The 60,948-nt window shown below is 44.7% G+C and overlaps 2 protein-coding genes across 2 annotated transcripts in view; both read right to left on the reverse strand.

Moving 5' to 3' along the window:
- UQCRC1 (ubiquinol-cytochrome c reductase core protein 1) overlaps positions 1-12,772 on the reverse strand; it is a 14,372-nt gene extending 1,600 nt beyond the window's left edge. The window contains exons 1-11 of the mRNA XM_083419884.1: positions 12,502-12,772; positions 10,054-10,194; positions 8,448-8,534; positions 7,162-7,291; positions 5,361-5,559; positions 4,411-4,490; positions 3,824-3,939; positions 3,237-3,380; positions 1,801-1,961; positions 1,238-1,323; positions 301-389 (exon numbers count right to left, since the gene is read on the reverse strand). Of these exons, the coding sequence (XP_083276010.1) occupies positions 301-389; positions 1,238-1,323; positions 1,801-1,961; positions 3,237-3,380; positions 3,824-3,939; positions 4,411-4,490; positions 5,361-5,559; positions 7,162-7,291; positions 8,448-8,534; positions 10,054-10,194; positions 12,502-12,576 (1,308 nt within the window). The 5' untranslated portion in view covers positions 12,577-12,772. The remainder of the gene's footprint in view (positions 1-300; positions 390-1,237; positions 1,324-1,800; positions 1,962-3,236; positions 3,381-3,823; positions 3,940-4,410; positions 4,491-5,360; positions 5,560-7,161; positions 7,292-8,447; positions 8,535-10,053; positions 10,195-12,501) is intronic.
- A 6,539-nt stretch (positions 12,773-19,311) lies between these two features.
- Positions 19,312-56,547, reverse strand: SLC26A6 (solute carrier family 26 member 6). The gene is made up of 21 exons (XM_083419840.1): positions 56,458-56,547; positions 49,982-50,156; positions 47,892-48,031; positions 46,975-47,085; positions 45,799-45,974; positions 44,840-45,004; positions 41,642-41,794; positions 40,045-40,127; positions 38,589-38,736; positions 35,836-35,949; positions 34,727-34,804; positions 34,229-34,324; positions 31,338-31,444; positions 30,696-30,765; positions 29,618-29,710; positions 27,753-27,845; positions 26,900-26,986; positions 24,789-24,989; positions 23,875-23,929; positions 21,958-22,094; positions 19,312-20,912 (listed from the first exon to the last, which is right to left on the reverse strand). The coding sequence occupies exons 2-21, from the start codon at positions 50,110-50,112 to the stop codon at positions 20,889-20,891; spliced, it is 2,262 nt and encodes a 753-aa protein (XP_083275966.1). The 5' UTR covers positions 50,113-50,156; positions 56,458-56,547; the 3' UTR covers positions 19,312-20,888.
- Between the last annotated feature and the right edge of the window lie 4,401 nt (positions 56,548-60,948).

Below are 60,948 nucleotides of genomic sequence, written 5' to 3' on the forward strand. Positions count from 1 at the left end.
ATAAGACAGTGTCTTATATTAATTTTTGCTCCCAAAGATGCACTAGGTCTTATTTTCAGGGGATGTCTTATTTTTCAATGAAGAAGAATATGGTACACATATTTCGGGAAGGCCTTATGTTCAGGAGGAGGCCTTATTATCAGGGAGGTCTTATTTTGGGGGGATGTCTTACTTTTGGGGAAACAGGGTAGTTGTTGTTAAAAAGGAACTATGCAGAAGGTCCAGCTTTCAATGACAAGCATTATGTTCCAGAAATGCAAGTATATTTAACTTCTCCTTCCATTTAATAAAGATACCTACAGAAATTCTGGAATCCCATTCTGCCAGAGATATCCGGCGTCCGTAGTTCAGCAGATGGCTTCCAATATTCTCACATGCAGGAGTGGTACCTGGAATATATGAATTAGTCAATTGTCAGTGGAAACCTTAAGCTGTGTTTTAAGGTGTAAAGAACATTATGTAAGACTATGCAAGCAGCACCTGTTGCGAACTTACATTTAACAGGCCCTGTTAAATGGTCTTTTTGGAAATTCATTTCAGAAAGCTACAATAGAATAGACTTGTTTCTGGCCGGAGGCAAGAATTAGGTGAAGCCACAGATAGGACTATAGTATAGTTCAGCTATACTTAAATTAAAGGTTTACACCACACACACACACACACACACACACACACACACAAATCCAGCCAAACAAGTGGCATTATCAAGGGTCAGATAGAAGTATCTGGAGTGCCATATTGACTCCCAGGACTATCTTAAGAGACACTCCCCGTTTTTCTCCTAGGAAGGACTGGTTCTTCAAAGATGATGGTTCCTATAACATATTTGTGCTTCATCCAAGCTAATGAACTTAACCATATGCAAGCGGACTAAAATTCATATAGTTGAGACTTATTTTAATCTCATGTCAGCTCCACTTATTTTCTATCATGGAGACAAATGGGTCTCATCTAGGAAGCTCCGAATCTGAACCAAGTGATAAAGACAAGAGGGAGCAGAAGAAAGACTGTGTTGTTTCTGATGGGCACAGATAACTGCGTTACCAACAGTAGCCTTCCTGCTCCAGAGGTTGCACACAGTGGACAGGTAACAGGAAAAAGCTTACTAGAATTTATAGACGTCAAATAGCTTGGGCTTTACGTCCAAGTGAGAGTCAGGCACCTGGAGAAACATTCAAAGATCCACTCAGAAAGTGCAAAGCAGGAACTCCCCAACTTTTTTTTAAAAAAAACATACCATCCAGTTGAGCCATCAGTGTGTTACGAACAATGTTTTTGGCTCTCTTCACCTCGCTGTCAGTCACACTGGTACAGAGGCGCATCCTGCACAGGAAGCGGAGGGGAAATGTTAATCAAATGCCAACCACTTTTAGGTGACTCTGCCTTTCATGTTTTCATAGGCTCAGTATTAAATCTTTACTATGGTTACTAATCAGTAGACAAAACCTGAGAGGTGCAAGCCATATAAGAAGTGATCAAAAGGCAGCACAAACATGGACAAATGAGTTGATATCCTGAATGAGGTGATGTCTGTATATCAGCCCTCAATGTTATTCATATTCTTCTCTATATAACACATGTAATGGATGTTTCTTCCTCAATAGACTTAATTGACATTGTCAATATCTATGGCCCCAAGAGATTTGCACGTGTCATAGATAGGTTGCAGGGAGATACATTGTGAAGCCTTATACAGTACTGTTCTGTCTACACCTAGTATTTGTAAAGCTAACTCAATGTACTGACTTCCCTGCAGTGCAAGTTTTGTAGGAACAGAGCTGGCAATGAGTTCATACTCACCATTCACCCTGGGCAAAGTGCAGTGTGTCTTCAACATTCATAGCATCAGTAACAAAATAGAAACCGAACAGACCTGTGTCAGAGTAGCAAGTGTTGAAGGACTGGAAACTTTGACACAGCTTGTTTTCCACAGCAATTCTAGCCAGCCTGCTCGACTGATTCTGTAGGTAAAATAATTATGACCAGTTATGGCCATCTGGTTTGCCCACCAAACCCACCAAGAAGTTAAAATTAAGGAAGCAGAAAACCCAGACATCATAGACCACTGTGACTGTGGATGAAAACCACCTGCACTCTGTGACAGAGACTGTTCCTCAATTGCACAGATACTATGAGAATGTAAGTCAGAAAACCAAAGGGGATAGCCTGGCAATTACTGCTTTGGAGATTGTTGCAAACTTGCCATGTGAGAATCCCAAGTCCTTGCCTCGCTCAGTATGCAGTTTCATGTTGCAGTGAAGGGCAGTCACTGCTCTCTCCACCCCCCAAATTTGGGGCACTAGTTGTTGCTGATTTTTTTTTTTAACAAAAACCAGACTGAATACAATGAACGAGACCATTGTCTCACTTGTCCTATTTTCAATTACCCTAACCAGAAGCAGATCAGTTGGAGATATTAAGTGCTAAGCCTGGGGTTTCTATATGCAAGGGACATACGAGCTACAACCCTTGTCGACACCTGCCAGAAAGACACCAAGGAGCACATTCTCAGATTTATATTCATGTTGATAGTCAAGGATAAACACACAGCAGTTTGTGGTTTTATTCGCATGACTAGCAGTAGCTGAATTATCTAAGTGCATGAAGATAGCACAAACAGGTGCATCAAGAAGTCAAACTCTGAGCATATCTTGACTGTTCAAAGTGCCTGAATGCTGACCTACTCAAGCACTGCACCAGCAGCAAACGCGTGTAGTGAACTGATGATCAACTCTAAATGATTTGAGTTCCCTCAATGAGACTTTAAATCCAAGACACGTTATCTTGCCTTCCGCAAGCCTATCCTTTTCCGGAGACCTGCACATCAGAATGTGAAAGGCAAGAATCATTTTCCAGGCAACTCATGTTTACCTGACCGTGTTAGATTTGAGGAGACTCACTGAATAGAATCCCTCTCTATTCAGGAATTATGGTTTTTGAAAATACAATCCCTGGCCAGAGTGGCTGGGGATGCCCGGCTTGATGGGACGGTACAAGTAATAGATGATGATGATGATGATGATGATTATAGCCTACCTGAACTTTGCTATTTTAACTCATGTGCAACTAACTCAAACACATCATCAAATTAAGGCCACATTTTCACACTATGGGTTCATCTACCTAAAACTGCTAAATGCTGTATAATTTTGGTAGCATACAAAATGGAAATGCATGTGGGAGGAGACAAGTTACAAGTAATGCAAAATAGATATCCCAGTCCCATAGGAACTTACCTTGCCACCACCAAAAGTAACATCGTATCGCCCAATGACTGCATTAGCTACCAGAAGGGGAATATTGTCTGGATTGGCCCAGCCTGGTCCCTCCACTGCAATAGCAACATGAGCCAAAGGCAAATCATCATCTCTGACTCTGATCTGGAAAAAAACACACATGAGAAATGAGTTCAGGTTTCAGGAGTAGACTGTGAGATCACGTGCACTCTTCTCTCTCACCACATATTGCTGATAGATGGCACAGAAGAGGGCAGAGCACGTTTAAACAATAGGGAGGCACAGGAATCCGTATGCAGGATCTTTGTGCCTGCACACTCCAATCCTATACTTGGGTTTTCAGCTTCAAAATATGTATAAATACAGAGCAGCCTCTTACAATAGTTTGTCCAAAAAGAGGGTTTTGACAAAAAAGGAGCGAGGGAGGTTATATTGTGGGGAGGTGAATTCAAGACTAGAATACAATTTTGCTAAACAAAAGGAGTCGGCAAACTATTTTATCATTATCAAGAGCTGCCTAAGTGAAATCGACACTTTCTGAGATTCACTCTCTGCTTGTTGAGGATGCCAAGTATTTAAGACTCTACCTCACTCCCAGTGAAGCGGCAGTACGGAGGAATGGGAATTGTGTCTTCCTTGTATTCATAGGGAACATTGCCAAAATGCTGCTTGGCAAGGTCCACGACTTCTTTATGGCTGACCCCTGGTAAAGAAAGCAAAAGGAGTGACAACAATACAATGGCTTCTGTTTTCGAGAAAGAATACAAAAAATAAATTTCTTGTTGTTTGGCAGCTACATAACATGTTAAAATCTTATTCTCTGATAGCTCTTTGGGTAAAAGTAGTTTAGAAGTTTACGTAGTGCATATTGTCACAGGAAAGTTAATTCTCCCACCCCAATGAAAATTTATTCACCAAGTCTATCTACTCAAACGTCTTTTACTACATAAAAACATTTTATCTGCTTTCATGTGAAACTGGAAAAAAAGAAAACAGGCCTATCTGTTAGTTTAGGCCCTATTGATTTCATTTTCACTATGTTGCCCTAGCAGGAACAAAACTGGGAATGTGGTCCATTCAGTTGATAACACGGACTCAAAAGACATGGAATATGATTTAGCCATGCCTTGATTCTAAGCTTTCTAAGAAAGATGAGCAGTAAACTAGTACCAACCTCCAGCAGCTGCCAGGACCATGCGAGGGGCTTTGTAGTGAGTCTCAACATATTCTGTTAGATTTGCACGGGACAAATGCCTAATGAAAATACAAAAAATACATTAAATATGCAGAGATGAGTTTCTTGTGCAATTTTTACACCACTGCAATTCAAGCACTCTGGAGACCCTACCTTTCCTTCCTAACAGATAGTAGCTGCAATCAAACTTGCTTAGGACACTTAATTCCTGTTTTTTTAAAAAAAAACAACAACAATGGTTCTAAAATATGTATAACTGTGCACAGGATTGTAATCAATGTCTCAGTCACATGGATATTAGCATGAGAATAATTTCATTAGACTTGGACCTGAAGAGATGCCAATCTGGATCTCTGCTCAGAAGGGAAGTATTAGACAAGCCACTCTTCCTCACCCAGAGTGCTTTATTTGGAAAACGGGAACAACAGTGATCAATTCTTAATAAAAGTTGTAAAAATACAGACTGTCAAGTCCTTGGCAACATCTTGCACTACTGATCTGCTTTCAATTGCAACTTCTTTCTAAAGTTTAGTATGTTAAGCTTTTAGTCCTGTTGTTGAAAAGACGTTATCCCTCTTCTTCTCAACATCTGTTAAAATAATGCAGGAAGTCCCAGGTTCAGTCTCCAGCATCTCCATGTAGGACCAAGAATGTCACCTGCATGAAACCCTGGAGAGCTGTTGTCAATCAGTGTCAACAATATTGAGCTAGGTAGACCAACGTTCTAACCTGGTATATGCTCGCCATGTAAATACACACCTTCTCTTTGCTTTTGTTAAGGCCCTTGCTACCTTATGTATTGTATGATACACCTTACCATTTATTTCAGTTATTTACTTCAAACAAGAACCTCCATAAAATATAACCTAGCAGTGGAAGGGAAATGATTTCAGATGCGCTTTATTAGCCAGGAAATAAGCTCTCCTTACTTTGCATTTGCAGTTGTTCCTTCAACAGTCCGACTCAAAGCAGTGCCTTGATAAGCTGTAGCATGGAGGTAATCAAAGACGACATGGGACAAGCTGCCATCAAGTTCTTGCATTTCTTGAAGGATGACATTCCGCTCCTTTTCAATCTGGGAATCCTCATAGCTGCTGTTCTGCACTACATCAGCCAGAATCTCAATTGCTAAAAAAAGAAAAGAAAAAAGGGGTGGGGTGGGAAGAGACCTGCTACTTAAGACATATTTTCTTGCCAAACTGAATGGAGAAGACAACTAGACATTCTTGGGTGAGAAAGGAACTTGCACACAGATAAGCAGCCGTGGTTCCCAATTAGCTAATAACTGCAACTCTCCTGTTTTTCAAAAGCCAAGCCATGGACCTTACTTTTGAAAATGCGGATATCTCTGCTGTAGTTTCTGTTATGTGAATGGTGCCACCATACCCTTCCCCCCGCCAACATCTCCCAGTGCAAAACTGGGGCGTGCATCTTCTGGGCTGCGCTCCTGCATGAGTCACATGACCTGTGCGAGAGCATGGTGCCGCAAATGTGTGTTTTGGGGCACTGCAATCTCACATGTTTTCGGGTGCTGTGCTCTTCACATGAGAGCATGCCCCCCCAAAATGGGATGTTCTGGACATTTGACGGGTATGTGCCAAAGGCATCCTGGGATCCACAGACCACCAAGTGGGAACCACTGGCCGGTGTTCAAAACTCCCATTGTTCTAGGAGCATTTTGCGATAGGAAATTTCATTGGACCAAGCAGTTTCTGAGCTCTGGGCACAGTACTGTGCCAAAATTTCAGATTAAAACTGCAGAATGGAAGGAAAGGAGTACCTTTTTTCTGCCTCCCTACTTCCAGCTACTCTCTTAAGACTGGAGAAGAGACCCTCTTAAGAGTATTAGGGGGGTGGGCTGGGGAAGGACTAGACTATGTGACAAATGAACATAATATTTTAGCTGCTGTTCATTCATTTTCAGCTTTGTATTTTTGTTATTAAAAGGCGTGCCTAGACATTCTGTTGTTGTGCCCGTAACCTAAGTTTAAGATGCCAATTAGCTCCTAGCTTTCATATCTCAGTTTCTAACACTGCTGCCAGCATATAGCATTTATGGCATCATAAAGCTACCCCACAGCCAACCCCCTAGTGATGACAAATAGAACACATCCTCCATCTTATTTCCTGCCTGTCATTCTTCTCCATCCTGCTGGTTTTATACTTCCCCTGCTTCTATTATTCTCCATCCCTACACCCCCCAAAATCCAACATCTCATTTGGGTTTACATCTCAGTTGCTGTTATATGGACCTGTAGTGCTTAAACTACAAAGCTTTTGCTAGCATATAGGGTAGGTGGTCCATGCAATTAGCATTTTGTGAAATAATCAAAGAGTGAAATTTCTGCCAAGGCAGCACAATTTTACATCTTTTGATAATTGCTGGGATTATTGTGGCCCATTTTGGCCATCTGAAAGCAATTGCTTCTTGACAGCAATAAAGTAACCATTTGTCCAGCCCTGGGCAACTTCCTTTTAGGAAACCACAACACACAGGCTGCCAAGTGGTTAATGCACTGTTGTCATGTAGAAAATTGCTTCCTGCTGACTGAAATTGGCTTAAATCAAAAGCCATTATTTTGTGTGGAAGTGCAATTAAAATATAGCCTTCTACAAAAACCCTGTGGATTTGTTTTGTCCTTTGAAAGCTAATTAAACACAAATGCAAAGAAAGCAATATCCCTGCCTGCCAAAATCTCAAGTGTAAAATAACACAACCCAATGCACTACCTTTGGGCAAATCTTTGGCTAACGCTTTCATGAAGAAGGCAGTCTGCTCACGAGAGGTGTAACTATTGAGATGTGCACCCATGCTCTCAACTTCCTTTTCAAATTCAGGACCAGGGCGTTTCTTTGTACCCTAAAGAAATACAGATAGAGAAACAATTGGATATCTGAGGGCATAATGAGTACATAATCAGTAGCTGAAGCGCCAGAATTTTTAACATATGTGGAAACTCTCAAATTGCACAACTGAACACAAATTCAACTCAACACTGTCACAAAATACTGCCACAGAGCTTTTGTCTTAAGTCCATTAAAAAAAAATCTTTAAAAAGTAGTCTCTTTCAGAATGCCTTAAAAATGCTAAGCATTTGAAGAATTCACTCTGATGTGGTGAGCACAAGTTCCCCCTGCATGAGGATATGTACAAATAATATTCACCACACAAAGGAAATGGTATTCACTTTATTACATTTTTATTCTTTCTCCTCAACAAAGTGGAATATGAGAATTTGATTTCAGCCACAGAGAATAATGGGATAAACAATAATTAAGAACAGGCTGATTAAATTTACAGACACACATCATGGTGGATCAGAGAAGAATCAGTGCATTATAAAGGTTATTCATGCTCTTCTTAAATATACTGAAACTATCAGATAGGTATGATCCAATCAATCTGATTTTTCTAGAAGTCCTTGCCAGAGATCACAGCAAAGTCATGCACTCATTGCAAATGCTGGTCTTTCTTTTTTCTGTTAACTTGTATTGTCCTGATTATCTTTATGTGGGTTGTAAAGAAATCAGACTGTGTAAAAGAAATTGGGAGGGAATATGCGCTTAATTTGCTTCCTAGAGCTAACCTTGGCTGGCTGGTAAATATCTCATGAGATACTAAAAAACAAACGAGGTAAAGTGTGAATTCCAGTTATACCGGTCTTTAAAAGGCATTAAAGCAAAAGTATGTATCTTTGATGTCGGTTTGTTTGTGGACTGGGATATAAAGGATCAGAGGTAATATCAAGCTTAGGGAAGGAGGAAGGAGAGCAGGCTGCTAAGATCCTAAGGATTCTGACTGAAAGATCCTTGCTTAATAGAACTCTAGCTGATGGGGCTAGCAGGATTCAAAATGCCAATCAACTGTATCCAAACAGGACAAAAGCCTACTCCATGATCTAAGGAAACATCATGCAAAATTTGGTTACAATAGCCTTAGAGGTCTACAAATGCATACAAACAACTCTCCAAAAATACATAGAAGATACTGAGAAGAGAATAACTTGTCACCTCACCTTGAAAGCCAGGTGTTCCACAAAGTTGCCAACTCCATTGTTCTTCTCAGTTTCATAGCGGCTTCCCACTCTGATCCACACCCCAACCTGACAAAGAAGAAACAGTGAGTAAATATGTTACATATTAGACCAATTTTCCAGACATTTGCCTGCTATTAAGACAGAGTGCACAGAAAGCAGTAGCTTACCTACAATTTCCACTACACAAATGACAATTACTTTTAAATCCCTATTTCTCCCTGTATTTTGTAGTTTACAGAGGCTTTTCTTACTGAGGCACAGCCTTTCTACTAATTGAATTTGTTCAAAGCATAATTGGAACTCAAAAGTACAACAGGGTTCTAAGGCCTCCTCAGTGATGGCACCCCTGGTGTGGAATAGCCACCACAAAGATGCTTGCCTGGCACCTTCCTTATGGCTGTTTTCATGCCAGATTAAGACCTTTTCATTATCAGGCTCTTAAAATCTCAGTTTTTATCCCACTGATTATATGCAGCAATGGCTTTTAAAATATTGTCATATATTGCATTTTATTACTTTATGCCTAGGAATGGCTTGAGTGTAGGTACAGCTTATTAGAACTATAAAGGTGTCTCTATTTCTAGCAATCTAGCAGAAGTTTTTTTATTCTACTCCATGGCCTTAAGGTACCAAGTGAGCCAGAGTTACATTATAGAAGAGTGTTTTAGTAAGAAGAGCAATTCATTCCTTTAGCAGCAAACTGCCTTTAAATCTATGAAGTGGCCATTATAATAAGTCCTAAAAACAGGGCTGCTGTTGAAGAATATTTGAAGGCTATAATGGGCAGAAACCAGTAAATATGCCAATGGGATGTCAAAAGCGTAATACACTCCATAATTTCACTAGCCTTTCATACACTTTTCAGAGCCATTCAAACCTCATATAACCAAGATACGTTCTTCCTGTATCTTCTTACAATGTCTATCACCACTCTAGGTAAGTTGTTTTTAGACATTAACCTTGAGAGAAATCTTTCCACGATGACTTGTCTACTGAGGTCAGAGGTCCTATGTGCCTTGTAGAAGATTCTGAAGCATATTTTAGGGAATGGCTCAGCCAGCTGGTCCTCACTGTTGCCCAAACTGAACCCAAGAAAACACTCAACGGCTATACGCTGAAGAGCAGATCAGTTGCTCTGGGCATGTTTCAGGAACATTTGCCTGTCATTCTGGCCTTCTCACGGAGAAGCCCCAGATAAGCTTCCACAGGAACCTTAGGGTTCTTCAGAATAAAGCCTGAGAATCACTGCCATTGATCAGTAACAAGCAAAGAACAAGCAAGCAAAGTCCAAAGAGATGCACTGTAAGTTGTTGTTTCATAGCTGTGAATTCCTTTTCCTGGAGAGTCACTGAAGTCAGAACATTTTTTAAATCAGTGAGAGGAATTATTTAGTGTTTGCTCCTCATTTAGTTTGATATTTATCTTTTAGAATTTTCTGTTTTTCAAAAATAGTACTTTTTAACTTGAAACTCAGAAAGATGGCAGGTTATACGCTTCAATAAAAAATAGCGAACTTTAACTGAAGATAGGCCCAACTGAAACAACAGAAACTCTAATAATTTTCAGAACCCCATATTATGCTTACCGTACAAGTAGGCTGGCCAGATTGTTCAGATGCCACATGTAAGCCATTGTCTAGAGTGGTGACATGCGTCTCAGGAATATTATGCAGCACCTGAGCATAAGATGCAGTGCTTCCTCTTCTTGTCAAACTCCATAAAGCTGGCTAAAGAAAAGTTTATTGTCAAAAGCACAATTCATATAACAAGATAAATACACGAAGAGTCATATAAAGACATCAGACACATGTGAAAAATTACTTGTATGCAATTTTATGTTGTTACAGAAACCACCTGATGAAATGTGACCACCACCAAAAAAATCACAGTGTTAATACAAAAAATAACTTCTGATCAGAAAGAGGACACCATGGGATATGCATACATCATATACCTGAATGGATTTTTCAGTACAGTCATACCTTGGGTTACAGACACTTCAGGTTACGCGTTTTTGGGTTGAACACCACGCCGAACCAGGAAGTACCGGAATGGGTTACTTCCGGGTTTTGGCGCTTTCACATGCGCAGAAGCGCTAAATCGTGCATAAGTACCGAATTGCAACCCGCCCGTGCGCAGACGCGCCGCTGCAGATTGCAAACGCTGCGGGTTGTGAACGTGCCTCCCGCACAGATCACGTTTGGAACCCGAGCGTCCACTGTATTACACCACCAGTATCTAACTGACCTAACCAAATCCTTCCTATAAGCGTCCAACACAGCAGAAAATCCATTTTTGTTCAATCAATCTCAATTTTAAATATAAAGAAGCACTACAGAGAGATGGCTTTGCAACTTTCCACTGACTGAGCTGAATGTAGCACACTTTTATTGCATTTTGTCTCTAAGATCTGAAACATCCCATCTACAACATTGAAATAAACATTTATAAACAACTATTTAAAATTTAGCTTTCTGCAAAAACACAGTTATTTGCCCTGGCAATAAAGGAGAGTCCAAGGCACTCAAAGTCAATGGTCTATTAATTAGTCACTAAAAGGTGCTGCTATTAAAGATATTACTATTTGGCAGTAGCAGGTAAGTGGTATCTAAATTACAAAACTGAAAATGACAAATTCTCCATCCAGTCCCATTTATTGTTCTAATGTATAAATCTCACTATAACCTACATTTTTCATAAACAGGACTGCCTCAGATTACTGCCCACCAGTTAGCTTAGCATGTGCATTTGTCAAAGTGCAATGATGAGCAATTCTATGCCATGCCTCCCTAGCCACTGAAATTGCAAATGGAAGCAGGCATTTTGTAGACCCCAATGCCATCCATCCACAGAGGGGTGCCAAATACATCTACTCCAAAATTAGCTGTTCAGGAGGATTTGCAGAAAAAAGCTTTACAATCATTGTACTAATTACTATTAACTAAAAAGAATGCCTTATGAAATCTTCCTTCCAGTACTGAAAACTACATCTTTTAAAGTGAAAAATGAGGTTCCCCCAAATAAACTTGTGAATTGCTACATTAAATCTTTGCAAATGCACTTGGGGAAATACACAAATGAACACCACAAAGCATATAAATTACCTGTAGCAGAACATTAAACTTAAAGGTATTAAACTTGCCCCAAATACTAAGTCAAAATAATGATTATCTTTCTAGATAGATTGATGACAGAGACAGCTCATTATTTATTATAATTCAATGTAATCATTTGGGAAACGTCTCTAACAATTAAAACATTCCAAAATTTCATTAAATGACCTGAATTCCTAATTCTATTATCCCATGAATCAAATATGACGTGCGCACATCAGAAGCTTATTTTGAAACACAAAAACAAAAAAGAGATTTTTATATCCACATTAACCGTGGCAAGTTGGCAACTTCTGCCCAATCTCACTTCAGCTTAACGATGAACTGAAGAGCTCTGGGACTACTGCCACAAATGTTTTGGAAAACACGTTTCTTCCTCTTTTTTTTGGATTGTGTTCCCAGAAAGCTACCCAGCAAGATGTGGTCAGTACTACACGCCTAAAAAGAACTGCATCGCTTGACTTCAGTAAGAAACCCTGCCCCTTCTTATGAAGTCTTAGAAAGGCTGCTCGGCGCGCAGGAAAAACACTCTGCAGGTGCTCAGGGGCACGGTTTACTTTTGCTCCAAAGGACACGGCCAATGTGGGGATATGGTAAGGTAAGCGGCGATGCTGTCAAAATGAGCACCGCCCTAGCAACAGAAGCAGCGGGGGGGGGGCGTGAAGGTTGGTGGGGGGTCCTGCAACCCACGATATCTGTAGAATGTCACTATTTGCGCTTCCATCGCCGGCAGCTCTCAGCCACTAGGCCTCGCCCGGCTGGTGAATGGGCGGCCTGGACGGGCGCCGTGACCTTCGCGGGCGGCTTCCCCACGGGCTCCGCACACACTCCCCGCTTCGTCCGCTCCCCCTCTACGCACCGCCGCCGCCCCTTCCTCCTCCTCTTCCACCCCGTCAGCGGCCCACCCGGTCAGGCACTCACCGGAGCGTGAGGACCCCGAAGAAGGGCCCGGCTGGCCACACAACCCGCGGCCCGGCACACAGAGGACGCCGCCATCTTGCCGCCTTAACCCCTGCAGCTCGGCAGGAGGAGAGGGAAGAGCGCATGCGCGGGAGGAGGAAGAGGGTGGGGGAAATCAGAGATGAGGCAAGACATCCGCATGCGCTGGAGAAAGATGGTAGGGCCCGTAGAGGTCGTAAAGGGAGTCACCAGAAAGAGATAAGAAAGAGTTAAGAGTCACACACACAGACTAAACTTCCGATAAAAGATTGAAGGCCGCCGTTGGTCGCGGGCTTCTCTATGGGCGTCACTCGCTTTCATCATTTGAGGGAAGAGGCCTATACATCGCATGGGAAGCCTGAGTGGAAAGCTTGTTCCATTTTAGACCGGAAGTGTGTCAAGAGGAGCTAGCAGTGCTTTTGGCGAATCTTCTACCTCTATGAGGGCAGAAGCCCATGCTGTGTCTTTCAAAATTAGCCCAGAATCTGACCCACTATTTGTGTGTTTCCTAAGATTTAATTCTTTCTCTTAAACATAAAAAGTCAGAGATAGGGAGGCTGAAGAAAAGAAGAACCCATCTCATTAAATGGACAGGCCATCGATAAAATCTTCCGCCGTCCCGGGAGAGAGGATTTATAACGGGGGGGGGGGGTCCAAATTGGGTCTTTGACCAGGGTGAAATAAAGCCTAGTTTCGCCTTTGCCTTTTCCCCTGACAGGGGCTCTAAGCGGCTTACCGCTAAAATAAAAGCAGCTAAAAACGGGGAAAGCAATCATTAAAAAAAACACACAATCAAACATTAATCGAATCAAACTTCTAAAAATTCATCTCTTTATCCGCATTTTAATCCAAACGGGAAAATATTAAAACAATTGTTAAAACGTCCCCCCTCCACCTGTTGCACAAAAGGTTCTTCAAGGCAGTGGGACCTGCAACATGATGTTTCAGTGTGGAGCATTGATGTTCAGGGTTCGGTAGTGGCTGTGTTTAGTGAGATGGAGATATGAAGCCACCATCCTGACACTTGTGCTGCTCCTGCTTTCCTGCATGGGGCTGGGGACAGGCTATGGTGAGGTCGGGGCAATACGGCTCTTCTGCCAGTTCAACCCTCCACGCCGGGACTGGTGGGAGCTTCGGGCCCTTCCCCCGCCATCCTCCTCCTGAGCGTCTCTGCCTGGGGCCTCCCCTCTGCCCGTCACCTCCGCTCCCGCTAGACTGTACTGCGGCTGTGATGCCAAAGGACCCGGATGAGATGGTCAGCCTGGCATGGCCTATGAATTGCTGAGGAGCCTTGAGAGGAGAGCAAGGGCAACCATAGAGAAAGCAGTTCAAAGAGAGGAGGAAGAGGAGGAGGCATGGGTAAGTGTTCCAAGGGCTACAAGGGAAGGACCGCAAGCGCTTCTCCCATAGATTTGTAGTGGTAGACTAGCATAGATGGTCTGATCTGCAGGTTTACTTCAGGCGCTAATTCCCCCGCCCTTCCTCCCGCCCCACCTGATGGAACTGAGAGCTGCAGATGGACCACGAGAGAAAAGATACAGAACTGCAGCAGCATCTTCGTAGCTTGGATTTTGTTTTGTGCAAAAAGCGGTTGCTGCTTGTAGTTATTTAATTGCAGTGTTTCATCGGCTGGTGTCTTGAGCAGCAACCTCTGGAAATGAAGGGCTAAAAACTGGCACTGCTCTCCAAAATTATCTGGTCCCTTTTAACTGGTTGACTAAAATCCCTTATTTTGGCTGCTGGTCCCTTATTTTCAAGGCTGCTGGTCCCTTATTTTCAAATCTGTAAGTTGACAGCTATGATCCCAACACATGCGCTGCTCCTCTCAGTGTTTTATGCCCTCTTCTGGGATATTCCATTCCATTCCCTCTGGCCCCTCTCCTGATTTTCCGTTCCCTCCCACAACAGCCAGGCCACATTCTGTGGTTGCTGAGCACTTTTGGTCCTCTTTGGGCTGCTTATTGTTACAGAAGTCTGGAAACCTCTTTTTACTATGTGAGCAGGGTTGTTTGGAGACAAGAAATTTGTTTTTGTCCATTTTAAACATTTTTCTTATTTACAGCATTTATATCTTACCTTTTTCTCCAAGGAGCTGAAGGCGGCATATGTGATTCTCCTCATTTAATCCCCACAACAACCTTGTGAGGTAGGTTAGGCTGAGTAGCAGTGACTGGCCCAAGGTCACCCAGGGAGAGCTTCATAGCTGAGTGGGGATTCGAACTCTGGCCTCCCAGATCCTTGTCCAACACTCTAACCACCATACCATAATAGCTTGCATAACTATTTACCAGGGGAGAGCCCCTATTTCCGGTATCCATCATCAGCAAACCCTTGACCTTACTTTGCCTTTTGGGGCAGTTCTGGAGACACCATTTTGAAAATGGTTGTCATGTGTGCCACTGTGCGCTAGAGGCCACTATCTTCCTTTCAGCCACTGCTACAACTGCTTATTGAGATGAGCTGTAACTATTCTATAATAAGCACAAATAGATTCAGAGTAAGACTAAACATTCTCAAACTTTTTTTTTTAAAAAAAGGAAACAGTGGTGGTTTACGCCTTGCTTCAGAAGCCGTTTCGGTAAAAAAATAAAACAAAAACTGGACAGGCAATTTCTCGGAAAACCTATAGAGTTTACAGTAGACAGGAAATAGCCTTCACCAGTGTTATAGCAGTTGGGGGGGGGGTGTTAGCAAAGTCACTTACGGTAAAGCAGATGGAGTCCAGAGAGAAAAGAAATATTGATATCTCTTTACTGAGGAAAAAACAGGATAATTGAGAAAGGAACAGAGAGGTTTTGCCTTGCTTTACTTCAGATCTTGTAGAGCAGGGAGACATTCAGCTAAACATGCAGAGGAAAATTCCCTCAGAACTACCCAACCAATTATGGCATGTGATACCTCATCAAATATCACACCACTATGCATGGTTACTAAGCAATACCTCCAACTGTCCACCTCTTGGCTAGTTGACTTTAACACTTACCCTTAGAGTACACATGGAATGATCTCTGCTGTTGCACTTTGCACAGGGGGTGAAGCTGTAGAGCCATGCCCTTGACACTGGTGTTGTTGCTGCTTACTTGGACAGGGTAGGATAGGTGCTGGGGAGATCAAGGCTGCATGGGTGGCACCAGCAAGAGAGCCAAATTGGTCCCAATGGGGCATCTCTCTAGCCTGAACCTCACCACCAAGTTAGCATCAGTGTCACTGGTGTCAGGGGGATGGCACTGTGGTCTAAACCACTGAGCCCCTTGAGCATGCCGATCGGAAAGTCGGCTGTGCAAATCACCATGACGGGGTGAGCTCCCGTTCCTCTGTCCCAGCTTCAGCCAGCCTAGCAGTTCGAAAGCATGCCAGAAAGCATCCCGCTGTGGCGGGAAGGTAAATGGCATTTCCGTGACCCAGAAAGCTGTCTGTGGACAAACGGCGGCTCCCTCAGCCTGCAAGCAAGATGAGTCCCGCAACCCCATAGTCGCCTTTGACTGCACTTAACTGTCCAGAGGTCCTTTACCTTTTACCTTTCTTCCCTGTCATCAGTGCTGCTACTGCCAATGTGTAAAGTGGGATATTAGCATACCTTCCAACACCTCAACAGCAAAATCCTGGGACACAATCTTCCTTGACACCATCTTCCCGTTTTCTTCTCATGAGAGGATGGCAGCCGTTTTGGACATAATGATCTCGCACAATTTCACACCCTGATTTCTCCCCGAAAAAAGCGCTTTTCTCAGGCACGGTGCCCAAAACTGCACGCTTTGGGGTGCTGAGCAAGATCATTGCCCCAGCAAATATCATGGTGAGAAAATGCTCAAGATCACTGCTTCCAAATTGTCAGCCATTCTCTCACGAGAAAAAAAACAGGATGTCCTGGTTTTTCTGGGACACCTGCGGGATATGGGATAGAGGACTCAGACAATGGTAAGAACCAGAAACTTGCCTGGGCAGGCCTGAGACATAGCTTAGTGCAGTCACAGTGGCCAAGGGTGATCAGCTACAACTAATCATTGGCAGGGATACCTTGCCCACAGTGTTTCATGTGCTGGTAACCTCGTGTTTGCATTACTGCTATGTGCTCTAAGTGGCGCTGCTTTGGGGCTTGGTTTGGAAGTTTCAGTTATTGCAGAACACTGTGGCTGGGCCAGGGGAGAGGAACCTTTTTCAACCTGAGGGCAGAGGAAGTTTTAGGGTAGCACAACCAATGTGGTTGAACTGGGTGCTGCACTGCAAGGGATGCCACAAGAATACTGTAGAACAGAGCTCGAGAGGTGGTGTGTGTGTGTGTGAATTTTAGCATAGCAAAGAGCACGAGCCCAAAGTCCACCACTGCTTAGAGCCACATTTCTTCCCGAGCAACCTTCTCATATCTCTTCTACATCAATGTGTTTTGCTGCTGTCAGTGTTTTAAAATGTTATATTATTTTGCATAACTTACATTTTATTATGTGCTTTCTCAGTTATTTTGTGCCCTACTCTGGGATATTTTTTTAAAAAAATAACGAGCAGGTTAGAAATCTTCTAAATAAATAAATTATATTTTACCCTCCCCACCCCCAGAACCACCACTCAATTGAGCAATGAAGCCGAAAATTCCTGGTGAATTAATTATGAAGGCCTTTTATGTATTATTTAGGTTGTATTCAATTTTTTTGTCTCGGCAGTCAAATGTAATGTCATTTGGGCCTTTGGGCTTTGGGTAAAATTCTGAGTCACTTAAATGGAGGTGGGAGGATTCTCAAAGGAGCACATCAATTATCCAAATTAAAACCATGTAAGGCTTGTTTAAGAAAAGATGGGGTGAGCTAATAAAAACAAAGCAGGACAATGTTGAATAAAACCCAGGATTAGATTTATAGCAATTTACCATCCCTGATTCATCTGAAAATAAGTTATCTTCTGGCAGCTTTGAGGCCGAAATCAAAAGGTCGCTTGCCAGAATGTATAGAGATTAGTATTATTTCTGCATTAGCAACTGCTAACACTGAAACATTAAAAGTACAGTTACATTGTTTATCTGCATATAGCTACTTGCATGGGAGGAAGTCATATTGAACTAAATCAGGCTCTCTTCTGCATAGCAGAAGCATGGAGCCTTTTTTAGCCTGAGGTCCACATTCCCTATGCTGGCAACCTGCTTGGGGCCACTTGTAAGTTGTGGGCGGGTCAAGAAGCAAAAGTGGGCGGAGCAATGGGTGTGAAAGTTACCATTGTCCAGTCGGCTAGTTTTTACTTGCCTGTTGTGTGTACACCTTTGCACGCCCCTCTCTGTCTTCCATCCAGGGCAACCAAGGGTTACCCTTCAAGCTGTGAGATACAAAGCATGCTATTCTGTACCAGAAGGTACCCTTTAATGGTGAGCCATGAAGCAGCCTCGCTTCCCCTTCCATGGCCATAGTACAACCAGAAGGAAAACTCTGATCCTAAATCCCCACTGCCTTGCAGGATATCTTCAGGAGAAGAAAAGGCTAAGGAGTAAACCCTACATGAATCTGGTGGGATGGCGCCTCGTACACCTCCTTCTGGCAACTCCTGCAGACAAGCTGGTGCCAAATGTTTTGCTCTGCCATAAGAAGGGGGACAGGAGGGGCCTTGAAGTTGCCCATTGACAGGAAGCTCATGGACAGCAGATTGAGCTGCCACACAGCTCACAGTCTTCCCTATTATGTTGAGATGGATTTATTGTTATTTGAGCTATAGTCATTCTACATTTGCATATATACATATTCATTAGCATTTCATGCAAATCCCTGTCTTGTTTAGTCCTTTTTTGGGGTGATGTGTAAACCCTAGCAGGGTGGCCCAGCTTTTCATTCCAAGATGGCCGCAAGGGTACTTCAACATGGAACCTGCAGGCTGCTCACAGCCTTGTCACGTGGAGGTGGCGGCAGGGGTGGGGGGAAGCAAGCCCAAAATTTGATGCCCCCCCCAACCCTCGTGCTGTCTTCCCAAAGCTGGCCAAAGTGAAGTTCTGGGCTTTGGGAAGGAGGCTCTGGGCTCAGGCAGGGTCCTAGAGCCCTCCCAGCTCCTCCCCAAAGCTGGGAAAGTGCTAACTAGGCATTGGGACACAGGCAGGAGAACTCTAGGACTCTGTCAGAGCCCTCATGCCTCCTTCCCAAAGCCCAGTGCCTCCACACCCGGCTTTGGAAAGGCAGCACAAGGGCCGGGTGTGTGTGTGTCAAATGTTACTGAGGGCCACAAAAAAAGGCATTGAGGGCTGCAGATAATAGTAGTAATAATAATAATGATGATGATGTATTATTTCTACCACCCATCTGGCTGGGTTTCCCCAGCCACTCTGGGTGGCTTCCAACAAAAGATTAAAAATACATTAAAACATCAGTCATTAAAAACTTCCCTAAGCAGGGCTACATGTGGCCTTTGGGCTGTGCGTTGGACTACTCTGTGCCTAGACCATAGAGACTCGTGTGTGGTTGGGCCATTATGGTAATTAGCAGCTTTTGGATAATAATTAATTTCATTATTTAGATTTGAAATGTTAACTTATTTTACACGTGATGTCTAAAATTCTCATTAGTTGTTGACCTTGCTCTGAATGCATCTGAGAATGAACTGCCGTTCCATTCCACCCTAATACTTGGGCAGATTATTCTGGAAATAATCTGGTATGATGGGAACCATAAATTGCATAAGTGATAAATAATGTTATAAAAGTTATGTGCCTCTGTGTGTGTGTGTGTGAGAGAGAGAGAGTTGGTGGCAAGAATCCATGGGGTTCCAGGCAGTCACCCAGGATCTGTGGTCCTTTGGAGAATTGAGACACGGTGGAGACTATCATAGCTTTAAGAAATACGGTTTATTCACCTATTTACACCTTCAGTCTGCATGGAGGGAGTCCAGATCTTGGTCATTTCAAGCATAGGCATTTCAAGAGAGGCTTGTACCCTGCAGAAGTGCAGCCCTGGAGTCTAAGGCATCTCTCCCATCCAGCCTTCAGCCAGCCTCCCCAAAGATGGATCCCAGCCTTTCTTCCTCTTTTTCCTTCCCAGAACCCCTTGCTTCCAGACTCCCTTTTCCTGTCACCTCAAACACCCCCCCATGACCTTAGCAGCATCTGTCTCCTCAAGTCAATGGATTCCTCTCAGATGGCCCATCAACTCCTTTTGTCTTGTTAACATATTTACTCTTCACCAGGCCAGCCAGGCTGGTTTGCATAAGCCAGCCCAGGGATTCCTGTTCTGGCATAGTTCTGCAGCTTGTACTTTCATCCATTAATCAAAAACCTACCATTTATTAATTTTTATGGTTTTGGGGGTCCCCCACAAATTTATAACAACAATAATAAAGGACATAGTATCTAATTTCTTACATGAGTTTTCCTAAGTAAAATCTGTACATATTTACATTTTTCTTGACCTTGGGGTTCGGGTTTTGCATTCATTGATTTCTTCTGAAGTGAATGGAGTTTAGCAAAGCTTAGAAAAACTGGAACAGCTTTCAGGCAGAACAAAAATGTATGTCTGGAATATTTTCTGCAATTACATCAGTTGTTGTCGCACTCTGCTAAATGTATACCTCATACAAAATGGGCAAGGACATTTGATATATAAGATCCCACATATCTAAAACAAATTAAGAGGTGGGCGCCAGCACATCCCATCCATTCCAGCGGGGCTCTTTCACATGAAATCTTTCTCAGGTCAGACTTCCATTCATTTATTATTTCAATACATATATAATTTTCCAGAAGCAGTAATATTCCTCTTGACCTTGCCTCCTGTACGTTGTCTCAGCAAGCTATAGTTAGGGTCTATTGAAATGGGGCAAGTTCAAAGATATAAAGCTGCTTTATAGAGAGTCCGTCTAGATCCACCTTTTCTGCTCTGGATGATGGCGCCTCTCCAACAGGTCCCTTTAATCACTGATTACTTGATCCTTGTAACTGGAGATGCCACGGACATGGTTTTAAAATTGCAATCCAGGAGAGAAGGAATAAGTAGGGACTCAAGGCCCCTAGAGGGAATATGTTAGTGTTCTGCCTCTCCAGCTTGATAGGCACTTAGAACAGGTAGAGAATGCTGCAGATGACCCAATTAGTTGGCAGGATTCGGCGGAAAAATCCAAAAGTAGCCATAGCAACAAGTGAGGCACTTCCAATGTCTGAAAGGGGTCTCTCCCCCCTCCCCGGCAGGAACTGTAGAGTTTTAAAGTAGGTGGGCAGGAAGGCCCTCAACCGAGTCTCAGTTTCTTGAAGGTCCCAATAAGTCTCTCTCTCAAAAAAAAGGCAAAGCAGGTTCCCACCACCCAGTGGTGGAGAATCCCACATAACTATTTTGATAAAAGCCAATTCATATAGTCATCTGAAAAGGTGCTGGCTCCTCTGTGAGAATTGGAGGAGCAGATGATTCCGCTGGTTACATTTTAGTGGCGTTGTTATCCTGTGAAGATGAAGAATAAAGTTGCTAGCATTGATTTCTGAGAGAACCTCAAATTAACTCAACACTTCTCTTCCGTTTACTTGTTCACTATCTGAGGTATCCATATCTCTGATAGAGATGTATATAGATTCCTCTAGCGCCTGTTCAGTCATAGACTGTCCATCAAAGAAGCTGTCAAGATCTGCCTAAGGAATAACTCTTGTACAAACTGGATGGAAAATAGCTTCTTGTTTTCACAACATCCCCTCTGAGGGCGCTTCCAGGCCAGCAGTTTACTGAGCATTTACAAGTAACTTGCACAGATTTTATACAATGTCACTGGCTTATTGAGCGATCATCCTGACATGTCTGCACAAATGTTACACAACACTGCCAGTTAGAGGCTGTTATCCTGCAATTTCTACTGCAATTTCCCATCACTTTTCTTGTCAGACTCTTTGCAACAATAAAAATGATGGGATAATTTTACCAGAACATGCGGATCAACAACCAACATTTGTGCAAACAGACTTGCCTGCAATTAAAACACATATGTTGGGGGTTTGCATGACTGCTCAGGTATGGCAATTCCTACAAGATAAGTCCCATGTTACAATTGTAGAAGCAAGGTCAAGGCGAAGAAGTAATGACTTGCCTCAGGCAAACTAGTAGTCCATGGTAAAGAAGGCATTTGATCAAGCCACTTCCTGGTTAGTATATTGGCTGTGTCTTAGTTAAAGCAATGTACATTTGATGGGCAGAGCACACAATGGATGGGGAGAGTCTTCCTAGCACACTCGAGATATGGTGCACCCATTCTACAGATCAGGCTGTGGAGTGTGCACTGGCCTTTCAATGTAGGGAGGCCTAATGACATCTATGATCGAACCCTGGGCTGAGCAAGGAAGATGAACAGGTCCACCACTGTGGTCTGAATGCCTGACTTAGAAGTAGCAATGCGATATTGCCCTGTGAGATTTCTAGGACTAAAGTTTCCAGCAAGAAAAGAAAAGAAAAGAAAAGAAAAGAAAAGAAAAGAAAAGAAAAGAAAAGGCTAACCACGTACTGTGACAGTTTGTGGCAAGCTCTCTCCCCGGTTCCTGGTAACATAGGTAACAGCATCATGTACAGATGGGAAAAGGTGCTGCTTGGTGACTGTCTGGCTGAAGAAATTGCCTCTTTCCAGCTGGGTAATGACGGAAGCTACAAAGGGAAAGACAAGGAAAAGCCATATGAGGGTGCCGTTTCAGCCCACTTCCGCCAACTGATGCCAGCCACACTAACCATGAATGCTCAAACCTGCCTATCACCTGTTTTTTCCTCTAAGCCAAGAACATAGGGATTTGCTGGCTGGATCAGACTAAGGGTATGTCTCCAGTGCCTGGCGTGCTCTGGTCCATGGGGTCACAAAGAGTCGGACATGACTAAACGACTAAACAACAACAAATGTCTCCACTGCTGGCTGCCCTGATATCCCTGGAAGCTCACAAGTTGGGCATGACGTAAGAGCCATGGCACAGAGCAGCTTTTCCACTTAGGACTAAACCAGGCGTAATGCCGTGGGAAATCTACAATTAGGACCTCCCACTTAGTGTGAGGAGTGTGTCTGCTTAGCTAACCAGCAGCCCCCTGCAGTTGCTCTGGGAACTGGTTCTCTGGAAAAGAGTCTTTCACCTTTTCATCCCTTTCCCTGATCTAAATCATTCCCGGATGCTATTACCACCACAGGGGAGATGGGAGACACTTTTGCCCTTGAAGTTGCTGATCTAATGGGGGGGGGGGGCAGAGGAAGATTTAGACTGGGCAGAGGTTGGCTGCTGTGATGCCGTCCAGATGTTGTGGGACCCCAACCAGTAGCAGCTGAAGCAAATGTAGTGAATTCTCAGCGTTATACAAGGACTTTTGTGCCACATATCCTGAATAGTTAACAAGAGTCAGGTTCAAACTTTTGCATGAGCAACTGTGCGTCCCACTGTCATTTAACACAAATTATAGTCACTTATGTCCTGGGTCCTCTGCCACAGCATCTGGATCACTGGCTCCTTCTGCCTTTCAGTAGCACATTTTTAACCAATTCAAAGGCTTGATGGAATAATGTGACTATGAAACAGAAGAAGTCCAAAGGGCAGCAGGAAGTGCGCATCCAGGACAAGGCCGAGAATGGAGGAATCACCAGCGATAGAAGATGCACACACTCTCAGGTTATGTTCGGCTTTGGGGAATCGGATCCCTCCCCGGGTGGCAGTGAAGAAGCAGATCAAATGAAAGGAGTGTTCTTACCAGTTAGTTTCTTTAATAATCACAGTGAGAGACAAAGGAATGCATATCTCTTATAGAAATGGCATTGTTCCCAGTACAGTGGTACCTCAGGTTAAGTACTTAATTCATTCCGGAGGTCCGTTCTTAACCTGAAACTGTTCTTAACCTGAAGCACCACTTTAGCTAATGGGGCCTCCTGCTGCCGCCGCACCGCCGGAACACAATTTCTGTTCTCATCCTGAAGCAAAGTTCTTAACCCGAGATACTATTTCTGCATTAGCGGAGTCTGTAACCTGAAGCGTATGTAACCCAAGGTACCACTGTACAGGCTCACCCTCTCCTCCCCCATTAATCTACATCACTCCTACGTCAGGTAATCTGAGCTTGTTGCCTCTGCGCTCTCTGTTCTATCACTCTCCAACCACTCTAGTCTTAGGCAAAGGGAGGTCCAGGAATGCTGTCCAAAGATACTGAATCTGCCAGCCGTCTCTCTCTTGGTGTTTCCTCTTCTAGCTGTTCCTCACCCAGTATTTCCCAGCTTTTCCCCTCTGGACTATGCCCCTCTGCAAACCACTGTTCTAAATCAATACTGTCCTCCTGCCCTTGGGAAGGTTCAGGAGAAGGGTGTGTGTGGCTCCCACCATTCCTCCCCAGTCCAGCCCCTGACAGGCTATGACTTGCTTACTGCAGTGTGGCTGACCCGTGACTTCCTAGAACTCCTTACCATGGCAACCGACGAGAAACACGTCCACTTCAATCTCTTGGAAATCTTTAAATATCTGCCAAGGACAACAAGAATAAACAACTGAGACAAGATACTTCGCAGGAACCTGAGGGGTTGCATTTGCCTATCCTGCCACGGCAGGGCAACTTCAGATACTAGGAAGTTATTCCACAAAGCCCACATGTTATCTGCATGGACCTCCCTGTGCAATCTTTTGCTGAAATCAATGAATTTTATGTAGGTAGCAATGGCCATTGGGCAGTGGTTAAGATGTCTGCCAAAGAAAAACAGAGAAAATAAAATGCCTTCCTCACATTTGACTGATTTGGATTATTTGGTGTCTTAAATGCCAGTAATTTCTGTGACAGATGTGATTGGCAGAGAGAGAGAAGCAATTAACAGATGAAAGCCGGTGATGAGGAAGGTTCAGAAGCACAGATTAGCCATCACAATGTAATCGAAGCCACAGTTTGTTGGAAACCCCTTTTGACGGGCCAGAGAGACGGGATGTTAAATCTCTCCTTTAAAGTTAGTATTAGCACCAGTGGGGAAAGCAAAAAACAAAAACCCAAAACAAACACCAGCTTCAGAGGAGGGATTTTCCTCAGGGCTCCAGCAGGGGAGGAAAGGGCTTAATTCCTTCTGCTACATCTCAATCCCCTCCTCACAGCACCTTCAGCTGGTGCTGTCTGCATTTAAAGAAACCTACAGGTTTAGATGCAAAGCTGCATTTAACCTCACTTGGACTTTGGCTCTCAGTCATCTAGCTGGCAGTCAAACAGCTCAGGCCATCTGAAACCCCTCCCTTTCCAGAGGTCTTCCTCATGAGGCAGCTTTGCCTTTTAGATTTGGCTGCACACAGAACAACTCTCTCATGACGGGTGTCCCTCTTCTGGTGGTTGACCCCTCCTTACGTTTTTAAAGGTTTTTATGCAGACGGTGTCCACAAAGTTGACAGGGGTGAGGTCCAGGATGAGCGAGTGAAGAGGAGGCTTCTTCAGTCCCAGGGAATGCAAAGTGGGTTTGCCAGAAGGTTGTGGCTGGCTCTGGTTTTGGGGGACCAAGTCAGTCACACTTCCATTAGCAGCAGTGGCTGCTGTGTCATCTCCCTGCTCCTGTGAGGAAAGCAAAATCACAGTATTTCCCCGCAACATGAAACAATGTTCTGGCCATCGGGTTTTCTCAGGTTGGTTCTGCTCATAATGTGTCTCAGCAACACTAAGGGTGGGTGAGAAATTCAATTCGCTTCACATTTAATTTGCACGTTCCAAAACACCATATGGAACAAAACACAACCACCTTTGGAAATTCACACTTCTCCAAATTTCGCAGTGCAGTTCTCTAGTCAAGCAACGTGCACAAGAATGCACATACTGCAGTAAAGTGTGCCTAAAAATGCATATGCTAGCGCACTTATATTAATACAGTGGTACCTCAGGTTAAGTACTTAATTCGTTCCGGAGGTCCGTTCTTAACCTGAAACTGTTCTTAACCTGAAGCACCACTTTAGCTAATGGGCCTCCTGCTGCCGCCGCTGGAGCACGATTTCTGTTCTCATCCTGAAACAAAGTTCTTAACCTGAAGCACTATTTCTGGGTCAGTGGAGTCTGTAACCTGAAGCGTATGTAACCCGAGGTACCACTGTATGATAAAAGTGATTCATATTAAGGGAAATATAAAAATTAGGGAAAATATGCTTTGCATAAAATCTGGATATATGGCAAAATTGCATACAAAATGTGTATATTAGAAGTTCGAACTGAAATGCTGCTGAATTTTCATAAGGACTTTAAAAATAATCACAAACCGATGTGGAAATGTGGAGAATTGAAGATAAGATTGGGGAAATGAGGAACTAAGAGAAACCAAAACTGGCATCTCTATTCAGAAGATGTACGGAGAGCTGCAGCGGCAGGCACAGCCCCTTTGGAAAAGGAGCAGGGGTGGACTTTGCTAATCTTTTGTAATATGGCCAAAATTTGGCACCCCCAAAAGGATCTTCTCAATTATGGATCATCTCAATTTTGCTCCCCCTTGGCTTGGAGCCCTGTGCAAGGAAACGGCCCGCAGTGCCCTAAATCTGGCACTGAAAGGTGGTTTCCATCTCCCTCATAATATGCTGGACTCTGACATCTTTGGGATATTTCATTGCACAGGTAGGCCGCCTATCGGATATTTTGTATCTCATATGGTTTTGGGATTATTCCATTTATTACAATCAATTTATGAGTTGTCTAAAAGAAAAAATCCTTTAGGCAACAGGTTCTGTTTTCATTGGCCTGGTTCACATGTCATGCAAAGCCAAGCCATGGTATCGCAGGAACTCATGGGCTCCCAGGGAGGAAACTGCAGCTGCTGGGCTCCTCAGCGATTGTTCTGTTGCTGTGCTGAGTGAAGCCATGATTTCACTTAACATGTTGTCAGAACCCAAGCTTGTAGTTCAGGACAAACCTTGGATATAACTTGTGGTCAGCCTGGAGAGCGCTAACTCACAAGCCTAGGTTCACATGACACATTAAGCCAAATCAGGGCATAGCAGAGCAGCAGAGTGACAGGAGAGGAGCAAAAAAAGCCACAGCCTCTTCTCTGAGAGCCAGCACATTTCCATTAAGCCATGGTTTGACTTTGTATGACATGTGAACCAGGCCAATGGGAAGATGTGTGTATAGTCCTTACAGTGGGGAAGCTCCTCAGTGAAGAAGAGGCATAGAACTGATTGCAAACAGAAAGCCCAGGTCACTTTGTGTTTTGCAACCCTCTCTTTGTGCCACAGCTTTTCTAGTAGCTCTGGTGGGGAGTCACTTTATCAACAGTATGAAGGGTCTACTCAGAGACAGACCAACAAGTCTACTCAGAGACAGACCAACACATTTTGGTGCCTGAGACAACAAATCCAGATTGTTCCCCATGGTACCAAACATCATCATCATCGTCATCCTATGGGTTTTACTCATATGATCATGTTAAATGCCTGCTCCTGGAAATGTTGACTGCAACTTTCTTTCATGCCCAGATTGATAAATACCTGTGGCCTTGCCTCCATATCTATATCCACAAACGCCAGGTTGTTGCTCCCAGAGTCACACACTGTTTTGATCTGAGAAGCCATTTTCTGTTACCAAAACAAGAGCAGAACAGAAGTCTGAGTAAACTCAAAGAAATTGTGTCTCCATGTGACATTTTGAGAACCTCCATAAATTACTTCTGGGACAAAGAACAGCAGGGCAGAAGGAACAGGGAAGTTACATCTTGCTTGAGCTTCTATGGAAAGCTTCAAACCCTGTGCCCTTGTGGCTGGAAGATGTCCTTGAACTATGACATACACGATAGAACAAGGCGTGAGAGCATGTGTAGAAACTAGACCCACTCTACTGGTCATTGCTCTGGCCACTTTTGCCTCTGGCCCTGCTGACCTCTGGTTTGTGGCCACTGTAAAGTTGCCAAAATGGAAAATGGCCCTTGTACTGAAAAAGATTCCCCACCTAAATGGATCTCACTTCAGGTTGAAAATGGGGTAACTATCCTGTGAACCTCCAGATACTGGAGGACTCCAGTCCTCATCAGCTCCAACCAGCATGGCCAGTGGTTGGGAATGATGGGAGTTGTAGTCCAACAGCATCTGAAGGGCTACAGTCTAACTATCCCCGAGTTAAAACATGGCTGGCTTAGGCTGTATTAACAAAATCTGCAAGTATTTACAAAACACCAAAGGTCCTTTTAGTGAAAGTGTGCTTAGTGTCATGTGTGAACAGGTCCCCACATGAAAACAATGATTTAGCTGCCTTTCCTTCTTGCCTCAAATTATTTATGAATTAACTACACACACAATAAACTTCATGGAAACACACTAATTAGTAATTTAGAAGAAAATGGTCCACCTTTGCCTTCTTGGCTTCCTTCTTGTCTTTCTTCTGCTTCTTCTTTAGGGCTTTTTTCTTCTTTTCAACAAGACGGTCCACATCAAAGCCACACTGAAAAAGAGACATATTTTTATGTACCAGTTTTAGCAAGGTATTGGTTTTAGCAAGGTATAGATCACTCTAGCCTATTTGCTTGCTTCCTATGTGCTCCTTGTACGTGTTATATAGTGATACCCATAGCCATGGTCTATGAGCCTCTTTCATACTATGAATTCTGTTTGGCTTCTGCAAATGAGGCCCAAGTGGCCTCAGGTAATGGATCAGGTGAGTAATTTAGGTGCTGCCAATTCATCCTGCTCTATTGTTAGAGGACCAAGCATTGACAGTGGCATGAAGAATCTTGCTAAGACCAGTGCAACTGTTGTGCCCCTTCCAAGATAGAGAGAAGCAGACTACAGCTATTTACACTCTCATAACCTCCAGTGTGATGTGTTGTACATAGGGCTGGCTTTGAAGACTGCATGGAAGCTGCATTAGGTCAAAAGATGGCTGCTAAGCTACTGGTTGGGACCAAAACTTTGGGAAACATGTATTGACAGTTCTTAAAGGACTCCACTGACTTCCAATCTGTTTCCAAGCACAATTCAAAGCACTGGTGCTTACCTTTAAAGCCCATCCTGGCTTAGGATTCAGATGTCTGAGAGAACTTCTTTTCTCCTGTATCAAGCTCCCCAAACACTAAGATCTTCCTCCAGTGCCCTCCATCAGCTATTGTCAGAGGGGGTCTATTTGGCTCAGGTATCTCACTTGTGGGACGCGGGTGGCGCTGTGGGTTAAAGCCTCAGTGCCTAGGGCTTGCTGATCGAAAGGTCGGCGGTTCGAATCCCCGCGGCAGGGTGCGCTCCCGCTGTTCGGTCCCAGCGCCTGCCAACCTAGCAGTTCGAAAGCACTCTCGGGTGCAAGTAGATAAATAGGGACCGCTTACTAGCGGGAAGGTAAACTGCGTTTCCGTGTGCGGCTCTGGCTCGCCAGAGCAGCGATGTCATGCTGGCCACGTGACCCGGAAGTGTCTTCGGACAGCGCTGGCCCCCGGCCTCTTTGAGTGAGATGGGCGCACAACCCTAGAGTCTGTCAAGACTGGCCCGTACGGGCAGGGGTACCTTTACCTTTACCTTTTTATCTCACTTGTGGAATCCCCTCCCCAGGATAGTTTGTCTGCTAACTATGCTAATATCTTTTAGGCACCATCACTGTGAGTTTAATTGTATGCCCCTTTTCCATGGCAAATGATGCTCAAAGCAGATCACAATATTGGAAAAGTGTACATAATAATTATCTTGCTCGAGCAACTACAATGTCTAACAAAAATTAAACTGTCACACAAATATTAATAGGCTAATCAAAATGGGCTCATGCTAGTGAATATATATTGAGATTAAAGAACCCGCAAATAGTTAATATAAAGGCCCAGCAACAGGAATATAAGAACATAATCCAAACAGCAGCTAAACAAAATGAAAAACAACAACACTGTTCTCCAAAACAAAACTCTTACGGCTGTCCCACCCAGCAGCAACCCTTAAATAAGACCCATTCACACACACACACACACACACACACACCCATCCTGGTGGCCTTTGCATGCTGATTATGGTGGGAATGAAGAATGACTAAACAGGGCTTCAGTCTATGGCTTTCCTTTCTATATCAAATCTGAGCAGAGAGGACTAAGAGAACTGTGGGAATAGAGACTCTGTTGCATTTGTTTGTCTTTTCCCTCTAAGCGGAATACAGTCCAAAGCCATTTGGTCAGCCATTTGGTCAGCATGGAAACCCTCTGCCACCCCAAGAAATATGAGGGACATCTTCTGAACCCTCCTCACCTTCTTCTTTAGGGCTTCTGCATACAAGTCAGCATTAGCAAAATAGATCGTAGCAGAGGAGCGGAAAATCTTCACGCCTGGGATCTCCTCAGCCTAGAAACAGAACAAAACAAGGAGTTAGTACGGTGTCACAGTCGCTTGAACCTAGGGAGACTTTTGTTCAGATCCCCACTCAGCCACAAAGCTCACCAGCTCGCTGTGGACAAATTACAATATAACATCCCTCAAAGTGGTGTTGTGAAAATAAAGCAGAAAGTTGATCTCCTGTGCTTCTTGTTAGGATTCTTGCCCCGTGTTGCAGTCATGGGATTGGTTTTATCACATGATGGTGTATGTTTTCATTCCACATAGGGGGAAGTGACGGAGACAGGATGTTTGTATTACTGTGTTTCTGTGATGTAGGACATTTGTTCCTTTGTCTCTTTCTCTTTGCTGTTTGGTGCTGATGAAGAAGGAGCTGAGTTAGAATGCTCCGAATGTATTATATGCAAATAAAGTAGTTTAGCCAAAATGCTGCGCTACTGGGTCTGTTACGCTGACTGCCAAGACTCTGCTGATCCTGAAGTGTGCTGATGCCTGCAAGGCATCAATCGCTGTGATGTTCGGGCTGGAGAAAGCTTTCAAAGGTCCAGAATGACCGACCAGGAGGGAGAGAACATGCCAGTCGGGCATGTGTCTCTGTTGGATGCCTACTCATATGTAGGACCTCCTAACAGGTGGAATAAGTATTTGATAAACAAACAAACAAACAAAGGCTAGGCTTTTGTACAGGGCATGTGATTTCTGTGGCTAGAAATCTGGATTCGAGACAGCACTTGGTGAAATGCTTTGTGGTTGAACAGAGGTTGCTCCTAGTAAGATGTGAGCAAAAGGGCTTGAGAAGGATAAACCCTTCTGCATCTTGGGATTGCCTCATCCCAGCCCTCCATTAGACATGCACATCTTCCTGGCTCTTCCCGCTCATGTTTGCTTTGGTCCAAGAGGAAGCACAGTGCTTTGTTTTTCAAAGCACACACACCATTTTCTACATAGCCCCTCCATAGTCATCTCCCTGAGTCATTTTCCAAATGTACTTTACCTTTTGATATTCAGCTACATCTCTGTAAACATCAGTTGTGGGCACTTGTCCTAAAATGGAATAATGGGGCCTTAGAGAAGATGGAAAAAGAGGGATTAGCAAAGACTCTGTTCAGTCTACTTAGCAACAACTTCATGACACCTGGAATTTTATGTTGATGGAGAAGTTGCCAAATTCATATGGGTGAAAGTTGGAACTTGTTCAATACACCAGTCTGAGATTATGATAAGTGTCAGTTCTGGCTAGAAGTATCTCCTGGGAGGTGAACACATTGGTCAGACATCACCACGCTTTCATCATTACAGACAGCTGCATTGATGAATGCCAAAGACTAACACAGTTCCTTTAATATTTATTTCTTCCCAAATGTCTGGCCACTGGCTGTCCTTAAGAAGAAGGGCTATGAAGTGCTTCTGTTCAGGCTAAAACTACTGGTAATGATACATCTTTCCTGGCTATGGCTTGCTCTCTGCTTTGGCTCTGATTCCTGGCTTGATCTTCTGGGTTCCTGGCTCAGCTCTGACATTTTAACTGAGTGGCACCAGGAGGTGGTACCAGAATGCTACCATTTTTCTGCTACCTGGCAAAGGGCCATTCCCAAGCCCACCTCCCCCTCTCCTTTGCAGGCCAAGGAATACTCACATCTGGGTCCGGAAGATTACGGTGAGAAGTGAAAAGGCCACAGCAACCCCCAGCCCCATGTCAAGATTCAACACAATAGTAGCTATAAAGGTTACAACCCAGATCATCTGCAGAGCGTGGGAGGGGAGAGAGAGAGAGAAACAATAGAGAAAGTGTAAATACAATTGCCCCCAAATATCAACAGAAGACTTAAGGAAAACTTGCTGAATTATGCAACTGTCTGTCCTGATCTACAACTGTTCCCTGTTGCACCAAGCCATTGGGACTGTTCAGAAGCTTCAAGGCAATGACACAGAGGTCTGTTGCCTCCATGGCAACTGCAGAGTTATCCAGTGGGTGGCAGAGGGTGGCTAATATACATTGTGCAGGCTACTGTGGAGCCCCTGGGTGCTCCTATGCATTATTATTATATTTATACCCCTGTCTCTTTACTGAAGGGACGTGGGTGGGGCTGTGGGTTAAACCACAGAGCCTAGGACTTGCCGATCAGAAGGTCGGTGGTTTGAATCCCCATGACGGGGTGAGCTCCTGTTGCTCAGTCCCATCTCCTGCCAACCTAGCAGTTCGAAACCACGACAAAGTGCAAGTGGATAAATAGGTACCGCTCCGGCAGGAATGTAAACGGCGTTTCCGTGCGCTGCTCTGGTTCACCAGAAGCGGCTTAGTCATGCTGGCCACATGACCCAGACGCTGCACGCCGGCTCCCTCGGCCAATAAAGCGAGATGAGTGCCGCAACCCCAGAGTCGGCCACGACTGGACCTAATGGTCAGGGCTCCCTTTACCTTTTACTCTTTACTGAAGTACACAAGGCAGCATAAAATAGTGCAATGCAAACAAAATATGAAAGATAGCCTAAAAACTAAAGCAGAGCTAAAACAATAGCTTTAAGCCAGCAATTTTAAAGAGCATGCATGGAATCATCCAGGGATGTGCTGTTCCTGCATGTACCAGGAGATGCAAGGAAGCATGGATCCTGGATGCACCGCGGGACGCATGGTAGCCTTTGTGAAGGCTGTCGCTTTGATCATGTAAGCTGAGCTTTCTGTACTTCACTGCAAAGTTTGCAACGAGCCCAAGCCTCTCAGCTGCAGTTGCCAACATTTATGGCACTGCCATGTGCCAGGAGCAGCAGGCAAAACAGTCGCTGGGGTAACGAAGCCAGACACACAGCAGGGGTCTGGAAAATACTTCAATGAATATAAATTATTTGCAAGTGAGATCTGCAGGAAATACATATTTGAATGCTGCCCCTACTTTCATTTTTGGGTAAAACAACAACAACAGAAACATTCTGGCACATAGAAAACTAGAATGTTTGGGATAAAAACTCTAGCACTGAGATTTCTTCATGACTCAAGGGTTCTATGTGCAGGGACAAAGATGAGAGCTGTTTCCTAGTTCTGCTGGATCTCTAAGCGGCGTTTGATACCATCAACCATAACATCCTTCTGGACCGTCTTGAAGGCCTGGGAGCTGGGGGCACTGTCATACAGTGGTTCCGCTCCTTCCTCCTGGGCCGTGTTCAGAAAGTGGGGGGGGGGGATGAGTGTTCAGACCCCTGGGCTCTCACTTGTGGGGTGCCTCAGGGTTCTGTCCTCTCCCCCATGCTTTTCAACATCTATATGCAGCCGCTGGGAGAGATCATCAGGAGGTTTGGGCTGGGTGTTCATCAGTATGCGGATGATACCCAGCTCTACCTCTCTTTCAAATCAGAACCAGTGAAGGCGGTGACGGTCCTGTGTGAGTGTCTGGAGGCGGTTGGAGGATGGATGGCGGCAAACAGATTGAGATTGAATCCTGACAAGACAGAAGTACTGTTTCTGTGGGACAGGAGGCGGGCAGGTGTGGAGGATTCCCTGGTCCTGAATGGGGTAACTGTGCCCCTGAAGGACCAGGTGCGCAGCCTGGGAGTCATTTTGGACTCACAGCTGTCCATGGAGGCACAGGTTAAATCCGTGTCCAGGGTAGCTGTGTACCAGCTCCATCTGGTACGTAGGCTGAGACCCTATCTGCCCACGGACTGCCTCGCCAGAGTGGTGCATGCTCTGGTTATCTCCCGCTTGGACTACTGCAATGCGCTCTACGTGGGGCTACCTTTGAAGGTGACCCGGAAACTACAACTAATCCAGAATGCAGCAGCCAGACTGGTGACTGGGAGCAGCCGCCAAGACCATATAACACCGGACTTGAAAGACCTACATTGGCTCCCAGTACGTTTCCGAGCACAATTCAAAGTGTTGGTGCTGACCTTTAAAGCCCTAAACGGCCTCGGTCCAGTATACCTGAAGGAGCGTCTCCACCCCCATTGCTCTACCCGGACACTGAGGTCCAGCACCGAGAGCCTTCTGGCGGTTCCCTCACTGCGAGAAGCCAAGTTACAGGGAACCAGGCAGAGGGCCTTCTCGGTAGTGGCGCCCTCCCTGTGGAACGCCCTCCCACCAGATGTCAAAGAGAACAACAACTACCAGACTTTTAGAAGACAGCCCTGTTTAGGGAAGCTTTTAATGTTTGATGTATCACAGTATTTTAATATTCTGTTGGAAGCCGCCCAGAGTGGCTGGGGAAACCCAGCCAGATGGGTGGGGTATAAATAATAAATTATTATTATTATATTATTATTATCAGGGATTCCCCAAACCCCCACTCCTGAGGGGAAGCATTCAAACATGCAATCCTGTGCGTTTTAGTTAGGGAGGACCAGTTTGGTTTCACATATTTTTCCAGGTGTCTGCTAGACAGACCTCTGGTTTGCTGTTCTGGAGTTTAGCAAGAACTGCACTGCGTGGTCGTGCTAATTGTGTGGTGCAGCAGTGTCAAAGCAGGGCCACAGCAGGCTAGCAGATGAACAGACTTCCCCTTATTTCTATGGAGCTCCTCTTTTCTTCCTTACCAGGTCAGTAACGTTGGATCTCCAAAGCATACGGATATCTCTAAACTGCTTGAACATGCCCTTCAGGTTGACAATAATGATAGAAGCTAAAATGGCCTGAGGAACAAGGAAATTGCAAAGATATAATAGAGAACAGGGAGTATCATAACACCCACAACACAGAAAACAACAGAAAAGCCTCAGTTTAAAGAGACTTTTATTGCATAGTTGTGAAGTCTTCAAAGGGAGATGTGGCTGTTTAGTCTTGCGTGTAAATGATAGTTTTCTTTGATATTCTATATGCCCCTCTGCTGCTGTTGTCTTTCACAAGCTAGATACATATGGCGCTGGCACATATAAAGACACCCCCTGCCCCAATAGTTAATCCCACCAACAGGTAAAATGAAACAAACAGTATACTCCTGTGCATGTTTACACAGAAATAAGTCCTGTTGAGCTTATTCCCGCGTGTTTAGGATTGTAGCCAAAAACTGAGAGCACTAAGTTTGTTTAACGTACCTTGGGCAGCTGTTCAAAAAGTGCCCCGATCTTCAAAATGGTCACTAGGAGGATGAGACAGGAGACCAGGGCAGCCACCTGCAGAGGAGAGCATAGAGATGAGTAAGTGCAAGGCTGGTTGGAGTAGAAAAGGGCAAGAACCCCCCCCCCCCAATGCACACACATACACCCTCCCTTTTTAAAACTACTGACGACATTCCATTCGTTTTCCTTGTGAAAAACATAGAGCTCCTCCAGACTTATCGAACATTCCTCCTGTTTGGATTGCACAAAGCTGACATGGAGGTTAGACTATGCCTGGTCTTTACTGAGCATTCATTCTGATTTGCTTGCAGGGTGCTTATACCCCGTTCCCATGAATCATTCATCCAGTGCATTTCCCCCTTGCTTTTCCAATCTGGAAAAAGACTGCTTCTTCTTCTTTTTTTTAAAAAAAGAGGGCATTGTTGCACTGGAGTGAGAGAGCACTTTCACCCACTTTAATTGTGCAAAGCCATGTTTCTCAGAAGGTGCTCGAATCCCTCCTGAAAAACACTTGACAGTCTGGAGCAGGGGTCAGCAAACCTTTTCAGCAGGGGGCCAGTTCACTGTCCCTTAGACCTTGTGGGGGGCCGGACTATATGAACGAATTCCTATGCCCCACAAATAACCCAGAGATGCATTTTAAATAAAAGCACACATTCTGCTCATGTAAAAACACGCTGATTCCCAGACCATCCGCGGGCCAGATTTAGAAGGTGATTGGGCCGCATCTGGCCCCTGGGCCTTAGTTTGCCTACCCATGGTCTGGAGGCACCCCTAGGCTCATGCCTTGCCCTCAGACTGCATACGGTTCCCTGTGAATGGATAGCCAAACCATCCTCAGCACATCAAGTCATTTGTGTTCTATGTTCTGTGAAAATAATGGCAGGGAGAGGGAGATTTGAACTAGGCATTTGGTGCAAGAGAGGGACGGCAAATCCTAGTTACCTAACTTAGCCCAGGATGCTGTTCCATTAGCTCCAAGTGAGCTCTCTCTGCAACCCGGGCTCCAATGCTCATCAGCTAGATTTAGAAACTGCTACCTGCTCCTACCAGAAGAAAGATGACATCTTACATTGGGGACGTACCTGGCTGTTGCCTCCAGTGCTCTCCTGCACAAGGGAGCGGGACATGGAGCAGCTGATGCTGTAACATTGGAAAAAACTGCCCACGAAGTTACTGAGCCCCAAGGCTATCAGCTCCTGCAAGAGACATGCCATGGAAAAGGGCTGAGAGTCTGCGTGGCTCTGTGGTCCAGTTTCACATTACACAGGGAAACTCATAAGGATTGACTAGGATGTTCCTATTGTGCAGCCTGCTCTTTTAAGGGCTGCCTGGCCCAAAGCCAATTTAAAGATCAAGGACCATATGTCAGGAGTGCTCTGATGGTGTTTCCTGCTTGGCAGGGGGTTGGACTCGATGGCCCTTGTGGTCTCTTCCAACTCTATGATTCTATGACCAAACACAGGCCTTGAAGATGCCTGTCAACAGCACCTGGACTGGAGACTGAGCAGGCACACAGGTCAAGGGATATGCTGCATTTCTGTCTAAAATTAATACAATCATTTCTAAGTGTGCATCTATGCATATAGTTTAAGATCTGCAAATTTTATGCACACCTGCGGCTTGTTTGGTCTTTTCTTTGGTTTCCTCACCTTTGGTGGTGTATAAATGACCAACCTGGGACTGACAGGCAGAATATATGGATGCTCCCCAAACTGAAGACCCACTTGTATCATAAGTACTCAACTATCCAACGGTAAATTAAAACAGATGATAAGATGGGTCAGGGAGCCCAACTTCTTGCAGAAGGAAGCACCTACAGATCAATGCACATCTGACACAAAGAAAATGTGTCATGCAAATGCAGTAAAAATATTATAGCACAACAGTAATTTTCAAGCTCAGTGAGACTCAGACTTCACTTTCAACCCAAACTCGCATTAGGAGACCCATTTCTTTTCTTTTCTTTTTTTTTTAAGAATAATTTTTTATTAACCGACCAATCACATCAAATCAAACCAAATTACATAAATTCCAAATTACACAGCCGAATTTTAATTTTTTGTTGGGGGTACCCATATTTCAAGTTCCGAAGGGATCCAATCAACTTCTTGCTTCTTACTGCTGTTTTAATGTCCACAAATCTAACCTTATGATGTTCACAGTACTATCCAGTCCTTTCTTATTATTTTTCCACATCTCTTGTTGTTATTTTCATATATTTTTCCTTTCTCTTTGTGACCTCTGATAGTCTCCGCAAGCTGGTTAGAACAGTTTGTAATCCTGCGTGGATATTATTTTTTTTATCCAGTAGCCATATCCAGACGTTTTCCATATAACATCACTTCCATACATCAAAACAGTCTTAGCGTCATTAATCTTCACCAATCTGCCTCCTTTCTCAAAACCTCTGAAGAGATTCACTAGGAATGCAGTCTGAAAACAAATCCGTTCTTCCTCCCGGCTATAAATCCTTTGGCAAGATGGCGACTCCGAATTAATTGCTGCGCCATTCCCAAAAGCTCTTATTGTTTCTCGGTCTCCATAAAGCATACTTTTGGTTAAAGTTTATTTCCACACAGACCTTAATCATCCTGCTTGGGTCAGTTCAACCGACGGTTCTAATGAGGAGGGGTTCTTGTAAATCATGTAAAAGAAAAGTAAAAAAGGTCCCCCCCCCCCATTCAGCCCCGTTGTCAACATACCCCGCCTTTGGTGTATCTTCATCATAAAATATTCCTGTTTCTCCAGCCCGTCGTCTTCTTTCGCAGAGGTCACTTAAATTAGCAGACTTCACTCCCCTTCTTCACTTGAAATATGTGCATTTGCTTCTTTTGTAATTAATTATTCCAAATTGCTGCAACTAGTGCGCGATCAGAGACAGCGTCCAGGAGAGCCGAAGTCCACACGGGGGCATTCTGCCTAGGGCCCTCACCCCCCTCTTTCGAATTAGGGGGTGATTTATGGGCACAGCAGGCAAGGGCAGTGTTCCCCATTTCCTTGGGGCAACAAGGGAGGCTGCCTACTCCCATAACAGCCTCTTAATTACCCCGTGTGGGTCGGAGAGATGGTATTGTCGGCCATCTTCCAATGCGCCCCCTAGTGGCCCCCCTAGGAGACCCATTTCTTAATCATTTGCCATATATTTGCATGGTGGTATGTCTCCTGCTGCAGCCCACCTAGGATCAGGCTGCGACCCATTAGCGGGTCCTAACCTGCCAGTTGAAGACCAGTGTAGGACAAGACAGAAAGAAAAGCCAGTCCATAATAAATGAAGGTTTGTGTCTGAAGCAAGTAATGTAAGCAACAACGTAAGTCTGAAGTAAGTAAAGTAAGCAATGCAAGTAAGTAATGCAATAATCCTAGCCAACACAAAGGGAAGTCCAATGATCCAATCGCTCAAAACCGCATTACTTCACTGGCTGAATTATCAGTTGTACTGACTCATACTGACTCAGCAGAATGCTGGTTATAAATCAGTTTCAGCTTATTACCTTAGTCATGAATTCCTGATAATCATATCCTGAAAATGCAAGATAAGCCACATGTGAAGCAACACCTGTACTCAGCAAACCCTCAGGAAGAAGGTTCTCCTGAAGCGCTCTCACCACCGAGTCTCCACCGTTCTTCACAGCTCTACAGTGCCCGCTTCCTCCACCCCTCTCCAGGAAATACATAACAGAAGGAAGGGTGGGTGGGGGGGGCTCTCTTTTTGATGGAGTGGGATGCGGGAGTGGGAAAGAAGTAGATAGCAAAGGCAGAGAACGCAAAGCAGCGACAGGGTAAAGGTGAAAGTAATGAAAACCAGGGAGCCAGATAACGACCAGAACCTCCTTACCTGGTTGCTGTCCACTTTGTAGCCATGCTTGAGAGCAAAGATCTTGCCGAGCGAGATAGCAATAACGTAGCTAACCATTGCGATGGCAAAGGCATTTCCTACCACCTTCTCAAAATAGTGTACTTTGGGGGCCTGAGGGGGTCTCATCCTGCAATAAGGAAACACAGACGCAGTGAGGCACTTCTGGTCCACAGACAACACAAGGCAAGGTGAGTGAGGAAAAGCTTAATGCCTCCCTGAGCAGTTCTTCTCTACCTGGAGATGGGTGTGGGTTGAGGGGGCAGGAAAGGGAGCTCAGTTTAGTTTCCTGGGGCCCAGGGGTGAGGAACCTCTGCATCATGGGCTAACAGGCCTCCCTCATCTGGCCCGAGAGGTCATTTTGGCCAAGCCATACCCTTGCATCTAATGTCATATATTTGGCGTCAGGAGTGGGGCAGGAAAAGGTTTAGCTCAGCCAAATTGTGTTTTGCAGGTGCCACTGATCAGTGGATGGGAAGTGCCTGCAAAGCCCATTGCACAGGGCTTCACAAGACCTGCCAATTGTCACCTCTTGTGAAGCCCCTTCCAAAGCACTTTGAGGCCCATGTCTGTGCCTGCATGGTTTGATTTCAAACTATGTGAGCCAAAATGGGTAATAACAGCTTTTTGCAAGCTCTCCGACCCAGATAAATTAACCAGTGCACAACATGATCAAGTGAAAGTCTGGATGAACCCTTATTATACATTTTCACCATGAGGTCCCAGAGTGGGTTACAAAATTAATATCCTCTTAAAACAAACAAGAAAGCCAACAAATATTTAAAACGACAGCACCATAAATTACAGTATTAAAGGTAAAGGTACCCCTGCCCGTACGGGCCAGTCTTGACAGACTCTAGGGTTGTGCGCCCATCTCACTTAAGAGGCCGGGGGCCAGCGCTGTCCGCAGACACTTCCGGGTCACGGGGCCAGCGTGACATCACTGCTCTGGCGAGCCAGCGCAGCACACAGAACGCCGTTTACCTTCCCGCTAGTAAGCGGTCCCTATTTATCTACTTGCACCCGGGGGTGCTTTCGAACTGCTAGGTTGGCAGGCGCTGGGACCAAGCGACGGGAGCACACCCCGCCGCGGGGATTCGAACCGCCGACCTTTCGATCGGCAAGTCCTAGGCGCTGAGGCTTTTACCCACAGTGCCACCCACGTCCCTAATTACAGTATTGGAGTAGGTCTAAAAAATATTTTCCAGCTGTCAAAGGCCAGGGAAAACAGGTGCATCTTTAGCAATCAATTGTAGCTATAAAGTAAAGATGCATCTCTCTGTCAGGAGAGACTCCAAATTCCCTCTCCCAGGACACTACCACCTAAACTTCTGAAAACAGCAGAGCTAGCAAGAGAACTTCATCTCCCCATCAACACCCAGGAAGAGAAAAACTGCATGTCCTAAGGTGGTTATGGGAAGCAGCCAGAGTGACTCACCCGCTGGGGATTTCACCCACGATGCTAATCCCAAAATTTTCATTCAGCTTGGCAAAGTAGGAGATCACTGTGGATATAATAATCTGAAAACAGGTGGCAGGGTGAGAGGAAGGACTTGGCCACATCTGAGCATTGTTTATATGTTCATCCACTTTCCCCCCCATTCAAATTCGACCAGAGTAGTCCACACTCACATGCATTTGAATTCAAATTCAAAACAAAGGATCAACTTTGATCTTTCTCATTCATGCCGGTAGCCATTCCCTTTTGTGTTTGTCCTTGCCTTCTAATTTGTTGATTCTATTACGCCTAGTAGGGACCAACAGGACATTTGTGCAGGCAGCTTTGTGCCTGCCTTAAAAAAAAAAAAATCCCCACCCAATAAGTGTGCAAAATCACAGTCAGGCAGTGGTAAACTTGCCTGTGCATTCTTCTGAGTTTGTGCAAATCTGAGGAATCAGAAGAAATATATGTATATACTGTATATATAAGGCCAGTGTGATTTGACTATGCAGTATTCTGGTTTTGTACAAATATGAATGATCTTAAGAACTGTCATCTCTTCTGCTTCTCGTTTCTGATATCCAAAGGTCACAAGTCAACTCCTATTGGCAGATCCATGAGTAAAGATGAGCAATTCCCACCCAGAGGTAGATGGGCTGCTCTGGTCTAGTGAAAGCTAAATGTTTGTAGCATATTTGTTAGGGGAGGCAGGACTTTTGTTAAGGGGGTCAGATTAGTTGGTTGGTCAGTTAGTTAGTTAAGTATTTCTATTGTTTTACTTGATCAAGGGGGGCAGCTGCTCCCCTGCCCCCTCCAGCTGCACCCATGTTTGTAGAATGAAGCCGATCCAGACTAGACTAGTCTGCCTTGACTTTCCATAATGGATAATTGCTGGCTATGCAAACACAATCAAAACTACTGAGTAGAGCCTCCCAAAATATGGGGGAGACAATTTTGCCCATTTAACTAATCTGCACTGTGCTATATAAAGGAAAGAAAGCACTGCAGAGTCAATTCCAGAGAAGAACTCCATGTTAAAAGTGAAGGTCCAGTAGCATGGCTTTCAGGTTGTCATCTTCCATTACAGATGATTCCCTGGGTTGCTCAACCACTGGATGCAGAGCAGGTAGGTGCTTTGGACCCCCCCCCAAACCTGGTACCCTCCAGATGTTTTGGACTCCCACTCTCATCAGCAGGCTGAGGCTGTTGGGAGTTGTAGTCCAAAACATCTGGATGGCACCAGGTTAGGTGCAGCTACTTCAGACATAGCCTTTTCGGTTGCAGCCCCCAAACTTAGAGCCACCTCCGAAGAGAGGACCATTTCAGTGGTCCTTATTAAAATACTGCTTTTTAATAAGAACTTAGCTCCTGCCATTTTGTTGTTTTAGTTTGTTAGTCTTCCTTATAATTGTTAAACATGATTAAATAAATCCCATTCATTTTTCCGGAAAGTTCTAAGGATTATTTAATAGCTACTACAATGTTGTTTCTTGCTAATTTACTGTTTGTGAGCCCACCATGCTATTTTTATTTTTATTTTTCTAAAAAAAAGAGGGACAGGGTAGAAATCCTAGAAATACAGAGAATAAATTACCGTGAGAAGCTCGATGGGGATTGGGATCGGAAGCTTCTTGCCAATTTTGTCATTGAGCAGCTTCACAAGCAGGATCGAAACCATGGCGACCAGAGAAGTGACCAAGGTGCCCACATTGGTATTTGGCAATTTTGAGCAAACTTCCAAAAAGGTCTGTAGGGAAGGCACAAAGCAGGGGAAGTAATTGTGAAAGAATGAGCATGGAGGAAACATGAGAGGAACAACCAGAGACCCCAATGCAGTGTAATGTTCTGCACTCCCTTCACCTAAACTCGGGGATAAATATGTGTAAACAAACCATATTTCTTAAAGGTACCACCATTTCTGCTGTGCCTCAAACCATGGCTTAGTGTCAAGACCCCTGGAATTTTAATGACCCTCCTTTGATACACACATCCTGATCTCTTTTATTGTGGGGGTTTCCATTTTTTATGCTGCTTTCTTGGTTTGTCCTCCTTATATTTCAATTGATTTGAATAATTGTTTATTGTTTAGATCCCATCTTTAAAGAATAAAAATATATATTTGCAAGGAAAAACACCAAGCAACAGCAATAAAAGGAGCCACGCCTGCGATCAATGGCGGTTATTCTTCGTAGCGTGGCATGCATAAAAGCCAACAGAGGAACAGTTTTAGTATTCCAAAATCTTTTATATGCCTTGCTGTGGGTCCATTGGGATGGAAAGGAGGAGTATTAAAGGACTGCAGACAAAAGAAAACAAAGGAGCCGATACTTGTCCCTTAAAGTGAAGTAATTCTCCTCAATCCCCAGTTGATCTTTGCTGTAAATTATGTTTCCATGAGACTTTCTCTGCTGTGGGCACACTTTGCAACCATTGTCAGTGGCAATCTGCTGACAACATCAACATTCTGCAGGAGAAAATAGGGATGTTTCATGTTTTACCCCCATTCCGATACCAAGGCCTTGTCCGCACCTCCCTACTGCCACTTCCCCCCAAGAAAACCTGTGGTTTATTGCTGAATCAGACCAATCCATAGATTGCCATTTGTTTCGATTCAGCAGTAAAGATCATGTTTCTCAGGGGAAAGCTGTGGGGCAAAGCAAAACTGCTCAGACCAGTGCCCAGGAAGCTCAGGACAAGCGGAAAATTGCTTGGACCTGAACTTTCTGGGTTCTGGACAAGCAGAATTGTGGAGGAGCCCTCTCTGTCTGACCCCTCTCTGGCCTTCCTTGATTCTTCTCTGACTGTAGTATTCATTTTCTCAGAAATAGGCTGTCCTGCCCTGACTATGGAAGCAAAGCTATTTATTAGTAAACAGACCACAACAGCTTCCTTCCTTCAAGGCTTAAGAATTTTTAATCTCACAGTGAATCTAAGTGTGCTTTTTATAGAACCACTGCGCCACAAACGTTTTCAGAAACATTTACAGTCTTCATAGGGAGTTATGGGGAGCTGCTGGTGATGGTGGGGTGGGGAGAGCTCTTCTACAGTATGCATGCTCACACCAATAACGTTTTCCAAAAGTAAAATAAAACCAAGCATCCAAAATCCTCCTAAAAGAAGCAAAGCGGAGATATAACTGGGGTAGTGATTTACCAAAGCTGCGTACCAGAAAATGGGAAACAGGTGCATTTGGCATGTATGGATTTCTGCATGCTTAAAATAGCACGGAATCTTTATATTGGGATTTATTACACCTGCCAGACATAGCTAGTGATTCAGAAAACATGATCTGAATCCCTGGAAGTCACACAAGGGAAGGCACTGGCATCTTCCTGGAAGCTGTGGCACTGCACTTGCCATGATGAGATGGGCAGAGCAAGGTGGCTCTGAGGTTGGGGTAGCTCCAGGGCAGTGGAGGCCAACCTGCTGCTCTCCTGACCTCACCCTCCCTCGCCCTGCTCCATCCTTGTCCCAGCAAACACAGCCCTGTGACATCAGGAGGAGGCCACTGCCTTCCCTCGTGTAGCTTCCAGGGGTTTAGATTGTGTTTTCTGAACCTCTCTGTGGCATGAGAGGATGAGTTCATTCACACAAGCTAGAGGAACAAGCATGTATAAAAATGGCATGTGGAACATGGTTAAGAAAGGGCAGGAGTCATTGGCACCCTTGGGGGTTTCCCTCCCAATGCAAGTAGCAGCCTCAGGGAGATGATCAGTGCTTTTTTTCTAAAAAAATGTTTAAGGGTACTATCAGGGAACTGCCATCAGTGTCCGAGGGAGAGAGCAAGCTCCGAAGGGATCCCAGAGAGCGTCCCGGGAGTGGGAGGGGCAGCCCATCTTCTGGGGGAGAGAATCAGCGTAGCTCCAGTGGAGGAGGGGGGGGGAGATGGGGGAATCAGCGAGGCGATCCCATGACTCCTTGCCGGGGACCAGCAGGGAGAGAAGGGGTCCTCCACTGCCCACGCCCTCCTTGCGCAGAAGGCTTCCGCGCAGGGAGAGTAGGAGGAGACTGGGCGTCAAAGAACTTCTTTGCTGGAAGAAGTTTAAGAAACGCCCACTGACGGATTCTGCCAGCGATTGAGACGGCCACGGGCGAGTGGCTGTCCGGACAGGAAAGGTTCACTCAGGCAACCCAGCCAGATGTTGGGACAAGCTTACGCACGAGCAACCCCTAGAACCATTACAGGTACTCTCATTTTGACTCAAGAAAATCACTATTTTATAGTTTAAATTGGGAAAAATAAATATAGTAAATGAACAAAAGTACAAAGATCCACAAAACGTTTAGGGGCGTATGCGTACCCTTGCATCCCCCCAGAAAAAAGCACTGGAGACTATTATTGTTTGGACCTCACGGCAAGTGGGGAGGAGGGTTTAACTCTCCTTTTCTAATGCTGCAGTCTGGCTGCTGTTTGGTAAACCTGCCCAACAAACAACAACAAACAAACATGCATATTAATAGCCTCCGTAGATTAATGGGTACTGCTCCGGCGGGAAGGTAAACGGTGTTTCCATGTGCTGCTCTGGTTCGCCAGAAGCGGCTTAGTTATGCTGGCCACATGACCCGGAAGCTGTATGTTGGCTCCCTCGGCCAGTAAAGAGAGATGAGCACCACAACCCCAGAGTCGGCCACGACTGGACCTAATGGTCAGGGGTCCCTTTACCTTTACTTTAATGTTGACTTTACATCTAGCATGTTGCTAAGATAGCTTCCAGCTCCAAAAGATTTCAAACTCCTCCACCGACTCCTCTCTAGCCTAAACCTGCCCTTTCCCGGGCCCAACTGTACTTACATAGATTATTGACAATGGCCCTGCATACTCCTCCACAGTCACCCCAAAGACGTACTTCAGCTGGGAGATCAGCACTTGGATAGAGGCCGCTGTGGTGTAGCCCCGCACCAAGGGCTCAGAAAGGTAGGTGGCCACAAACCCAAACTGAAGCAGACCAAGGGCAATCTAAAAAAAAGAAAGCAGAGGGAATAAGATCCAAATGTTGTCTCTCACACACAACTCCCTTCCAGAAATCTCCCTGTGGGACACAGTAGATCTGGGGGTGTATTGCAGAGGTATCTTGCTATGAAGCCTGCTGCGACTTGCCAGAGACCCAGGACAGAAAACAGAACATAAGATCAACCAGTTCTGTCCCTGTGAGATGGGGCCAAACATAAAGGCTTATTTAAAAGCCTGTCAGGTTGCAGGAGAAAAACCTGAGACTTTAGAACAGGGGTAGACAATGAGCTAGACAATGTTGCTGGACTAGAAAAAGTGCATTATATTAGGGAAAATTACAAACAAAACCAAACATATTAGAAGAAATATGCATGGAAATGTACACAACCTTGTGTGTGAACTTATAAAATATATTTACAGTGGTACCTCGGGTCACATACGCTTCAGGTTAAATTCAGGTTACAGACTCCGCTAACCCAGAAATATTACCTCAGGTTAAGAACTTTGCTTCAGGATGAGAACAGAAATCGTGGTCTGGTGGCGCAGCAGCAGCAGGAGACCCCCTTAGCTAAAGTGGTACCTCAGGTTAAGAACAGTTTCAGGTTAAGAATGGACCTCCGGAACGAATTAAGTACTTAACCCAAGGTACCACTGTACAATAATCACAATCTAATGGGGAAATGGGCTGGACTGAGCTTCAGGCTGTAAAAATGATGAACGAAGACATAATTGACACATTCATTCATTTCTGCCTCCTTTGTTGAGAGAGAACATGCACACTTTTGGGTCCCACCACTCACCTGAAATATGCCGACCAAGAAGGCGAGTGCACCCACCAGTTCCACTCTGGCAGCATCCCTCAGAGTCTCATTGACAATGGTGACATTCGTACCGTTATCCGCCTCCATGTACTTTCCGCTTGGTTCCAGTGAATCTGTCACACTCCCGATCATCACAGAGATGATAGCAAATGGGCCTGTGAGGAGGAGACAGAGGCTTGGGCCAAGAGATCAGCTACCTGTCCAACCTTGCACCCCACAAGAATCCAGTCCTCTTTTGTCACAAGCTCAGTTGGCTTTGCTTAGCCATCCACATCACCAAGATGGCAGGATTTGCATTGGGTGCCAAAGATCACAATTTAGGGCCAGAAGAAGAAGATCCCAGCTTCCTGCCTTTAAGGGTATTTTGATGATGATGATGATGATAAAATAATAATAATAATAATAATAATAATAATAATAATAATAATAATGCGACAAACCATCAAACATTAAAAACTTTCCAAAATAGGGCTGCCTTCAGATGTCTTCTAAAAGTCAGATAGTTGTTTATTTCCTTGACATCTGATGGGAGGGTGTTCCATAGGGCAGGCGCCACTACCAAGAAGGCCCTTTTTGAACAAAGAGGGCTTGTTCCCTTACACCTCACCAGTCACCTGGTTCAAGATAGCAAATGAGTCTTGTGAAGCAGGGCAAGAGGCAGTTAAGCCAACTTAAATTAATTTGAAGATGCGTATACAATACTGCCAAGTGGAAAATCAGAAGTCATTATTTCCTTTTTAAAAATTTCTCTTCTTATCTCTTTTAAAAATCTTTTTTCTCTATGATTTTTAAACTATGTTCTTTTTTGTTAACTCTTATCTATATTTATGTTCTCTGATGAATGGAAGATGAGAGGCAGGGCAGAGAGGATTTCCCAGGTTAGGAGGCTGGGGAAGAGAGGGAAGCCCCCAGGTGAGATATTGGGATGTCTTACCTCCCTTGGTGTGGATGAAGAATAAAGCTATAACCTAGATAGAAGGTTTTGTATTTTCCTATATTTTCCTCTTCTCTTCCATCTTCTTCTTCTTACACTTTTTTTAACGCTTTCCCTTTTCTATTTTTCCTCTCTGCTTTGCTTTTATTGTAGTCTTTCAATAAAAACTGAACTCCTACGCAGATCCCAGAAGGCCTCTTCTCCCAGCATCCCCTGCTCACCCACAGAGATGTGCCTGGAGGTCCCAAAGAAGAAATACAGCAGGACGGGATAGAAGGCTGAATACAAGCCGATGACAGGAGGCAGCCCTGCTAGAAGCGCATAGGCCAAACCTAGGCAAAATAAAGGCAGGTACCTTTGCTTAGAATGCAGGCTCCACTGTATCCTAGGCACCCCACTCAGACGTGCTGTAGTTCTATCCACCCACCAAGCCTATGTATGCAGGCAACTTACATGGCCTCCTGCTATTTCCCAGCATGGTTTAGTGGTTACAGTGTCAGACTAGGAGTCTGGGAGAAGCAGGGTTCAAAACCCCAATTCAACCATGAAGCTCACTGGGTGGCCTTGGGCCGGTCTCTGACCCTCACCCGCACCTACCTCACAAGATTGTGGTGGGGTTTAAATGAGGGGTGGGGCCCATACACACCACCTTGGAGAAAAAGGTGGGATAGAAATGCAATCAGGTTGATAAATAAATACGAGTCTGTCTCAGAAATTCCAGACTGCACCCTTCACCTACATCCCCTTCTCCTCATCTAGCTTTTTTAGCCAAAGCTTTGTTTTCCCCAAGGTCCTCAAGGCCGTATTTCCAACAGTAACTTAAATCGGAAGCATGTTTTCATTTGGGTTCCCTGTCCAGTTGTGTTTTGGTATCTGGCAGCTCCTCCAATATTTGTGAAAGTTCAGTACAGTATAGCAGAAAGGCATGGCCTCTTGAAAATCTGGTGTCAATGGCACACCCAACGCCAGGTACACAGACAAGGACCTGTCCACTTAAGAATGAAGCACAGAAGGGCCACAAAACCTGAAGGAGGCTCTTTGCTCTCCAAGAACAGGGGAAGAAATGGATGACAGTCAGGGCTGTCATCAATGGCCTTGTGGGGTACAAGGGTTGAGGACTGGCTCCCCGAAAGCTTACCCTGAGGGAGATGCATGATTCCTACACTGAATCCTGAGATGATGTCCCCTAGCAGCCAATCCTTGACTGGGTACCGCGGTAGCCATTTCAGGATGGGGAAGAACTTGAACAGCAAGGACTTTGCAGTCGAACCTGAGCATCTGTGAGGGAAAAGTGCAAAAAGGCATGTCTGAGAGGGAAGTTTGGTCTTCAAACTGCACTGTGGCCCAGCAATGGAAGAACTGGGAGGTCAAAAATACCCCGTTCTATCTTGGGCATGCCTCTTCTTGCAAGAACATGACTGTCAGGGAACTCCCATTGGAACAGGGGAGGGAGGCAGGGGGATACAGAGAGCCTCTGACTCTTCTCCAGCGGTAGGGAAAGCCACACCTCCAGTGCAGCAGAGGCGGAAGGGGCCAGCCAAGCGAGGAGAGGGCTCGGAGATGATACTGAGAGCCCAAGCACCTCATCTAGCCCGGCTGGCCAGAAGGCAGACGCGCCGTTTCCGTTGCCCAGCTTGCGCAGACGGGTGAAATGTAAGGAGGGGAGGTGGAGATTTGGGGTGTCTAAGTTCTTATGTTGGGAGAGAAACCAGAAGGGGCCACTCCTGGAATCTGCAAGTGACTAAGACAGACATGAACTCTGTGGTTCTGCACTGTAAATAGTTTGCACCAATAAACCTGTAAAAGACAGGTCGGAGTCCTGCCTGGTTACTCACGAGTAACCACCAGCAGCGCCTAACAATGACTGTTAGCCAGCAGGTGTCTCCTTCAGAGACAGAAGGGACCAAATTCCACACCTGCAACATTTGGGCAGATGTGGAGGCTAAAGGAGGCAATGAAGGAGGTGGGACTGCCCCACCTACCGCAAAACTACTCATGTGCAAAGTACAGTCTCTAGCTGTTCCTGCCCCTTTCGGTTTAGGGACTTGGCCAGGAGTTCAGCAGGGCTTGGGAGGGGAGTCTCCAGACTTGAAGCCCTCCCACAGGCCTTCTGACTGGTAATTGGTGGAAGGAACTGGCTAAAACCCAAAGATTAAAATCTTTAAAGTGGTAGAAGCAAAAGCGCACAGCACCCTCCATTTTCAGGGTTGGTGTACATGACTGTGAGCCACTTCAAAGGTACAGTCCATATGCACATAATATAGTCCTTTGAGGTCTGTATCACTTGTGACTGCAGAAGAGAGTCTCACATCTTTGTCCATGGAAAAAGTCCTTGCAAACTTGCATATCAAGGACAGGGTCCGTCTAAAGCCCCTTCTCACAAAACGCCATTATTCCATGGGAAAGAAGGTTTATTTTTACAAAGGGAACATGCAATGCCCTCCACTACCAGCACCACACATTCACTGCAGCCCTAAGTGGAATGACTTTAGAAGGGCAATATCTTGTCTGATGCATGTTCTCTGTGACAAGAACATGCATTGAGGCTTTTTTCTTTTAAGGGAGACTAGTGGGATCCGTGACAAAATGTTGCAGCATGGAGTGCTGTTGTTCATTGTGTCAGCCAGCCAGCCAGTCATACCCTCCTCCATGATGCTCTATTCCATACCCCCTCCACCGAGATTTCAATCTATTGCCCCCACCCAACAGTCAGCATTCTGTAACCACCATACTTAGCTGTCATTAGCCCTCTGGGTGGTTTCCTGCCCCTTAAGGCTTTTTCTTTTAAAAAGCTTTTCGTAAACCTTGGGTAATCCCCCAAATAACTCCTTTTTGTGTGATGGTGGCATTTTTGGCTCTATAAGCAACAGCACACATTTTTTGTCACATATTATCACACAAGCATCAGAAGTAGAAAGAGCAAGAAGGATAAACCAATGGAAGTGACTGGTCTATCGTCATCCTGGTTTCTAGTCAAGTCATTCTTCTTTTCAGGCTATGTTAGATCCCATACATTTGAAGCACATAACTTACCCCAAAGAATCCTGGGAACTGTAGTGTTTGGAGTTGTGGCTCTGTTAGGCTGAACTACTGTTCCCATAATTCTTTGGGGGAAGTCATGTGCTTTAAATGTATTGGTATGTATACAAATTCAGGGCTTGCAAGTTCCACAAGGTGCTCTATAGCCTTCCCAAAAAGTCTCTTTAGTGAACTATAGAAACATCATACCTTATCTTCTGGATCTTGGTGGAGAGAGAGGTTGAAGGAGCCTCATTTCTCAGGCCAATCGTCTCTAGCTCAGCCTCAGTCAATGTATGATGCTCGGCCCTAGAGCGGCACGACACTTCGTTTTCTTTCATCTCTTTGGCAATAATGCCACCTGGTTTATAGACTCACTCTGAGGCTAGGAAGAGGGGAAGGAAGCAAGAGGACCATTAAGACCACCTGCCACTCTGAGAACTTTGCAACCTTGGATTCTGCCACACATTTTCTTTTAAATGGGCCTGGGAATAGAGCATTTAAAATAAATACAGTATAGGCCAAGGATGTGGAACCTGTGGCCCATCTGTGGTGGTGACGGCACTGGGCTGTTTCACCTAAAGTGCCACAACACTTGGGCCATTAATACCCAAAGGCTCCAGCCAACATGGTCAATGGTCAGGATGATAGGAATTGTAGAATCATAGAATAGTAGAGTATGGAAGGGACCCAAGGGTCATCTAGTCCAGGAAGAACATAAATGGAATGTAGAGGTTCCCGTTATATGAAATTGTGGGCAACTTATGTCATGCAAGAATGAAATAACACAACCTCTTTAAAATAAAGATAATACAGTGGTACCTCAGGTTACAGACTCCGCTAACCAAGAAATAGTACCTTGGGTTAAGAACTTTGCTTCAGTATGAGAACAGAAATCACACAGCGGCAGCAGGAGGCCCCATTAGCTAAAGTGGTACCCCAGGTTAAGAACAATTTCAGCTTAAGAACGGACCTCCAGAATGAATTAAGTTCTTAACCCGAGGTACCACTGTAACCACTTATCTGATGCTGAGCAAAATGTTGGGCCTCTGGCCTATAACTCTGAGAAGTCAAATGAGGTTTCCCCTGGCAGATCAGGAAAAATATATTACCGTTTTAGTAGCTTCCTTTTTAGTTACAATTTTACCTGAAAGGGTTCCCAATGAACCATCCTTTCAGGGAACAGACAGGGCGAAGCAGAATATCTAAGTGCACATGATCACAGTGTGACCTTATGACCCTCGACAGCTTCACCCTTGTCCTCTTAATTATCCCAGTGACCTGAAATGTTTTAAACTGCGATGCCAATAAAGGTATTTGATTTGCAAATGTTGTTCAACAATAGTCCTAATATACATTTTTAATTCATTTTGATATTATTATCCAATAATATTTGTAAATGAATATAGACAGACAACAATAATTGTATATATAGAAAGATTTATTTGTTTACAGACATTTTATGGAAAAAATTGAAGAACAATTATATATAAAGTGGACAAAGACAATGCGAAAAGTTAAAGACAACATAAAAGACGAAAGGGTTTTCCGTTTTTCGATGCGCTTCACAGGACGAATTTCCCTATGGGCTTGCTTCGCAAGACGAAAATGTCTTGTGAGTCTTGAGATTTTTTTTCGCTCCCCACCCCCTTTTTCTAAGCCGCTAAACCGCTAATAGCCTTTTAGCAGCTAATCCGCTAATCCCTTAAGCCTTTAATAGCCGCTAATAGCCGCTAAACCGCTAATAGCGCTAATCCGCTAATAGGGTTGCTTCGCAAGACGAAAAAACCGCTAGACGAAGAGACTCACAGAACGAATTAATTTCGTCTTGCGAGGCACCACTGTATGTGTATGTATAGTGTGTAACTAAAAAATCAATAAAGATAATCTATAAAAAAAGGTATTTGATTTGATTTGATAATCAATTATCAGATGTCTGAAGGCTACCGAAGGCCTGACCATTTCCTGAGCTGGCATGCTTGCGAAACAGAGCAGGTGCATGACCCCATATAGTTCAGCACAAGTGTTAAGGGAGGAAGCAGCAACTGAAGTTTGAGGAGGGAAGGGAAGGATTGGGGAAACTGTGGCCCTCCAGATGTTGCTGAACCACAACTCTCATCATCCAGATCTTTGGCCAGGCTGGCTTGGACTTACTGGAGCCACAGTCAAAGAGGTTCCCCGTGCCAGAACGAAGTGAAAGTCTTCCTCTGGGCAGATTTAAGGCCCCCGGCCCCCAGAAAGATCATAGGCTGGCAGCAATGGCCAAGCATCAGGCATCTAGAAAGCCTAGCTGCCTACTGTTATATTAATTATATTAATTCATTCATATACAATTGCTGTGTGGGCACTCAGTGTTTGAATGGTAAGTCTGTGGCAGCAAAGCCCACCCTTGTTTTAACCATATTGTACAAAACATCTCGAAGCAATAAAACATATACAAACAATTATATATATGAAAACAGCTTTAAATCCAATACATATACAAAGTCAAGTATCTTCAGAAGATGAAGATGGTGCTGCTGTAGGAGAAGGGCTGTAGCTCAATGGCAGAAGATCAGATCCCAGGTTCAAATCCTGACATCTCCAGGTAGAGTTAGGGTCAGAAACCCAGAGACCTGCTACCAGTCAGCGTAGACAATACTGACCTAGATGGATGAATGGTCTGACTCAGTATAGGGCAGTTTCTTATGTACTTCTATGTAAGAAGCTGCAGCGTTGTTTTCAGAACAGTTGTGCAGTTCTTTAGGTGCAGCACAGCTAAGAACATATTTATTGCTCTCCAGTTTGTGAGTTCAAATAGTATTCCCTGCCGTACACATTTTTTATAATGTTTTTAATTAACAGCACAAAGTTCAGCAACTCGTTATATGCCTCTATCATTTCATGCACAGGTTGACTTGGAACGGCCTGCCCTGCTGCGTATCTATAACCATCTGAGGTTTACTTTATGGGAACTATAAAATGATGATGCACATTTCCAATATGAAATTGAATGCATATTTTAAAAGCATTGTTTATATTTACAAAGGAACCGGGCTCTCTAAAGAGTGGAAGATTTGACACTAGAGTTGTCTTTTTAAGAGACAGCTTTTTCTTCGCACGATGGAGAATTCATAAGGGTACTCTTGTTAATTGTGGGACTCAGATCAGTGCACAGAAGTTAACACCTTCATCTTCTGGCCTCTGGGCTAGTTTTACGATTTAACAATGTTATAACTTAAGAAGACTCTGATAGCATATATGACTTGTTATGCTGAAATTTTTATTGCTCGTAAAAGTGTTGTGAAATGATTGTTTGTAATGAGACTTAGTAGTGATCCTAGGGCTGTGTACACACTATTCATTTAAAGCACTTCTCCCTAAGAGTCCTGGGAACTCTTTTTCAAGAGGAAATGTGCTTTAGATGTATGGTGTGAACAACAACAACAACAACAACAACAACAACAACAACAACAACATATTTATACCCTGCCCATCTGGCTGGGTTTCCCCAGCCACTCTGGGCGGCTCCCAACAGAATATTAAAAACACTATAAAAATCAAACATTAAAAACTTCCCTAGAAAGGGTTGCATTCATACAACAACAACAACAACAACAACAACAACAACAACAACAACAACAATTTATTTATTTGTACCCCGCCCATCTGGCTGAGTTTCCCGAGCCACTCTGGGCGGCTCCTAATCGAGTGTTAAAAACAATACAGCATTAAATATTAAAAACCTCCCTAAACAGGGCTGCCTTCAGATGTCTTTTAAAGATAGTATAGCTGCTTATTTCCTTCACATCTGAAGGGAGGGTGTTCCACAGGGCAGGTGCCACTACCGAGAAGGCCCTGCAGCCTATCTGTTTCATTGGGAGTAAACAAAGCAAAACAAAAAATTAAACCAAGTTAGCCATATGGCCAATGTACTACCTTGCAGAGAAACTCATGAGAAAATGATCTCAGTTAATGCCCTAGCTTGCCCCTGCCCACACCCTCTCTCTAACAGCTCCTTGTCCCTCCAATCTGAGCTCTATAACTGGGTATAAAGGTGGCATTAACTAAGATTTTATTTTCTCCTCAAGAGGATGCAATTAAGGACATGCCTCCCTGGGCAACTAGATGCCATTTAAGGACAAGTCTAGGCGTTGACTGAAGGAGCAAGTGAAAAGGTATAACTTGAATTGCCCTAAAGTTAGACTCTGGACTGCAGGCATTAGCCATTTTGGAAACCTCCCTGGGCACTTGAGGACACAGGCAAGTGGAACTGCACTACATAAAGGCAGGCGCACAAGTTTATGTCTGATGACTCCCCACTAGGTACTATTACAAGGAGAAACTGCAGGGCACGTTAGATACATCTTTCCATCCCATGTGCAGGGTCTGAATAATGAAAAAAGCACCAGCTAGAGTGGGAGGGAGGAGACCGGTAATGAATGAGATTTGGTGATTTACTCCCATTGCAAATATCAGCTTCAGAAGAGGGATTTTCTTAAGAGCTCCGCAGTGGAGAAAGGGGCTAAATCCCCTCCTTGTGTCTGCTCTGAGCCTGTTAATTATTAGCACCCTCAAAGGAAGATATTCCCTTTTTAAAAACATGCAGATTAGGCCTTATCCACACTTCCTCTTGTCATGCTGCTTTCCCCTGGGGAAACTGCTCTTCAGTGCTCAGCCGGGGCAAAAAATGGCAATTTGGGTTTCCTTCAGATTGATGATTGTTCTAATTTATCGCTAAAGAGCAGGTTTTCCCTGGGAAAAGAGTGGGGAAAGGGGAAAACTACTCATCCCTGTGCTTTTAAGGCATGGGACAAGCAGAAGTGTGGACAAGCCCTCTGACGCAAAGGAGTATTTGACCCCATACCTAGTTTGGCCCTGATAAATGTAGCAAAAAAATTACCGTACACTGGAGGATTCCTCTGACAACAGAGAAAGGTTCCAATACCACAAAATGCAATATAGGACCAGGACAATGTGGGGAATCTTTGGTGGTCCCAGGCTCCCCATCTTCTCCATTTGGATTTGGACCCCAAAGACCACAGGAACTTGTGGGTGCATGGAAGGTGTTGTAAATAAAAATATGCCCTTTTCCCTTATGGGGTATCCAAGAGCCCATATAGAGTCCTTACATAGGTTCCCTATTGGTAGGAGATAATAACATCATCCTTAGCTTCCAATTCCCCAAGCTCAAGCCAACATGAGATAGGCTTACATTGCTGTTAAGCCTGCAGGTCTTTTGGTCACCAAACGTAATAGAATTCTCAGCCATCTGGATCAAATCACAATTCACAGAAGTAGTTGTGGTCAGCCGTGACAATTCATCTGGCAAGTTTATATTTATACTATAGATTTTTTTTATTTGTCTACAAATACTGACATGGGGCTACTAGGGAAAATAACATTTTTTTGGGGGGAGTAGGGTGCTGAAAGGGAGCACATTCAGTCATTATGTTAGGAGCCCACCTAGACATTTCCATAAAAGGACACAAATTTGCATAAAATTTGCATATGGTAATATTGTTATGTGCACCCCAATCTCTAAGTGGTGAGAGACATCGGGGTGCCAGCACTTTCCTTGGAATGAAGGTCAATGAAAACTGGTATATTGGTTTTATTTACACATCTATGCAGGCTGCGCATAAGATGGAAGAGCTCACAGCATTAACTCTCCAACAGATCTTGCTCCCCCATTAAGTTTCCAGGGAGGGTCCCAAAGCTATAGCTTTGGTTTCAGCACAGAGAGCAAGTCAGGTCTCTGTGCCTTCCTAGCCGAGACAAGAGAGACGTGCCCTGGACTTGGCCTCCAGCCAGGTGAGGGTGGGGGATAGGGGAGGAAGAAGACCTAGCCCCTCCTTATGGAAGCATCACTAGATAGTTGTTTCTATGGCAACACATCTGTACTTAGCCTTAGGTACATAAGAAGATCCTGATGGATCAAGCCAAAGGCTCATCTAGTCCAGCATCCTGGTCTCACAGTGGCCAGCCAGATGCCTGTGGGAAGGACCAACTCTTGTAAAAAGGATGCTCAACGTGCTTGGTTAGGGCCATTAATGTAACAAAAAAAAAACCTAGTCTGTCCATTTTCAGCAGTTCCTTCTATTACACACTCCCATCTTACAGATATAGAATCCCAGGTCTGGAGGGACCAAAACATATCATTCAAACCACACGCCCCATCCTATAACACTACACACACATAAATGAACTATAATTTAAATAATAACCCAATGCACCACACCCCAGAATAAAGACCTGTGCACCTGCTTCAGCCAATCCCAGTTACCTGTTGAGTGTACCTCTATAAGGCTATATAAACACTGCACCTATAAAGCACATTTGAAGCACCTCCTTCAAAGAATCCTGGGCACTGTAGTTTGTTCAGGGTTGCTGGGAATTGGAAACTACAGTGTCCAGAATACTTTAAGGGGGGAAATGTGCTCCGAATATACTTTAAAGTATGCAGCCAAAGCTAGGTTTTCAAATTTCCACACTAGTTATATTCACAATTTGCATTTTAGGTGTATGATTGGTGAGGAGGACAGCATAGCTGTGGCATTCAGATGGCAGCTAATCTCTCTCTCTCTCTCTCTCTCTCTCTCTCTCTCTCACACACACACACTCACTCCATTCTGTCTGTACCAGTGGCTCCTCCTTCCCTTCCCTGGGGAATGCTAGAAAGGGAATCCCAAGAATCACCCTCTTACCTGATGTGTGATAAAAGGCAGAAGGATTGGCAACGTGTGCTGTGGCCGGACGGCTCTCTAACTGTGTGCTCCCCTTTGCTCACTATTAATACCTGACGGTGATCTTTGAGACACCACTCCCTCCTTGGCTCCCTTGCTGTTAAGTTGACTGCACTACGTCTTGGGTCGCTGGGTTTCCGTTCGCCATAAGCGCGGCTCTTGGGCTTCCTGGATCTGAGCCATGGGGTGAGCAAGCTGATGGACTCATTGACCCGAGAAGAGAACCTAGATATAATGGACACATGAACATGCTGTAGAAGGAATTGAGGGGCAGGTGGGGCTCAGCGACATGGGAATGGAACACATCTAGGAGAAGGAAAACTCTGATCCTAAACAGCCACCTATATCTGTAATCAATAAAATGGTGGCCATTTCTGATCCAGATCATTGCCTGTTTCCAACAAAGCAAGAGTCCGTTTAGTCCTAACAAGTTAGAATTGTTGAACATATCCATCTTGTAATAACACATAAATCTTAAAATCTAAAGCGTCTAACACAGTAATAGTTCTTAAACATTTATTGTTACAAATTTTAAAAGGAGAGCTTTTGTTTAACCCAAAATGTTACCCAGGTCTGTATGAAAGCTCACCTGCTGACAGTGCAGAGGTGGTGGGATGAGTTTTGTTTCAACTTTTATGACTCTCAATTTTGTCATGTTTGCATACTTCCTACACAAAATGTATTCCATTTTTTCTAGACTAGTAATTGATAAGCCAAACTTCAGGTACACGTTTGACCTTCAATTATAGATTGACCATCCAACAAACTTCAGATAAACTCTGGCCTTGATCATTAAAATTCCTCAAATAACCCTTTGACCCTTAGCAACGGGGATTTAACTCAATACTCTTTTTTTTTTGCACCCAAAGCCCCTTGTGAATTTTTTGCTACCCAGAATTCATTATGAACTGGCTTTGTCTTTGCGTCCCCCCCTTAAAGAAATCACTATTCTTTGCTTATTTACACCTCCAAAGACTTAGCCATCCTGAATGACCATTCTCATTTGCTTATACTATAGCCTACCTTTATAAAATAAGGTATTTTCTGTTTCTTGTTCAGAGATGGATTGGTGCTGTCCTCTGTTGCCATTCTTAGAATTCCAGAAAAGCTAAACAGACTCTCCCCTTAAGGAGACTTTTTGTTTTGTTTTATTTGGTTCTCATTTAAAAAACAAAACGAAAACACAGCTGCTGGATTTTTAATTATATATTTTATTGTAGTTTTTAAAAATTGTGGGATGTTAATGAATAAATAAAAAAGGGAAATTTACATTTGCCCTTCTTGAAGCTTCTTAAGAAATGTGGGATAAGTAACATTGAATAGGTTGGTTTCCCCCCCTTGGTGTAATATGGAGCCTTTTATTTTTGGTACACCTTGTGCCTCTGATGGTTTCAGCTATGAACAGTGCTTTTTTCTGGGGGTACGCATACCCCTAAACATTTTGTGAATCTAAGTTTGGCCTCATTGAGAGGCAGTATTTCAATATGAGTAGGAAATTGAGAGTACCCCGAAACCTTTTTAAAGAAAAAATCCACTGGCTATAGGTTTATTTTTCTGTATATCTTGAAAGTCATGTGCACCACACACCTGCTCTCCCCTTTCTTATGATGCTACTCTCCACTTACCTGCCTGTATCTCATTGCAAATATCTGTGTAACCAGTTTTATCATATTTTTTGGTGAACGAATATAACAACCCATGCCAGCTTTGGTTTGGTTTGGTTTTCATGTGTTTATTCCAGGAAGTTCTATTTTATTATTTGGGCTATATGGGTAACATTTAGTAAAAATACTTTAAAAAACATTTTATTTCCAAGTTACCTTGGGATAACCCTTGGGAAATAAACGAACTATGAACTGAAGATATAAACTGTACCCAATTTATTTATTGATTTATTTTAGGAACACACTTCTAGACACAGTTATCAGGCAGTGAATGGCAAGACTAGGTGCTTCCGGTGTGGTGTAGTGGTTAAGAGCGGTGGACTCCTAATCTGGGGAACCGGGTTCGCGTCTCCGCTCCTCCACATGCAGCTGCTGGGTGACCTTGGGCCAGTCACACTTCCTTGAAGTCTCTCAGCCCCACTCACCTCACAGAGTGTTTGTTGTGGGGGAGGAAGGGAAAGGAGAATGTTAGCCGCTTTGAGACTCCTTAAAGGGAGTGAAAGGCGGGGTCAGGGAACTGCCATCGGAAGGACAGGAGGTGCAAAGGCTCACTGAGGTTGAGAGAGACGTAGCAGCTGAAGAGGGAACCAGTAGGGGGAGAGCAGGAACTTCAAAGGAAAGAGAGTCGGAGGGATGGCTCAGAGACGCTTCCAGCGAAAACAGCGGGGAGGTCTCAGGACCTCCTATAGGGACACCCATTCCTCGCCGGAAACTGTCACGCCGAGAGTCCAGAAGACGTGTTTCCGTAAAGGAGCTTTTATGTTGGAAACGATTCCGAAAGCAACCACTTTCGGATTCTGCTAGCGATTGACGCAGCCATGCCGGAGGGGCTCCGTCACAGGGAGAGGTTTGAAAACCTGATTAAACTCTGAGGAACTTGCATTTTACGCACAAGCAGCTCATCATCCCATCACAGCAATCCGAAAGTCTCCGAAAGCCAGCTTGTGCAGGGAGAGGCATCATGAGCGACCCAGCCGGAACCGGAGGAGCAGGAGCAGCTGGAGGGGGTCCAAGCCTGGAAGAAAGGTACAGGGCGTTGGAGATCCAGCTTGCCATGCAAACGGCGAGGCTTGAGGAGAGGAGGGCTCAGGATGCAGAAAAGGGGAAGGAGAAAACCACCCCGCTCGCCAGAAAGGTGCCAGGATTGGTGCAGAAATTCGGGGGGGATCCCAGAAACTATCATGCCTTTAGAACAGAGATGCAATACGCTCTCAACCTGCAGTTTGACGACTTCCCCGACGAGGAATCGCGAGTGGCTTTTGTAATTGGCCATCTCGAATCGGGGGCGAAGGACTGCGTTAGACCCCTGATGGCAGTGAATAATGAGATCCTAAAGGACACGAGGAAGTTTTTTCGTGCCATGGACCTGATGTTTTCCAGCGACATTGAGCAGGGAGTGGTGCGAAGGCAGTTAATGGCTTGCAAACAGGGGAGCCGATCTGTCCGTGAGTACTGGACTGAGTTTACAATGTTGATTCATAAATTGGGGTGGGACCTATCGGCGGAACCCATCCAGATGCTTTTCGAAGAGGGGCTTTCTTCGGCCGTTAAAGATGAACTTTCCCGGGGGCCCAGGGTGGAGTCTATGGACCAGCTGACCAAATCCACGCTGGCCATAGGAGCGCGCCAGGAAGCGAGGGCTTTGGAAAGGCGGGAAGGGAAAGGAGAACGTTGGAGGTAGCTCCGCATTCCAGACATTCCAGAGCCACCTTTCCCGCCGGGAGAGCCGATGGAGGTTGGAACAGCGCGGGCGCGCGCAGTTTCAAATCCCAGTGAAGGGCGGAAGAAGGAGGGAAAGAGCGCCAAGAAATGTTATCTCTGCCAACAGCCAGGGCACTTTGCCAGAGTCTGCCCACAAAGAAGGGAATGGCAAGGGATGGCAGGAGCTGTTGGGGAAAAGGAGGAGGAGAGCAAGGAGCAAGTAAAAGCCAACGCCTGGCTGCCACCGTCGGGGCACAGCAGCCAGGCCAAAGAGCAGTGAAAGTGCCCACGCCAGACCCTCCCAGACCTGCTTTAGTGATAGAGGTGTTGCTAGAGCTGCCCAACGGACACCCACTACAGATCAAGGCGCTTTTGGATTCAGGCAGCTCCTGTAATTTCATGAGTAAGGAGTTTGCAGCTGAGCACCAGATACAGACCATCCCTTTAAGTAACCCCTTGCAGGTGACCACGATTGACGGCAGAGAGCTGTTGGGAGGAGAAGTGAGCCAACAGACAGTCCCGATAATAATGAGGGTGGCAAGGCACACTGAACGGATAGCGTTTAATGTGGCCACCTTGGGAGGAGCTCCCATCATTTTGGGGATGAGCTGGCTGGCGCTACACGATCCGCTAGTGGGCTGGCATCAGAGGGTGGTCTCCTTTGGGTCAGCGCATTGCCTAGAACACTGCAAGCAGGGGAAGGTTCCGGGAGGAGCCAGAGTCACCCTAGCCGGGATGGAAGTATTGGATAAAGGGAAGGTGCCCCCGCAATACGCAGATCTGAGCAACGTATTCAGCGAAAGGGAAGCAGACAAACTGCCGCCGCACAGACCCTTTGACTGTCAAATCAACCTACTCCCTGGGGCCCAACTCCCAGTGGGCAAGCTGTATGCCATGTCAGACAGGGAGATACAGGAGTTAAGGGAATTCATTGACCAAAACCTGAAGCGAGGTTTCATCAGAGAGTCCCGAGCGGTGGGGGGCAGCCCAGTGTTTTTTGTGGACAAAAAAAACACAGATAAGCTGAGACTTGTAGTGGACTTCAGGGCCCTGAATGCAGTGTCGGAACCCCTGGCTTTTCCTATGC

The sequence above is a fragment of the Podarcis tiliguerta genome, assembly GCF_965153285.1.
Source record: "Podarcis tiliguerta genome assembly, chromosome: 2".
NCBI lineage: Eukaryota > Metazoa > Chordata > Lepidosauria > Squamata > Lacertidae > Podarcis > Podarcis tiliguerta.

What these genes read in the sequence shown, in the direction of transcription:
- SLC26A6 (XM_083419840.1), bottom strand. Translation starts at nt 50,112, where the DNA reads ATGAAAGAAAACGAAGTGTCGTGCCGCTCTAGGGCCGAGCATCATACA. An exon ending in AATCATGCATCTCCCTCAGG is followed by an intron (nt 47,086 to 47,891) that starts GTAAGCTTTCGG and finishes TATTTTGCCTAG; the next exon opens with GTTTGGCCTATGCGCTTCTA. An exon ending in GCTTGCCACAAACTGTCACA is followed by an intron (nt 20,913 to 21,957) that starts GTACGTGGTTAG and finishes TCATCTTCACAG; the next exon opens with GATAACAACGCCACTAAAAT.